We start from the raw sequence: 72089 nt of genomic DNA, 5'->3' as shown, positions 1-72089 counted from the left end.
GGTTATTATCGAAGATTTATTTTAAACTTTGCCGAGATAGCGCGTCCATTGTACAAGCTTCTTATCGAGTTTCACTGGATGGAAGAATGTCATCAATCTTATGAGTTATTAAAGAAGGCCCTAACAAGTGCTCCAATCCTATGAACACCTGATTGGAATGTACCTTTTCATGTGCATATTGATGCATCAAATTTTGCTATTGGGTGTGTTCTAACTCAAACAGGAGAACATAAATTGGACTACCCTATTAGCTTTGCAAGTCGCCAATTAAATGATGCCGAGATGAACTACACTACTACAGAGCGCGAAGGTCTAGCTATGATTTACGCAGTAAAGAAATTTCACTATTACCTTCTTGCTACCAAGTTTGTGTTTTATGTTGATCATCAAGCATTGCTATATTTGGTAAACAAGCCGTGTTCCACAGGTCGAATTACACGATGGTTGTTAATTCTTCTCGAGTTTGACTTCACCGTTGTTGTGAGGCCTGGGAGGAAACATGTCATGGCGGATCATTTATCTCGTATCCCTAATGGCGAAGCTCCTACGGGGGTTGATGATGAATTGCCTGATACTCCTTTGTTCATTGTTGAGACAATGCCTGAATGGAGTGAAAAGATTGTTAACTTCTTAGTTAATGGTTTTCCACCCAAAGAACTGTGAAAAGATATAGCTCGAAAATTAATCAAGGAATGCGAACCCTATTGCTTACTGGCTGGAACTCTCTATAAAACAGGAAAAGATGATGTTCTTAGACGCTGTGCCTGCGAGGATGAGTATTTATATATTCTACAAGAGTCACACATGGGTGTAGCTGGTGGTCACTTTTCAGGAAACTTGACTGCCCGAAAGATCTTACAGTCAGGCTATTGGTGGCCCACTCTGTTTAAGGATGCATCACTTTTTGCAAAGGGATGTGATGAATGCCAACGCTTCAACAAGCCACAAAGAAGGGATAGGATGCCTCTACATCCCATCAAGGTAACCCAACCATTTGAAAAGTGGGGCTTAGACTTTGTAGGACCGATTAGTCCGGCTGCACGTAACAGGCAATCACGATATATCATTGTGGCTACCGACTATGTAACCAAATGGGCTGAAGCAAATGCAACACGAAAGGCGGATGCAAAAACAACAGCTAAGTTCCTCTTTGAGAACATTATCACACGTTTTGGATGCCCCTTTGAACTTGTGAGTGACAATGGAACTCATTTTATAAATGAAGTAATAAAAGAACTCACATCAAACTTCATGATATCTCACCACAAGTCTACACCATATTATCCCCAAGAAAATGGCCAAGCTGAGAGTACCAACAAAACTCTCATCTCCATTTTGACAAAGACAGTTGAGGCTCATCGTACTGATTGGGACCTAAAGCTTACATCAGCTTTATGGGCTTATCGTACTGCGTATAAAGTTGCTATTAATTGCACACCGTTTAAGATGGTGTATGGCCAAGAAGCAGTTATGCCATGGGAGTTTGTCATTCCTAGTCTTCGAGTAGCATCTCAAGAAGGTTGGGATGGTAACCCCTTAGTGGAGCGATTATATATCCTGGAAAGGCTAGATAAAGAGAGGCAATTAGCTGTGCGAAATGCTCTAGTGGAGAAGGATAGGAGAAAGAAGTGGTTTGATAGCCATTTAAAGGATAAAGACATCAAGGTTGGTGATAAAGTTCTTATGTACGGGGTACGTAATGAAAAGAAGAAATTGAAATACGCTGGTAAGGGACCATATCGAGTGTGTGAAATTACCCCGCAAGGTACCATTCGTGTGGAGACTCTAGATGGAGTTGAAACCATTGGATTTCTTAATGGGAGTAAATTCAAAAGATATTATGATCCTCTAAGCCAGGAAGAGTTGCAAGCCATCCATCAAAAGAAGGCTGCCAAGGAACAAGCAGAGCTTTAAAAAATCCAAGCAAGAGTTGAGGCTCGAGAACGACAACAACATCTTAGACGCCAACGAGAGGCTAATATGGGAATCACGCAAGCATTTTTTGAGGACACAGATGACGACTCATTAGAATCTGAGCCACCCCTACGATACCCAATTGAGCTAAATAGCCCCTATGGGAAAGTACTATACAATGCCTTATTAGATACGGGAGCTAAACACAATTTGTTATCCTATGGAGTTTGGTGTCAATTAGGGACACCGACCCTATCCCCGAGTACGATGCAAGTCAAGGGCATTAATAAAAAGAAAACTGCTATTCTTGGAGTCCTTCAGACCGCGGGAGCATAGTGCAGAGGTTTCTAGTGATGCCCGCGGGAGCTATGGAAGGCAACGTAAACCTGGGACGCACGTGGATGTTGGCAACCAAATGCACTATTGATTGGGATACTGGTAGTGTCACGACGCGACCACCGACTCTTACCCCTATCATTCAAGCAAAGTCACCTATGTTGCAAACTCTAGCAAAGTTGAAGGATAGCCAACATTCACAAACCAAGGTGGTTAACTCGTCTTTGCCGGCTACCCATGAACCTAGCACTTCAACACTTGTAGTTGCAGCAAGCAATAATATTGCAAGTACTCAACCTGCACGACCTAAGAGTACATATCAATGGGTCCCCAAGGACTTACTTCCAACTACCTCAACCCTTCCACCCATTCCAAGAAAAAATTTCCCGGGAAAACCGAAAGCGCACCCTACGAGAGTCAAGACCAAATCACGATGGATTCCAAAACAACTATTAGAAGCACAAGGCTACTATGATGGAAATGAGCAAATTTGGGTACCTAAACGTAAAATGTGTCCTTCCCTATCGACAACAAACCCATATGAGTCAAACAGTGTAATGCTAAAGCCAATGGCAGACCGTTGGAAGGGAAAGATCACAGAATGCTACACACCTAGTCCAAAGCTAGTTTGGGCTCCAAGGCAAAACCAATTTATTCCACCTAGCTCAGGAAGGGGGGAGTTCCATGAAGCTTCTAGCTCCTCATGTAATACATCCATAGAGGTAAAAGCTTATACACAGCCTCCATCTATAGTAGTGGACCTCCATGAAGCTACAAAAGAATCCACACCTCCCAATGTTCAAGAATCACCTGATGAACCACTTCAAGTTTGATCCTGGGAGAGTACCTTACCACCCTTGCAACTTGACGAGGCACCTAGGGTAATAGAAAACTACTGGCAAAAATCCTCACCTATTACCAACTGGAACAATTGGTTTCAAAGGGTGACGACATCATTTCAAACGGTATGATCTACCCAAGGAAGGGGGGAGTGTTTGTGGACATCCATTATTCACTTGCTTCCCTCTCAACCTTTCTCCCTGACCTCTTAATCTCCAATCTTAGGGAATGTATATATAAAGCCTTATACTCACAAAAACAAGAAAAAAAAGTAAAAGAGCAAGAGCCATAACACAAATCATAAAAACAAATTATGCACAAGAACACGACCCTTGTAATATTTGCACTCTAACCATCATCTATTTGCGTGTACAGATATGGCTAGTACGCTAGAGTCATCCACTCGTGCCTTGGGTGAGAGGTACCCTCGTTACTTTTCACAAATATTTCACATGGTCTTTCCAGTGCTTGCATGTGAATGGGATTTGATAGGTAAGCTAGCATGTGAGAGGAATTTTGAGGAGTTAGAATGGCTGATACGTCTCTTGACCACGTATGATCCATACTTAGTAGAGAGCGTTTCTCCCATTGCACAAGCCTACCCTTTTGACCAAGATGACTATAGACGTCTAGTGACCTTCTTAGTAAACATGGGCACCTATGATGAAGAAGAAAATTTACACGACTACACGGATGGCACATATGGTCTCATGGATGATGACTTTGTTTATCTCGACGACGAAGATAGGGGTTTAGCCTTAGGGTTTCCCCCCAACCTCTACAATATCCTATTCCCTTGAATCTCTAGGGCGAGTGCAAATAATTAGGTTAGGGCTCCTTATGTTTTTTGTTGTGTTCAATAAGTGTTGGTACCTTTTTCCACTGGAGGTATTCCTTTTATTTCCGAGTGTGTATAGGAGCGTGTTGCTATTGGTAGGATTTGGACCTTCATGGAATCTTTATCTCAACTCACTCTTCAAACAAGCGCGACCATCGACACAAACAGGTGTTTCTTGTCCATTAGCATTGCCCCTTATCTTTTTTGCATCTATGATTGTCTGCTTTAATTGTGATTGGTAGCCTAATATCCAACACATTTGCTTAGTAACGAACATTTAATTCAATTTAATTTTTCGTCATAATCATTTGTCTAGGTTTAAAACTCAAGTAGTCCGACTAAGCTAAATTGACCAAGTTAGGTGTTAGAGATCTCCTCTTAATACCATGGGGAATGCCTTCCTAATAATCAATGGTTACTTAAGTTCTTAATCCGATTTAAGCAGCATTGTGTGAAATGTACTAGAGCTTTCTAGTGGGCTTGACCCTATTGACCTTTAGCTTAAGTATTATAAAGGGAGTTTACTAGTGTGATGAGCCTGGGGAGGTGTACCAATGTTATATGACCCCCCAAAGTTACAAAATTAAAATGCTGAAAATGAACAAACAAAAAATCAAAGTGCCACACTGTAAAATCTTAGGCTGGAAGAGAAATATCAGCTTGATTTGGTACTTCACTCACATGTATTGCCTATGGTACTAGAACCCTAGAGGTTCCCAGTATGGGCGCTTTTACTTGAAAAGCAAAAAACCCAAGGCATACAAAATAAGCACACACATCAAAATTGAATCACTGTGAAAAGACTTTGGGGGGTCAAAGAAAAAGTAATCAGTCAGGCGATGATTTCATGAGAAATTCCTTTTATGGTAGCTTAACTACAAGGTCTTCTAGATATAGCCTCTAGTCAGCCCTCGAACATGAATACTTGGCTCTCGCGATTAAACAACTTAATTGACCACAGAAAATTAAGAAGCTTACCCATGGTATTAATATTCGATCTCTAGTGCCTTTCGACCGTCAAATTAGCGACCCCAGACTTGTTTAATTTTTTTACCTTTACATCTGTTTATGCATTTGATTACATTGCAATTTAATGTTCATTTCTGAAAAATTGTTTGAAATTATTTTACCAATCAATTTGTCTACCTAAAACTTCATATGCTTTTTAATCACTTATGAGAATGCAATTACTGTACCAATGTTGTTTGATTTTGCAGTGACTGAAGAAGGCTAAGGACATTCATCTCAAATGCTCTTCCACCTCGACGAACGAGCTTCAACTCAATAGCTTCTGAGGACGGAATCTACATCAGGAAGGGGGGCATGTTAACCCTTACGGCTCACGGACACCCCATCACCCACGACGGACGTGTATTATGTATTTGGTAGAGTCAGGTACCGGGCTTGTCGGACCAATAGGAAAAGGGTAAGAGTGATCGCCGATGAGAGGCGCACTCTAACTGGGACATTCAAAGGATTAGTTGGCTAAGCATGGGCGCCCAAGTGTGAATGGGGTGAGCTCATATAAAAGCCAACTAAACCTAAAATTCACTCATTCTCTCATTTGTGCAATATAAGAGTGCTCTTGCTCCATCTCCATCTCCATCTTCTTCTTCTTCACCTCTTTGTGTGTGTGTGTGTGTGTGTGTGTGTGTGTGTGTGAGAGAGAGAGAGAGAGAGAGAGAGAGAGAGAGTGCGATCGAGCATTGCGGCGGCACGACGGCGGTGAAGCGGTTGAGTGCGACGTAGCGGCGTCTCCTTCTTAATCGCGGTGAGGAATCCTCCACGGCAGGAGCATAGAGCGGTTAGTGACACACCATTGCCCTCTTTTGAGCTTACTAGTTAAGCTAGTTGTGTGCTTGGAGCCGTCTATGGCTCGCACACGGTGTAACGGCAAGTCCCTTGCTTCGACAATGCGGCAAGGAGCGCACAATGACTAGGGATTAGATTTGACTTTTTGGAACACCTTACCCTCAAGCACATTAGTCATGGAGCACCTTAGCACCTTAGCACCTTAGTCATTCAGGACATTAAGAAACTTAGTCAGCAATCACGACAAGCACCTCAAGCAACTTAGTCAGCAATCACGACAAGCATCTCAAGCACCTTAGTTAGCAAGTACGACAAGCACCTCAAGCTTAGGCCAGGTTCCCACCTCAAGCAAAGCCCTAGCTTAAGGTCAAAGTACTTTTAACACTAGCCATTGGAGGTCTTTAATGAAGCTAACCCTAAGGTCTTTAAGCTCCATTATCTAGCCTTGCTCTTTGACAGATCATCTCTCATTTGGGCCCCTTTACCATTGACCCCGGAGATAGACCTGAATGCACATGTCTATATTCTAACCCTTGTTCCTGTCTATTCCCCCACATGAAATGATCATTTTAATGTGAGAAAATACTTTGGGTTGGTTAGATATTAGATTTTATGACATTACCTCTCTCTTGAAATCATAGTCGTCCTCCACTATGAGGTAAAAGAGTTAAATCCTTAGTCATTAGTCAATGTATCTTAGCAGGTAGAGGATCCCTTTTTACCCTATGACATCATTCCAAAATGGATGACTAATCCATTTGGTGCTTGGGAGAGATAGTTGCCACAAGCATGTCTACTCTATAGTCCATTTCATTCTCCCCAATAGAGTGAGAAATTCTACTTGGTGTTTGAGAGACGTGGTCATCACAAACATGATTCTAAGCATGCATAATAGTTAAATTTGTGCACAATAAAAAGAGAACTAGTCTTATAAGACAAAAACATTGGTCATTTAAAAGAAATTTGTACATTTGCTTACTCTAATGTAGCATTGTAAGCGTTGACAAGGTTGATACTATCCTTAATTTTTATTCCTTGCATCCATTTAGCATCTTCAAAAGGATAATTTTTGAACTTAATAAGATACCCTCGGATAATCTTACCATGTTGTAGTACCTTATCTTCATGCCAAAGGATAGCTTCGGGTTGTAACACCTCTTCTTGGCCTTTGATTTCAAGAGGGTCTTCAATAGTTGGTTCACTTGGTAGCTCTCCTTTGTAGGGCTTAAGTAGGCTCACATAAAAAGCATTGTGTATGAGCAAATGGCTGGGCAACTGGAGTTGATAAGCCATATCATTGATTGGCTTCAAGATTTGAAAAGGACCATAGTATCTTTTTGCTAGTTTAGCATAATACTTTTGATGGCCCGTAGGATTTATGCTCGTCGTTTGCCTCAATCAAGCTTGGGAAACTTAAGTAATACCCAATCATTTTCTTTGAACGTTAAGGCCCTTCTATGCCTATCAGTAGCAGCTTTTTGCCTTTGTTGAGAGATGGATATAGCCTCCTTAATCTTTTGAAAATATTCTTGTAGGTCACGGCTATACTCATCGCTAGCAAAGATCTTCCCATGTACTTTAAGTAGCAAGGAACTTTTAGGTCTTCCCTCAATGATTTCAAAAGTTGCTTTTCTCGTAGAAGTATGAACATCATTATTGTACGTGTACTCTACAAGCGGTAAGTACTTTTCCCATTGTGAGCATTGATATACTTATGGAACATAAGGCTTTAGTAGATCGAGAATCATAAGATTGGCTATCTCACTTTGGCCATCCGTTTGTGGGTGATAGGCCAAAGAGAAATTCAATGTTGTACCTAGATTTTCAAAGAGACCTTTCCAAAAATTACTGTTCATATAGGATCTCTATCTAACATGATGGATGTTGGCAATCCATGGTGTTTAAAAATTTGAGATATGAAGAGAGTTTCCATTTGGTGTGCCTTAATAGTCTTTTTGACAGGGATAAAGTGTGCTTGCTTGCTAAACCTATCAACTATTGTCCATATTCCTGTATTCCCATGGATAGACTTGGGTAACCCAAAGATAAAATCCATGGATATACTCTCCCATGGTGAATTTGGGATAGGCAATGGCTGGAGTAATCTAGGTTGCTTCCCTCTATCATGCTTGGTCTTTTGGCATATTACACATTTTGAAACATAATCTTGTGTGTCCACTTGCATGGTAGGCCAATAGAAGCACGTCTCTACTCCTCGAAGAGTAGGTTGAATGCCTCTATGTCCTGCATACGAAGGAGCATGGGATTCATACATAACTTTCTCACGAAGGGAATGCGTAACACATAGCCTATTTCCATGGATAAGATAACCATCTTACAAGGTGAATGTTCTGTCTTTATTCACCAAAGCAAGGGCTGATATTATTTCTTTAAAGTTAGGGTCAGTAGCATACTCATCTATCACAGAAGATAGATCATTGTGAGTTGCTATAGACACCGCATTAACTTTTGGTTGTTGTGAAAGTGGATCAGCCACTTGATTGTGCTTTCTAGCAATGTGAGCAATATGAAAATAAAATTGCGAAAGAAAATTTTCTCACCTCATTTGTTTGTTGGAAAGCTTGGTTTGCGTCATGAAGTACTTGAGACTTTGGTGGTGGTCAGTTCGTAGAATAAATGGACTCCGCAATAGATAGTGCTTCCATGTGTCTAGGGCATGAAGAACAACTAAAAGATCTTTCTCATACATGCCTAAGACTCATTCATCGGCATTGAGTCTTTGAATCTCATATGCTATGGCATGCCCTACTTGAAGCAAGACTGCTCCAAGGAAATCACCACAAGCATCACATTGGACCTCAAATGGCTTTGAGAGATCCAAAAGAATAAGGATTGGTTGGGAGGTACATTTCTCTTTGAGCTTGTCAAAAGAATTTTGCTCCTTATCAGTCCATGAGTATTGAATGTTCTTCTTTGGTAATGGTCCTGCTATTTGAGAGAATCTTTCTATGAAGCATCTATATTATGCACACATACCAATAAAGCTTCTTAGCTCATGTAGATTCCTTGGATTTGGCCATGCTTTTATTACCTCTAATTTTGATGGATCCATATGGATACCATCTTGAGAGATAATATGACCTAAGTACTAGATCTCTTGAAGGAAAATTTTGCTTTTTTTTTATATTGATAAAAAGCTTGTTCTCCCTCAATGCTTGAAAAATCACTTGGAGATGTTGCTTGTGTTCCTCTAAGGACTTGGAGTAGATGATGATATCATCCAGTGAAGTTGTGGTAAGGTCTAAATATTTTCTCCATTAGACGATTGATCATGGCTTGTGCATTAGTCAAGCCAAAAGGCATGACTAGATATTAATAAAGACCAAACGTTGTATGAAACGCGGTCTTTAGGATATCTTCATCCACTATCCTTATTTGATGATAGCCACTTTTAAGGTCAATCCTACTAAAGTAAGTAGAGCCTTGTAGCTTATCAAACAGATCTTCTACATGAGACACAAGAAATTGGTTTTTGATAGTGCGATGTTTTAGTGCTCGATAGTCCACACACATACGGTATGTACCATCTTTTTTTTGCACTAAAAGGACTAGAGAAAAAAAGGGAGAGGATCTAGGCCTCACCATCCCTTTGTCTACCAATTCTTGTACTTGTCTCATGATCTCCTCTTGTTGAGATTGGAAACTCAATAAGGAGGCTTGTTAGGTGGTGAGCTTCCTGGTAGGAGCTCAATTCTATGGTCATCATCCCCTCATTTTTGAGCTTCATAGGAATATCATCAATGAACACATCTTGGAATCCTTTTAGAAAATTTGACAAGTCTAACTCTTCTTGATTCCTACCATTTACATTTGATGAACCATTAGGACCTTTAAAGGACTCTTTAACAAAAATCATATACGCAAGAACTGAGCTCTTCTTTAATTTTTCAAAAGCAAGAAAATTTACAAGGGGTATAGTACGACCAGACTCACTAGCATCTATACACATGTTCTTTCCCCTATAGATGAAGTCGATTCTCCTTTTAGGGAACTTCATGTTGGCAGCCACACGGTTGAACCATGGTGCCCCTAGGATAGCATCCTCATGTTGGAGAGGAGAGATAAAGAAATCTTATTTGTCGACATAGCTTTGGACATGAAGCCTCAACTTCCCAATCAAGGGAGTAACTTAGGCTTTTTGTCCCTTGAACGCGGTATTGGCAGTTACAATATCTCCCAACTCGAAAGCTTGAATGCCCAACTTGGTGGCTAACTCCATTCATATGAAGTTGTGAGTAGAGCCAGGGTCAAACAAGATGAAGGCATCATGCTGCCTTACCTTTCCCCAAGCATAGGAGAGAGGTGATCCTTTGCAATGAGCATCCTCTTTTGGAGCTTCGATGTTGCAAGCTCTAGGAGTCTCATTGCAAGCATTTCTCTTGGGTCAAGAACAATAGCCATGTCCTTGCTCCCCACACTTAAAATATTTATGGTCCTTGCGAAAGCTTTAAGCTCTTCAGGAGAGAGTTCTTTTTTACCTTTGTAAACTCCCTTCTCCTTGGACCAATTGTTGTTGTTGTTGTTGGAATTGCCTTGGGAAGAATTTTGGACATTGGTTTTCCCCTTTGCATCACTCTTGTCTTTGTTTTCCATGGGCTTGACATTCCATCTAGCCCCTTACGAAGCAACCATGGTGTGTGGTGGATTACTTCGGTGATAGAAACAGGCCGTTGAGAGTTGACGTACTCGACCATCTCTTTAGGTAATCTTGCATAGAATTATTGCTTTTTCTCGGCAAAGTCTATCTTTTGAAAGACAGTAGCCTTGAGATGTAAATCCCAAAACTTTTCTACAATAGAGAAGCTTCAAACTTCGCCATTTGGAAAGAAATTTGTCCTTTGCAACGCTTGCAAGGAATTGCTTCATGATGGAAACTCGTAGAGTTTTCCATGTCTTTGGGGCTTCACCGTTGCCACGAAGGCTAGCCCACCATTGACGAGCCAATTTTTGGAAGTGCATAGCTACATGGCATAGCTTGGAGGACTCTATAAAGCCCTCGTCTCCAAAGGCCGCATCAAATTTTTGGATGAAGGCCAATACTTTCTCAGTAGCACCAAAGGTGCCATCATAGGAGAGAAAAGAGATACTCTTTTCTCCCTCTTTGAACTTCTTGAGCTTTTGTGACCTTTGCCATCTAGGGTAAGATTTGTGATTTCTTCCCCTCTTGTATTCTATGAAAAAGAAGGAGAAGAGGGTGACCTCTTTCTTGCCCTTTTCTTCCTTTGTTTCCTCTCTTCCCTTTTGGAGTGACAAGGAGAAGGATTGTGGGTTGACTGTTTCCTCTTGGGGGGAGCTGGCAACCATTTAGATCATCGTGTTTGTGGACCCACATCTTCAAAGGAACTTAGGTATTCATTGCTTTCTTGTTCTTTGGATTTCTCTTCTCGTATGGGAGAAAGTCTTCTTTTGGGGGTCTCATCACAACAGGCCTCCTAAGCTCTCTCGCCTCTTGGAGAGCAAGGGAAATCCCATAAGCACAAATTTGTTGAGTAACTTCGGCTAACAAAGCAGGGTTGCACGTAGCGTGTTGCAACCTAGTAACAAGATAATTGACAAACATGGGGGCATCATCATTAGCACCTTCATGTGCAAAATCAAACTTATCAATGTTCATTATACTCTCTTGGTTATTGTCAACCATGCTAATTATACTTATGTAGAGAATTACTTTGTGTGTTTACTTTAGTGTATTCTTTGGCAATTCAAAACCTTAGTTGCTACTCCTCTTAGCCTTTTAAAATCAGCACTTAAGCATCTACACCCACGGCTCGAATCGGTTAATTATAGAGAGTAGTGAAGTGGGTCTAATATTGCAGAATTACTGAGGTATAGCTCCTTTTAGACTTCTTATGGCTCAATAATGGTAAATTCATAGGCAAGTCTAAAAAGACCCCATTATTAAGACCAAAGCTCCCGAGGTGTGTACAATATCCCACATAGTGGGCTCAACAAAATCGATAATAGATCCCAGTCCCACTTACCCTACTATAATTAGCAAAATCAACAATTAATAGGCTACTTAAGGACCTCTCTTCTTAAGCAAAAAAAAGAGAAACCAAATGCTCTGATACCAATGCAATGGAAATGGCCTATGAACTTTGAGAATAACGGAATTAAGAGAATAAGAGAGAACGTTTTTGTGAGACTACTTTGAGAGCATAGAGGGTGAACTTAATTGATGGTAGCAACATAATCATAGTACTTAGTTAACTTGGCATGAACAATACTTTTGCAAGAGAGAGAGCTTAGAGAACATGACAACATACGAGGACCGGATTTATGTGGAGCCAGTCCCCCCTCCAATAGGCATTTGTATTATAGATTCTCCCATCAAGAGAGACTTGGTACAATAAAATCTTTGTGTTCCTTGTGACCTAGGTGATGCAATAAATATGGAAAGCTTCATGCATCACGAGCATAACATAACTTTTCAAAAAGCATTAACTATCCCAAGGCTCAATCCCAAGGCCTCAAACACCTTCAAATGTGGAGAGAGCTAATGTGGAATGAGGGTAGGGAAGAGGAACACAAAACATTCATAGGAGAAAGAAATACTTCCTCACTTATCATCACTCTTCTTGCTAGCATACATAATAGCATAGTAATTAAGATGGAGAAGATGGAAAGCTTAAGCATTGAAGCATGGCTCTTGGTTGGATTTGCATTCCATAGCCAAGAGTATTGGTGTAGGATCTCAGCTTCTCTACTAGCTTGGAGAAGGAGATGGAGCTCTTGCACTTTGCACTCACACAATGAGACTGCGTGTGAGTGTGTGTGAGAGATTATACCCCCCAATCAACCCCCTTCTTGCTTTCTTAGACCCCCCTTGTAGCTCATGCAAGAAGCTCATTGGACCCATCCAGGCCTAGCCAATCACATGCAAGAGGTATATCAAGCAACAAGGGTAGTCTTGGGACAAGTGTCCCCCTTTCCCCTTCAGAGAGAGGACTTGATAAATGCAAAAAAAATTTATTAAATTTAACTAATCTATCATTGGATCCCTTGGGAGGCCAACCAATAGTCTTTTAGGCACACCATGGGGGCAACATGAGGAGGAGCTTAACAAGTGTCCTATTTGCCTTCTTGGTACCAAGCTTGCCTTATGTGAGTGTGTGTGTGTTCTCTCTCTAGCCCCTACAATTAGGGATCGCCCCCTCATGAGTAGGGATTATATTTGAATTATACATATAAGATAAGTTAGCATGGTGTTAAGAGATGAAATCTAAGAGAATTCAATGTAATCCTAAAAATTAGTTTGAAAATGAAGTGGCTCTAGAATGGGCTTTAACAATGGGAACAAAATTGGATTCAATATCTCTTCTCCACTCCCTTACTTGCTTCTATCCTTGTGAGCAAGACATGGTAGTAGTGCACATCATAACCTCCTATATAGTAGGAAGGAAGTCTTTCCCTTAGTCTACCTAGGGTTGGCAAAGTGATATCAAGTGAAAAAGTAAAAATTGGGTAAGTTAGCAAGTTTGATAACTATAAAAATGTTCATGTCTAAGAGTAGATTTCTGACAATATTAGGAATCATAGTTTCCAATGTACCTAAAGCTTCAAGATTCAAAGATATGAGTTGAATTTCTTTTAATGTCAATAATGTGATTGACCCTTTCATCTATGTTGCTCTTTGGATGCCTCACTTTCTTGTATCTATATCTATGTTTTTTAAGCAAGCATGGTAATGGTGTTCATCTTTATGTAATCAGAGTAATGAATAAGAGTTTAGTACAAAAAGGTGCACACTATTTGTTCATGTACACTTTCACTCCATTTGGACCTTAAAATGTGATAGAAATGAAATCAAAATAAGATCGTTCAAATTTTTATTTTTGTAGAAGTTTTGGCTTTTATGCTAAATTGAAGGAAATGGTGCAAAATTGAGGCCATGACCTAAAATCATCATGTCATTGATCTCTCTCCCCCCAAATTACAAAAGCATGTCCTCTTTGAGAGAGGAGATCTTATTCAACCATTTACATGTTCCATTAGGAACAATCTATACCATGAAAACCATTTGGCTTAGCTCTTACTTTCTTACTAGTATGTGACCCGCGTGTTGTTGCGGCCAAGAAAATCATGGCAATTGGATCTCTTTCTCTCTCTCTCTCTCTCTCTCTCTCTCTCTCTCTCTCTCTCTCACACACACACACACACACACACACACACACATAGTCATATATAGGTAGGTGTGTGTGTGTGTGTGTGTGTGTGTGTGTGTGTGTGTGTGTGTGTGTGTGTGTCTACTCATCCACATGTGAGGAGAATACAACTATAGTCCTTGGAACCACTCTAGCAAGATAGCAATGAGTAGCTATCCCTTCTGTTTCTTTATCTCACTCTCTCATATTAGATCTTGAGATCAAGATTCATCGAGTAGATCTCTACTATCTCTTTTTCCACCTTCTTGTCCTCCTTTCTCAATTCTTTAGAGTTGAAGACTTGTTGGATAGATCTCTCTCTCTCTCTCTCTCTCTCTCTCTCGTAAATGAGCACATAGAGTGTTTTTAGCCAAACGGTTGCAAGTGCCTCATCCTTCACACAACTTCTAATAAATTCAAACTACCCATATCTCCCTTCTCAACGACAATGTACCAAATTTCTACCAGCTTGCTTTTGTTGCTCCATGCTATCAAAACCATGACTTGCCAATAGAAAGGCTTTTCATGATCCGCTATTGGTTGAATCAAAATGGGTTTTTGTTGGTGCCACGCTCCAGGGTCACTTTTGAAGGGCTACCAGGTTGCCAACGGAAGTCTCTCTCTCTCTCTCTCTCTCTCTCTATCTTTATATATATATATATATATATATATATCAATTCTAGACTGACTTGTTGCTCAATGTATCTTGTATACCTCAAAATGATGCCATAAGCATGCTCTCTCTCTCTCTCTCTCTCTCTCACACACACACACACACACACACACACACACACACACACACACACACACACACACACACACACACACACACATATGCCTTGAGATAGATGTAAAATATCTACAGCTTCTCCAAATATGTAAAGTTGAAGTAGTCGAAGGAAGTGGCTCTCAGAAGATAAAACCACACTGCTAGCTACATAAGTAAAAATGCTAGGATGCTACATCTTTATATCCCCAATTAAGGTCTTTTTGTATTTACCATTGCATAAAAAGGACCACTCATTTTGGCTTTTTGCTTCAAATGTTGCATCACCACCATAACATGTACATAAATATCTCTGGGCACATTGGCCCCCATAGTGCTCTTATGTACATGAAAGTGTTATCATTGATGATGGGACGATGGGATAGTGCATGGAGAAGAATACGCCCACCAGGTTTGGATAGGTGAATGGTCTCTTTCTCTCTCTCTCTCTCTCTCTCTCTCTCTCTCTCTCTCTCTCACACACACACACACACACACACACACACACACACACACACACACACACACACACACACACACACACACACACACACACACACACACACACACACACACACACACACACAATCTGTCGAGTCATGGGCTGGAGGTGCTCCCATCTAAGCCATTAGCTCTTTTCCCTCTTGCTATTAACCCCAACACTCAATGGCTTGAGAAAACCCATGTACACCCATTGCCTTGAGCACCCATTTGATACTACAAAGCACTCCCCACTGGCGAGCGGTGCATGTTCCCTTGTTCAACAACACTTGACAACCAAGTTACTACTGCTAAATGTCGCAGCATCATCTCTTGGTCTATTGTACCTATACGTGATCACCAATAGCCACCCTAGTCAAGGTCTTGGTGACCCACCTCACTCTTTCTCTTTTTTTGTCTACTTGCTAGTGACAGAGTGCTCTCTCTCTCTCTCTCTCTCTCTCTCTCTCTCTCTCTCTCTCTCTCTCTCTCTCTGTGTGTGTGTGTGTTTGTGACACACACGGTGATGGTGACATATACACACATAGTGAACACGTGTATGCTATACACACATGAAAGTTTTCAGGCGAACAATTTTGGATACTATAGTTTTTTTGTTGTTGAAAAAGGGTGGATTTGCACAATCCCTCTCTCTCTCTCACTCACTCACTCTCTCTCTCTCTCTCTCTCTCTCTCTCTCTCTCTCTCTCTCTCTCTCACACACACACACACACACACACACAGGTTAACATGATGTCAAGTGTACAATTTTGACTATTCAAGGCATTGGGAAAGAATAGATTTACATTGAATTTGGACTACTTCATGCAATTTTTGAAGGCTCTTTAATGCATCTACAGCAAGGAGGACAACCAACAAGGACTCAACAACTCAATTTTGGTGTTGATCCAACATGCCATACAAAACAACCAGAAGACGACACAAGGAGACCCTCTCCTTCCTCTAATTTTTCAAGCTCCATTATAAACAATATAGATAAAGGCCTACTGAATAATAGCAAAAAACTATTGTGTACCCAATTGCTCGAGAAAAACCTAGGTTTAGTGTACAAATTTCCTCGACTATATCTAATGCACCTTGGAAGCCCCTTCCTCGTGACATAAGGAAAGGGCTTGAAGGGGATGGGAGTTGGAGACAAAGCAAGAAAGAGAGTGGATTGGGTGCCAAGAATGATCTCTCTCTCTCTCTCTCTCTCTCTCTCTCTCTCTCTCTCTCTCTCTCTCTCTATATCCATAGGATGAGCCACACACTTGTAGGGTTTAATGTGAAGGTTAGGACACCTACAACAATTGGAGAAAAAAACCTAGGTTTACTATAATCCCACCTACAAAGTTTGAGATTTACCTCTAATTTCAAAAAAAAAACTTTGCTTTTACCGGCACTCATTATCACTTGTTAGAGCGCGCTGTAATGAATTAGAAACATACAAAATACAAAATTCCCGTGCTTCAAAAATGCAGAATGTCTCCAAATTTCAAAGAACCTAAATGAAAGTTTAGAGAATTTATAGAGAAGTTTAGAGAAAAAGCCTTTAAATATAGTAAATTTGCCTCTAATTTTTTCGGGAAAAATATAGTATAGTTGAATGATTGAAAAGTCCTCAGTTTAGTGTAGTCTTACAGATTTTAAAATTTATCTCTAAATTTTAGATTTGAAGGTGAGAAAACCTACAAAGTATAGAGTAACTGAGTGTAATAGACTTCAAATATACTAAAGTTGCCCCTAAAATTTCTCACATGTAAGTTTCCCAAGTTTTTGCGAGAAAGTATTGTACCTCACCTCAATTTAGTACAACCCCCCTTACAAAGTTTTGAGATTTGCCTCAAAAATTCTAATTTGCCTTTAAGCACTTGAAAAAACCTAGGTTTGGTGCAATGCTCATGCTCCAAATTAGTAAACTTGTACATTTCAATCAAAATCTTGAATAAATTAAAAATGAAAAACAGATTCAAAACACCATATGTATTAAAGGGAGCGAAATTGCTTCAGTTACAAGCTTTTACATTAACACATCGCGGAAAAGCAATGTTTTCACACAAAAAGATCTTCTGTTTTTTGGAACGAACAACCTTTTCATTGATAACAAAAACATATTGATTGGGCAAGGTATATCTAAGATTAAGATACTCGCGAAGGTGAGTGAGATTATTCATGAAGATGTCATGAACTGCATTGTCGTGGAGGCATATTTGCAGATCAATTGATTCTCTAGCAGCAACATCAGAGTCTAGTGCCTTCGATTCTCCCTTCGTCAACTTCCATCTTCTGTATCTCCTTGGTGGTTGATCACCTTAGTCTCCCATCCAACTGTAAGGAAGCTGTTGATCGCACTTCCCCCTTTGCAAGTCCATATTGTTGGTGTCGTGTGAACACTCGCAGTCTAAAGATAAACACAAACACATGAAGCGACTCAAACCAAGTTAGGGAAGCTTTGTGAGAACAATAGGTGCACTTCATTGCTGAATACACATCCGCCTCGATTCTCCTTTTGGTTGATGTGATCAAGGAACTATCTAGCTTAGGCCATTCCATACTCTACAAGGCTGGTGGATGAACTGGAGAAAGATTACCATACCCAGTTTGCCTAGGTGCTACATAAGTATGGTTATAAAAAAAAAGTCCCGTGAGACAAGCTCCACAAGAAGCGCAGAGCAGCTTGCCAAGGTCAACATGAATGGCCTCAAAAGTTCCTGTGAAGGACTCTATTGGATCCACTCTACAAAACATCTGCAAACATGAACAAGCAATGAAAACCTTATAAACATCGAAGCAGTATATACGACACAAATACAAAATATACAATCTAAAAACTTGACTGAGGAGTGAAATTACAATTTTCAAGAAACCTTGATGGAGCCACTACTGTCTCTAGCTTCACTTGTGAAGCAACATACACATGCTGCACCTTTACAAGTTGCTTGCCATCATGGGTTTGCTTGAACTCCATGATCCTTCCCTTCTAATGGTGTGCTCGAGAAGCCATGTGTCTCCTTAAGACCTTGTGTGCACCTCTTGAGCTAGGTTGCATTGTCACCCACATCAATCGTTTGAATCCATCATCACCCAACATCCACTGTCGGGCACAACTTGCAAAAAAACACTTATGATTAGACATTGCACATCCATGTTCTCAGTTGTATAAAGAGTAAGAATCTTGATGGTACACAAAGACAAAGGATGCCACTTACTGCTATAATGCTCCACCTGCTTGTTGGCTTATGGGGAAAATAATGTTGCAAAGCTTGAGAGGGAAGCAAATCCTCTCTAGAGAGCTTGATGGAGAAGAGGAGCAGGAAATCTATTGAGGAAAGAAAGAGAAATGATCTAGTAGAAGGATATGCTACAGATCTTCAGCTTTAGGTAGAAGTGTTTAGTGAGGCTCATGGAGAAATGGAGAGCTTCAGCTTGAGAAGAATGCAGCAAGCTTGAGAAGAATGCAGTAAGCTTGAGGAGGGAAAAGAGGTTCAAACTTCTATTGTAGAGCTTTTGAGAGGAAAAACTGAAAGGAAGGAAAAAGAAGCGACTCTTGCAAGGTGAAGTGAAGAGAAGTGAGAGATGGTAGAGTAGAGAGAGAGAGGGAGGGAACGATCAACACGTTTTTGGAGGGACCCCTTTTTAGGAGAGAGGGGGGGAGAAACTGACAACAACTAGAGAGAGAAAGGAGAAAAGTTCAATTTTTTGAATGTATAAGCGATTTTTCCCTTATATTTTATAAAAGAGTACAAGTTTGACCACTTACTTTTAGGCCCTTCCATACCCACCATTTCAGTCCACATGGCATCCACCCATTTTCCCCTTCCATAATCTCCTTTTTAATCCCATGGCAAATAAACAGGCCCCCTTAGACCCCATTCCTTTTCTAGTGAATAGAAAAATTGAATCCGTGAGGTTTCTAGGAGAGAAACAAATATAGTCCAAGGTTCTAACTAAAATGTAAGAAAAGCAAGGTTGATGCGATCAAAAGTTGAGTACTCAAGGAGGTTATGATTCCCATACTCTTCAAATTGTCAAGGGACATAATGTGTATGTTAAAAGAGGCTCTCCTATACTACCTCAATGTCCTATCTCACACTTACATACTATATATGAAGCAGCTTAATTTTTTTAAGCAAAAAGAAGGCATCCACATGTCATACTCTCCTGCATTTCAAAGGAAACCTAAAGAAATGCAAAGGTGAAAGGTAGAAAATGGCAGTTCAAAGGAAACCTTAAGAAATGCAAAGGTGAAAGGTAGAAAATGGCAGTTCAAAGGAAACCTTAAGAAATGCAAAGGTGCAAGGTAGAAAATGAAAAGAATTCTAGGAAATGTAAAGTAAAAAACTTACTGACTTTTAAGTCTTAGAAATGTAAAGTAAAAAACCTAGTACTCTTTTGTATTTATAATATTTTTAGTCCTTGGAAAGACCATGGAATTTCACTTCAACCTTCAACTTTCAAGGGTGACCACTGACTACTTTTGCTTTCTAAAGCCATTTGAAGGGTGGATTTACTTTGCATTTTGAAGGCTATAAAGAAGTTCTATCCATGTGTCATCTAAGGCTATCGTCATGTGAGGCTAAGTTGCCCGTTACATCAGACAGAAATTTTTGATAGCATGTAACTTTTCACCGGCTTACTATGCCTAAAAGAGCATAATTTTCAAACTATGCCGGTTTTTTGCAAGTCAATCCTCTCTCTCTCTCTCTCTCTCTCTCTCTCTCTCTCTCTCTTCTTTGCACCACACTCTCTCTCACTACTTGCTGCTCCCTGTGACATTTTGAACTATCGTGCCTGCCTTAGTTAAAATTGTCAAGGCTTATAGACAATTAAGCTTCGCGTGACCATGCCCTAATGAACCTCCCTTTGTAAGCTTGCACAGACCTTCCATGCCATAAATGATCTCCAACCTTAGTGCTCAAAGCTTAATAGTTGCACGCATGTATCCGTGTTTTGTGTGTGTGTGTGTGTGTGTGTGTGTGTGTGTGTGTGTGTGTGAGAGAGAGAGAGAGAGAGAGAGAGAGAGATAATGAGAGAGAGAGAGAGACCCGCTTCCTTTGTGTGTGTCTGTGTGTGTGTATGAGAGATAGAGTTGACATGCCATTCACTAAGGTGTTGGAGCATTGCAAGAAGGCCTTCCACATTTGCATTGCATTACTGATGTGTAGCGAGCTCAACAATTCAATGATGGGCGTCCAATGATTTTTTGTGGATGTCTTGCAAGCATTGTGTGTGTATGAGAGAGAGAGAGAGAGAGAGAGAGAGAGAGAGAGAGAGCGGGGGGGGGGGGGGGGGGGGGGGGGGGGAGGGAGAATAAGCATTGGTCTTACAATCAAAAATCGACAAAGCGTTGATCAACATAATCCACAATCTAGAATCATGAATGGACATTGACATCTACAAATATGAGAATCAACAAAATCAAGAATTGAAGTTATTGAAAAATAGATATTTGAGTAGATTTGAGTAGATTACTTAATGGAGAGAGATAGATTTCACACACAAGAGATTATAGAGTAGAGTAGAGAGAGAGAGAGAGAGAGAGAGAGAGAGAGAGAGAGAGAGAGAGAGAGAGAGTACACACGATATACATGGTTCACCCAATGTGGGCTACGTCCACGGGAAAGCAGCCACTCAATGGCTTTAGCACTTCAAAAGAAGAAGTAGTTTACAAAGGGATTAAACCCTTAATAGAGCTCCTACCTTGCTTCACTCTAACCAGCTCACACTCACCTTGTTGCATCAACTTCACACTATGAAATGTGTGTAGAAATGGCCTCCTTTTATAGGCCAAAAGGGTTGCCCTCTCTTATGAGAGGTAGCCATGTGTAGCCGCCCTTGTGTGAATAAGTCCAAATCGGACCCTCCAATCCACCCATGTGTGGCCGCCCTTGAGAAGACAAGTCCGCTTTTGAATTCGGCCACCGACCACCGGCCATTGACTTCCCACCACCGGCCACCGGCCAACCGACAGTTGTTTTCCGACCACTTTCCGACCGCCATCCGGCCATAATATTCCGGCGAAAAGGAATATTCCGGCGAGAAAAAAAAAGTCTCAGGGGCTTCCGCCCCGAGGCCCCTAAAGTTGCCCCTGATTCTTGGCCGTGAAAATTTTGGTTTCCGGTGAGTGATTTTCCTTCATGCAGGATGGCTTCTCCTCATAATGGGGGCCTTACAAATGTGCGCTTTTACCACAGAAAATTACAAGGGTAAATCAGGCTCCATACTTAATAATATCCCACTTGGAGACTCATCTCCAAACCAAACCTGTGACTGCTTTCCATTCTGGCTTCTTATCCTTGAATGCCGATTGAAGATGAGCAAAAGCTCAACTTCTCCTTGTTGACCACCTTTGTAAACATGTCTGCAGGATTTTCACTTGTATGCACCTTTCCTAGCTTTAGCTGTCTCTCTTCCAAAAGAGTGCGTATGAAGTGATATCTCACCTCAATGTGCTTTGTCCTTGAATGAGAGGCTGAGTTCTTCGCAACATGGATAGCGCTTTGGCTATCACTGTACAAGACACAATTTTCTTGTTTGAATCCAAGCTCTTCTAAGAATCTGTGAAGCCATAGAATTTCTTTGCTTGCCTCCATCATTGCTACATACTCTACTTCCGTGGTAGAAAGTGAAACCACTTTCTGCAGCTTTGAAGCACAGCTTACTGCTGTGCCTCCAACCGTGAACACATAGCCAGTAGTGCTCCTTCGAGTATCTTTTTCACCTGCCATATCTGCATCAGCATACCCTTCTAGAAAAATATCAGTTCCTCCAAAATACAAAGCATTTGTTGTTGTCCCTTTTAGATACCTAAGTATCCACTTCACAGCTTGCCAATGCTCTTTACCTGGGTTGTCCATGAACCTATTCACAACTCCCACTGCATGTGCAATGTCTGGCCTTGTCCAGACCATAGCATACATTAGAGAACCTACCGCTGCAGCATATGGAACTTTAGACATATAGGCTATCTCCTCTTGTGTCTTTGGACACATATCCTTCGTTAGTTTAAAATGACCAGCCAAAGGTGTAGAAACTGGTTTTGGCATTTTGCATTGCAAACCTTTCTAGTACCTTCTTGATGTAATCTTCTTGAGATAGCTTTATTGTCTTCTTTGTCCTGTCCCTTGATATTTTCATACCAAGTATCCTCTTTGCAACACCTAAATCTTTCATTGAAAAAGATTTAGACAGCTCCTCTTTTAGGTCTTTGATGTCCTGCATGTTAGCACTTGCAATCAGTATGTCATCAACATAAAACATTAGGATGATGAAATTCCCATCTCCCAAATTCTTCGTGTAGACGTAGTGATCCGAGTTGCATCTTGTGAATCCATGATCCAACATCCATCGATCAAACTTCAAGTACCATTGTCTTGATGCTTGCTTTAAACCATACAAGCTCTTCTTTAATCTGCAAACCATTTTCTCCTTACCTTTTACTTCATACCCCTTTGGTTGAAGCATGTAGATTTCCTCCTCTAAGTCACCGTGAGGGAATGCCGTATTTACATCCATTTGCTCGAGATTTAGATCATGAGCAGCCACAAGGCTTAAGACAAGCCTAATTGAATTCATTTTTACAACATGAGAAAATATTTCATTGAAGTCAATACCTTTCTTTTGAGAAAACCCTTTTACCACAAGCCTAGACTTGTACCTTTTCTTCCCACCTTCTTCTTCCTTCAGCTTGTACACCCATTTGCTTTGAAGTGCCCGCTTACCTTTAGGCAACTCAACCAACTCCCATGTTTGGTTGCAATCATAGTGAGTCCATCTCCACTTGCATGCTCTTCGTCCATTCTTCTTTGGATTCATGTTGCATAGCTTCTTCATATGATTCCGGCTCTCCAGAATCTGAGATCAAGAGATGGTTGAAGGAAGGAACAAACCTTTCTGGAGGTCTACTTGCTCTTGTAGATCTTCGGGGAATAGGTTGAAGCTCCTCATTTGGTTGACGTTGTTGCACATTGTCACCATTTGTAGTCCTTGAGTCTTCACCGTCCTCAAGTTCCATGTACTCATCACCTGTTTCTTTTGTTTGTTTTCTTTCCAAGTAATCTTTGTACATATTTTGTTCGTTAAAAATTACATCCCTACTCCTTAAGATTTTACCATCTTCAGGATTCCATAGGCGATACCCAAAGTCACCTTCTCCATAGCCAATGAAGAAACACTTTTTGGACTTTGCATCTAGCTTTGATCTTAGGCTTCTATCTATGTGCATGAAAGCCTCACACCCAAACACTTTGAGAAATGTATAATTCACCGGTTTACATGTCCATGCCTCTTTTGGAACTCCCCCATCCAATGCCGTTGAGGGTGACCGGTTGATTAAGTACACAGACGTACTTACAGCTTCTGCCCAAAGCTCAAGCGGTAGGCCTGCATATAGCCGCATGCTTCGTGATCGCTCCATGATTGTCCCGTTCATCCTTTCCAAAATCCCATTTTGTTGAGTTGTCCTTGGGGTTGTCCTTTGCCTCCGAATTCCATTGCTAGCACAAAAGCTTTCAAAAGCTTGGCTGCAATATTCGCCTCCATTGTCGGATCTAAGGCATTTAACCTTGGTACCTGTTTCATTCTCCACAAAGGCTTTCCACCTTTGAAATATGGAAAATACGTCGGATTTATTCTTCATGACATAAACCCATGTTTTTCTAGTCGCATCGTCTATGAATGTTACATAGTACAATGAGTCACCAAGTGATGGTGTACTTGCAGGACCCCAAACATCAGAATGAACCAACTCAAGTTTTTTATTTTTTCTTTCATTTCTTGATTTTTGAAATTTTACCCTCTTTTGTTTACCATAAACACAATCTTCACAGAACTCTAAGTCCAATTCTTTCAAACCTGGTAGAAGCTTCTTTGTTTGAAGGATTTACATTCCTTTGGCACTCATATGCCCAAGTCAGTAGTGCCACACCGCAGTGTCAACTTCTGTAGTTGCTGCACAAGCTGAAGGTTGTGTGCTAACAGTACACAAGTAAAGTGTACCAACTTTTTCTCCCTTGGCAACCACCAAAGGTCCCTTTGAGATCTTCCACTTTTTGTTTCCGAATGCAATGTTGTGACCTTCATCATCCAATTGTCCTGTAGAGATCAAATTTTTGCGAAGAGAAGGAACATTGCCTAACATCTTTAAGCTTCCAATCATTTCCATTAGCAGTTTTGACAGAAACTGTACCTTTGCCGACAATCTCACAAGCTTCATCATCTCCCAAGTATACATACCCAAAATTACCTTTGGTGTAGTCTTGGAAATGTTGCTTGTGTGGTGTCGCATGGAATGAAGCCCTGGAATCTACTATCCAGGAATTAGATACATTGTCTAATGAGAGAATTAGAGCATCTTGCTCTAATTTACCTGCCACATTGGCCTCCAATGTTGGCTTGTTGTCTTGAGACTCTGCCTCCTTCTTCTTCTTGGACCAGCAATCCTTCTTGACGTGGCCCTTCTTGCCGCAGTTCCAACATTCAAGAACTGATTTTGTGTGTGACTTGCTCCGCCTTGAGCGATCACGACCCTTTTGGTTTTTTAAACTTTCCTTAGGCCTTCCTCTTGTTTCCACTGACAGTGCAACACTTGATGATTCTCCTGTGCTTCTCCTTCGTATTTCCTCGCTTAGGAGAACACCCACAACATCATCAAACTTAAGAGTATTTGTGCCAGAAATAGAATTACTTACAGCCATCACAAGGCTGTCCCAACTATCCGGTAGAGATGATAGTATAAGGAGAGCTCGCACTTCGTCATCGAAATTGATTTTCACCGACCGAAGTTGACTTATGTTTGTGTTAAAGTCATTTAGGTGTTCTGCAAGTGAACCATTCTCTGCCATCTTTAGATTGAACAAGCGCTTCATAAGAAATACCTTATTGGATGCCGATGGTTTCTCGTAGAAGTCGTCAAGTGACTTCATCAAGTCCTCCATGGTCTTCATCTCGGAAACATTGAAGGCCACCGTTGACGCCAAGCTTAACCGGATTGTTCCCAGTGCCTTTCGATCAAGGACAATCCATGCTTCATCTGCCATTGTTGCGGGCTTCTTCGCAAGACCGCCTAGTAGCAAATAGAGGTCCTTCTGGTAGAGATAGTCTTCAATCTGCATCTTCCAATGTTGGTAGTTTTTGCCATTGAACTTCTCAATCTTGAGCTTCCCTTCCTCCGCCATAACTCCCACTCAATTCAAGGAATCCTTTCCTTGAGATAATTTAGCTATGAGCAAACCTTGCTCTGATACCAGTTGTTAGGAAATAAGACGTAGCTAAATAGATATTTGAGTAGATAACTTAATGGAGAGAGATAGATTTCACACACAAGAGATTATAGAGTAGAGTAGAGAGAGAGAGAGAGTACACACGATATACATGGTTCACCCAATGTGGGCTACGTCCACGGGAAAGCAGCCACTCAATGGCTTTAGCACTTCAAAAGAAGAAGTAGTTTACAAAGGGATTAAACCCTTAATAGAGCTCCCGCCTTGCTTCACTCTCACCATCTCACACTCACCTTGTTGCATCAACTTCACACTATGAAATGTGTGTAGAAATGGCCTCCTTTTATAGGCCAAAAGGGCTGCCCTCTCTTATGAGAGGCAGCCATGTGTAGCCGCCCTTGTGTGAATAAGTCCAAATCGGACCCTCCAATCCGCCCATGTGTGGCCGCCCTTGATAAGACAAGTCCGCTTTTGAATTCGGCCACCGACCACCGGCCATTGACTTCCGACCACCGGCCACTGGCCATTGACTACCGGCCACCGGCCAATCGACGGTTGTTTTCCGACCGCCGTCCGGCCATAATATTCCGGCGAAAAGGAATATTTCAGCGAGGAAAAAAAAGTCTCGGGGGCTTCCGCCCCGAGGCCCCTAAAGTTGCCCCTGATTCTTGGCCGTGAAAATTTTGGTTTCCGGTGAGTGATTTTCCTTCACACACGATGGCTTCTCCTCATAATGGGGGCCTTACAAATGTGCGCTTTTACCACAGAAAATTACAAGGGTAAATCAGGCTCCATACTTAATACTTATCATCTATTATTTGAGCAAAGACTTGAAGCTGTGTGGATCATCAATCTAGTGCTGAATTTGTCTGTTGATTGGATTGATCCATGCTTTCTTTATGGCTTCAAGGTTAATTGGCTTGATTTGTTTAGCATCAAATTGCTTTGGAGGATCAGCTTCTTCAAAGATTTTTGCTTCTTAATCAGAGTCTACATAGTAAACATAAAACTTTCTTCGGTCTCTGTACCATGATGATCTAAGTATTTCCACCTTGGTATTGATCCATTTGGCCTTATTTTTATAAGCCTGAGGTTTGGGAGGGTATTTTGGATCTAGAATAGTTTCTTCTTTCTTATGGGAGTAATAGATAAAGGAGTCTACCTTTTCCTCATGAGTTAGAAATGGTAGATGTTCTGCAGAAATGCCATCAATATTGATTGTTGGAGATTCCAAAATATCTTGTCTCTGTGCTTCACTAATTTCTTAATTGTAATAGAGACATTATCTTTAGTTTTAAACTCTTTACCTTTATTTGATGAAGAGATTGATCCTAACTCTCTAGATGATGAAGCTGGGTGTTATTTTCTACTGAAAGGGGCTTTGCCAATTACCATGATATCCGCCTTTAGTGGTAGGATATCTTTATTGCCAATTTGACATTCGTTGGCCACCAGTAGTTTTGAAGACTCTTCACAAGATGGTTGGACTTTTTGTTGTTTAGGCAGAGTTAATAAGTCTTTAAGGCTCTGTATGTCTTCTTTGGATAGTAAATTACCTTCTGGTGTTGGTTCTTTAGCTGTTACTGGTGATTGTCCTTTTGGTAGCAAAATTTCCCATGGAACTGGAGCTGGAGAGGTTGTAACTGGAAATGGTGAGGTTGGTGGATATGATGGATATTTCTCACCCCTCCTAGAGAGAAGAGCTTTCTCCCTTTCTTGCAGATTGGTTTCCCATCAAAGTAGAGCTTGTTGCTTTTCAAGCAATTCTTCTCTTTGTCTTAATTCTGTTTCTTTTTGGAGAAACTCTTTGTATGATAGACCACGGATTTTTTGTGATGTCAAAGGAAGATCCTGGGGATAATTGATGGATTCATCATCAAAACTGGAAGGAGAGGAGGGTTCTCTTCCTGGTGGTAGCTGATGGGTTGGTCTAGCTTTGATTTGCATGAGACCAGATTGCTGATAAAGTGATGATCAAAGAGAGACTTATTCTCTTGAATTTGTTTCATTTTTATTTTCTTTGCTAAAGATGGAATAAGAATTCTTTCTAAAGCCGATGGCTTAGGTTTATCAGCTTCCTTCAGATCAGCTTTTAGTTGCTTCTGAAAGGTAGTTACCTCATTGTAACTGTTCTTTGAAAAGGTCTTCTTACCTGATTTTTCAGAGTCGAGGAAGAAATCTGAATTGTTGGACTTTGAATCTTTAGACCTGTATTGTTGTTTTCCTTTAGAAGAATTTTTCCATCGTTGAGGATTAAAAGGAATAGGCATGAAGTCTTCTAGGCTCATTACATTAAGAGCTATGGGACAATCCTCAAAACTTGAGTCTGAATTGTAGTTGATGTTTGTTGATGAAGAAGTTTTGCTTGCAAACGGAGCAATACTGAATTTGAACTCTGAGATATCTGAAGAGGATAGCTCTAACTAGCTATACCCCTCTTCTAGGATTATATTTTTGAATGCCGCTGATTTTTCTTCTTGGGACATTTAAGGGCCCAATGACTTGTTTTTTCATAAATAAAGCATTTATTATCATTCTTTGAAGGTGGACTTATACTTTTGAAAAAATCAATGTTTGGGTCTTTGTTTGAACTTCTTCTCCTTTTTGCCCTTCTTAGGATGCTTGCACGAGCATTCCTTCTTTTTCTTGGCACGTCCAAAATCTTTGGAGTAGTAATTTTGCTTGCAGAACTTGTTTGAAGGTTTTGAGTCTTTCAATACCTGTAAAGCTTGGATTATATCTCCAAGTGTTGTTGATTGGAGATTCAGATTTTGGTTGTCCAATTTCTCTATAAGCATCTTGGTGATGGCTTTTGCCAGTTTGTGCACAAATTTTGCTTTAATTTCTTATGAATGGTATTTACATGCTTTATATATTAAATTTCTACAATAAATACAAAAATCCCAAATGGAGGAGAAATTACAGATTTGAGCTTCATGAAAAGCCTGTAATGCCAATGATGCCTGATCTTCATGATTCCCAATGAATTCTTTGTAGATACTTTCAATTAAGAGCAAGAGAGGAGAGGCATTTCCTTCAGGCCACATAATAGAATTCCTGACTGTGGGTGGAAGCATTTCCCACCACCGTTTGAGGATACCTATAAAACCATTTACAGCAGTTTGTTGTCTCATGCACCCAAATAGCATTTGTTGATAGATCAATTATGCATGTATTCTAGAACTAAGATGATATCATCATGCTCTAGATTATCAATGTTGTAGAAGGTAATATCTCCTACCTTTTTATACCTTGCACAAATTGGGAAACTTTTTGACCTTGGGTGGCACTTGTAGATGCTTCTTCCATTGGCTCATCCTTTTCCATTTGCAAAGGAACCAGAGGATTTTCCGTTTGAGAATCATCTATTTCTAATTCATCTTCAAGGTCGACGACTTTCATATGCATTGGGAGGAGATGGAATACTATCTCGAATGATTTTTTCTTGAAGACCATTCTAGATAGTTTCCTTATAAAAATAATCAAATTGGTCCCAATTACCTTGGAAGAATACATCACCATAATTTTTTATTCTTGGCCTATGTTTTGCATTGGACATATCCTATATTGGTTTTATCTGTTCTTCTTTCCAATTGTAGTCAATTTATTCTATGACAACTTTTGTGATGGAGGTTTTTCTGTGTTGTCAATTAATTTGTTACGATTTTTGTGACAACAAGCAATAGTGTATTGATCTCTTTCATCCTTCGACAAGCTTCTATGCAGCTTGTAATAAAACCGCTCCGTAGATTCCCAATCTTCTCTCCTCGGTTCAATGTCTGAAGAATAACCCTGTTCTTCTTCAAATTTCAAGACATTTAAGAGTAGATGCTTGTCTGAGTGACCCGAACGATGATGTAGGGAGGGTTTAGTGGATGAGAAGTATGGAAAGTCTTTAGAGGATGGTATGATTAAATTAGTATGCAATGAGGGGAAAGATGTTGTACGCATGCTTTGAAGTTGTGTATGCAATTGAGTAAGGTTCTGGCTTGACTCAGAAACAAGCTTATGCAAGTCCTGTACCTATTTTTCAAGCATATGCAACTTTAGTGTCTGATAATGACTCTGAAGCACTTCAGGACGGGGTTTTGGGTGATCAGTCATTATAACATAAGGAGTAATAAAGACTTTATCAGTATCTGAGATAATAAAATCTTTACCTTTGATCATACAAATTGTATAGAGAATGTAGAGGATGATGAGGCAGTTTGACTCATTAGTCTTAAGCAATGTCTACAGTATGTTTTGTCTTCATTCTAAAAAGTTTTTAATTCTCATTTCTCTACACTTAGTAGGGACTTTATGCACAATAGGAGAAGAAATAGGTTTTTGAGAGCTAATAACATAATTAGGTGAGTCTATAATATCAATACTCAAAACTCATAAACTATTTCTGACTTTAAGGTAGGCTGAATGTCTACCGCCCAATTCTTAGGTAATTTTACTTCCGACCATGCAATTTGGTCACATCGCGGCATTTGAGAATGATCATCAAAACGCATAATTATATTTTGCCCTTTATGATCTTTTTTCTCTTTTGCTGCTAGTTTCCCTTCATAAATTGCAGGAAGTCCCGAGTTTACTACTCTTCCTAAAACAGAAAAATCAATTTCTACATTGGGGTGGGAGTCATATGCTTTAAATCACATCCGACTATTTTTATTGCAAGAGTTAAAGCTTCGCCAAAATAGGGGTCATCAAGTGACACATTATAATCTGGGTGAACTTGCAGATAAATTGGTCCATCTGCTAAGTTTCTTTCAATTCCTCCAAGAAATTGATCTTGCAAATTTTTATGTCGGGTATCTAAAATCATAACATTGCTAAACCTGCTCTAAATAGAGGGTTTACTCCTATCTGTACACAACCAAGATGATCAAAGTGATAGCCTTTTTTAATGGCTTCACCTTTATCATGTTGTAGGATCTCAGTGAGCTTTATGAAATGCATTTGATTCTATGTAGGGATAGATGCAAGTGATCTATTGTCTAAATAAATTTTTGAGGCTTTAAGTTTAAATAATTTTATGTTTATATACTTGATCAGGTTTCAAGTCTAGTATTTCCATTGGGCAGATGGTTCTGCTTCTTCTACAAGTATGGAGAGATGTGCAAGAGACTGGGTCACTTTTGACAATGATTTGTTCAAGAATGCCATTGAAATTTTATCTAATAGTGGGTCGACATGTAGGAATTTTTGCGGGAATTTATCAAGGATTTGTTGCCTATGGCTATATCCCAAATGCCAACGGAGACCTTTGGACCACGTGACCTTGGCTTTTGACACAATACTGAAAAATGGCAATAGATTCTTGGAGCAGACAATGTTGAAGAGAACAGTTTCTGCCATTCACTCTTATGGCAGGTGACCAAGAACTTATAGACTTTGAGCATTAAGATGAAACTCACAAGTGATACACACATGCAAAGGTGATACACACACACACATGCTCTGATACCAAAATACGCACACTAAATACTTGCAAGCGGAAGATGTGTATTATGAAGTAGAAAGATTACAAGGGAAATGCACTAAGTGCGCAGGGGATCGATATGGGGGTTGTATACAAGGCTAGGCTCAACTTGAGATGCTTCACTTGAGATCATTTACAATGAAGGAGAGCTCCCTTTATATAGAGAGGTGAGGTGCCTTTCAAAGGTAAGTAACTTTTCGTGCACACAACGTTACTAGTGGAGAGGGAGTCACTTCTATAAAGTGAATTTACAAGTGGAGAGGGAATAAAGTGGCTTTAGCTTTATCTGGTCAAAACTGGCCCATGTGCGACGTCGTGCACAGGGCCTTTTTTTGGCCCGTGCGGCGCCGCCGGGCTTCATCATGCAATTTGGTGGTCCCACGGCCTCCCTGCGCACCCGAAATGGCTCTGTTTCGCAAAATGTTCATCGGTAGGCATCCCATGTCCAATGGGTGCTTGGATGGTCGAGGAGGTGAAATCTAACAACTTGATTAATTAAATACTTCAACAACAAAAAGTACACAATTAACTATTACAGTTACACTGAATGGTAGAAAATCAACTTATTCATATTATATGGAAAGAATACAAACCTTATAAACAAAGGTTACATGAGGAAACTAATTTTGTTTTTTTTTTTCAAAACTCACCATTGTGAGTGGATAGTATAAAGAATATCAGAAATATACACCAACCTCGAGCTCAAACCGAGCCTTGAGGGTCAAAGGATTACAAGTTTTCTGCTTGACAAAGCTAGGCTTTACTTATTACAAGATGTTATGTATTGTTCTAGACCAGTCCTCTGAGGCTTGTTTGCCTCCGATCATGTGGATCATCACTCTGCTCTCTTGTATGATTTCACAAAAGCTTGCCACAGCCAGATCCCCCTCAATCACGCGGCGGTTCCTTGCTTGTCAAATATGGTGAAAGAAGTACTTGATTATTTTTTAGTGCAGACAAGAAGAGTAGGACTTCCCAACCTGTTAATACCAAGGAACAGATCATTCTTGAAGAACTTAATTTTCCATGTCCTTTGAATCCACTTGTATATTTTCCCAACCATGCCACTGATTGCATGGCATCCCATGAAAAGGTGGGCTAGGTCTTCACTAGCTATTCTGCACCCCGAGCAACGATCGGATCCGATGCCTCTTTCTTGTATCTTTGCGCCCGTCGGCAGAGCACCCTACATCACTTTCCACAGGAATATCTTCATATATTGAGGCCACCTTGGCTTCCAAATGTTCTCCATGCTCCCTCCCACCGTTTTTCCGTCCAGTGCCTCTTCCATAATTTGTTGAGGGGGCTACACCAATTAGCCTCGTGCATTAATGCATGGTAAATGCCTTTAGAATGTGGTTTTCAAAAGAGGCTACTCCCGGGCCATCTTATGGAGACACCCTTCATTACTCAGATTCATTGTTAGAGCTAGATTTGTATTTTTTAGAGTAACTTGCTTAGCATGCACCATACAAGATAGGCCATCTTGGAACAACTGCACCAAAATGTCCTCGACAGCATCCTGTAAGGCCAATAGAACTGCACATAGGATACGTATAACAGAATCTGAATATATGTCCATTATTTCTCTCACCACCCGAGAGAAATCTGCCTTTGGTATTATTGGCTCGGTGCTCTTTTGATATTTTTGGATCTCACGTAAAGCAACCGTGCCTAGCTTCCATCGCCGTTTCTTCTGTGTCGTTGATGGTGGTGTAGGATCCGCTTGTCTGGCCCATTGAGGAGGGTCATTTTTGTAAATTTTTCTCCTCTCCTCTTGAGCTTGTTGCTCTTTAGGTGTGAGCTTGTCCTTTTTCTTTTTTCGCACATTGTTTTGCTCTCTGAGGAATTTTTGAAGGTCTGGAGCTCCCAACTTTTTGCTTGTTGGGCGGCCTGAGCTCTATCCTCTTTGGCTCTCCTCTATGTCTCTGGTTGTGCTTTTAAATTAGCCAAGTGGGCTCTCTCAGCCTCGGCTCTCTGTCATTATTCTTGCTCTCTCTCCCTCTTTGTTCTTCATGCAATCTTTGTGCTTCTCTATCAGCTGCTTGTTTCTTTTCTGTCTCTCCCATTCTCTTCCTCCTCTTGGCATCTCATGCTTCTGAAACAAGATCACCTGGTATTACTTTGATCACCCTTTGTTTGACCTACGAGGGGGATTTTTGTGGCGTAGTCGCAATTTCTTGAGCTTCAGGTGCAGCCGTTGCTTGAGCTATACGTGCTATCGTTGCTTGAGTTCTAGGTTCTATTTCTTGCGTGGGTCTGTTTAGAGCTGCGATTGTTCCAAGATCCAACAGAGGTGTGCGATTTGCATGATGTAGTGGCTGGAAATCACCAAAAATATTTCGCATGGTGTTTTGATTCTCTGGAGTCGAAGGTTGGGGGAGGGGCTGGGTGTTTGGAGTGGCTGCTGTGTTGGGTTATCTACTTGTGGTTGAGGATATGGATTTGAAGCGGTGGATTCTGTATGAGGTACTGGTTGCGGATTTTCAGTGTTGTCAGTGGCGGTGGTGTCATTGTTGTGCATAGTGGTGTGCTCTTGTGTATCGTCCATGTTGTGCAAGATATGAGTGTGTGTACGTTTGGGTTTGAGAGGATCTTCTAAAATGTGCAAACAAGAAATGAGCTTTAAGTTGGGAGTTTTGACTTAGAGTTTTTTTTTAATAAAAACTTAATAAAATCACTTAAACTTTAAAAAAAAACTCCAAACTTGACCCATGGGACTAATAATTGTGGCCTTAACAAATCAGTTTGCATGACAATGCATGTTTACAATAGAAATGGTTAGTGTAATAAAAAAAAAAAAAATTCCACCGAACGCCTACCATCACGCCGCCTTGCCTCCAACCAGTGCCAGAATTAATCTTTTGCACTCAAAGCATGATAAGATTGTGATCGCCTCAAGCTAACCACATTCTACATTTCAAACTTCTTTGTTCTCTAGTCTTCTTTCTCTCTCTCCCTGCTAAAACTATGTAGAACCAATTGAACATCTCATGAAGGGCATTGCTCTTTTTTCTTCCATCTCCATGTCATGTATTTTTAAAATACACTGCTTTTCCTTGATAGTGTGAGCGCTTTATTTTTTGGTTACTCAAGATGCCTAATGAACCATAAGTGTCGAGAAAAAATGCACTATGTACAAAATGCACTATGTACTTTTAAAATACACTGCTTTTCCTTGATAGTGTGAGCGCTTTATTTTTTGGTTACTCCAGATGCCTAATGAACCATAAGTGTCGAGAAAAAATGCACTATGTACAAAAAGAATGTGCTGAAAAAAAAACCAGACTTTAGTTTCGCATACAGATGTATTTAGATTGCAAAAATCAAGTGTTCAATACACCATGTAATGAGTTATGTGTTTCTCCCCCCAAGCATCCACCATTTGTGATGTAAAACTATTGATTACAAAATTTGAGGTGGATATCTCATCATTGGTTAGCTTTGCCTTTTCGAGAAGACAAAAAATATCATCAATAGACTACCACACACGAGCACATTTAATTCCTAGGGCTGCTTCATTACCTTTGTAGGTGGTAATGTCACACACCTTTTTCCACAACTGAAACTCATTGGGACTTTGAGAGTCGGAATAGTTTGAAAGCAAATGCCTAGCTTTACTACCACCCATACATACTTTATTAGGGCGATCTTGTGTACTTCCAGACACCTTCTTGTCCTTTGATAGCTCAACTGCACCCCCATGTAGACCAACACTCGATAGAATAGATTCGAGTTCTTGTATACACTCTTCTCTTCTAAGTTCTGCAGGCTCCATATTCCAAGCGTAATTAAGATGGAGCATAAGCAACTTGTCAAGAATTTGTAGACGGGCATGAAGGGTGCACACATGCACATTTATTAGTGGTATTGGAAGAATCGGATCCCAATTTGGATCATGCATGTTTCGATTAGGGGGCACTTGCTGGTCATTATTGATGGCTAGGTCAACAACTTGACATAACTCAATTTCCGTACCAAAGTCTTATCTTCTAAGAGTTATGAAATGCTGTGGATTATGGTCATAAATATAATTTGTAATAAGTAGGTAGTCTAGTTGCAGAAGCCGGGGTGCAATGGCACTTTTAGATTGTACGTACAAATCCATTTGACCCCTCAAACTCTATTTTAGGTTTAACCTAAGGTGACCTTAGTATATAAGGTACCTAGGTCATTTTTGTAAAGACAACTATTATCATACTCAAAGTTTAGCGTTGCCATCTACTATGTGTGAGAGAGGAAGAGAGGAAGCGTGAGCTTCATCTTGACGCTACTCCGTCGCTCGTCGGAATAGAGTAAACGTGCTCACGCATCTACGAGCTATTTGTGGCCATAAAGTATATCAAATGATGTCTGTTTTCTGCCTGCAAGTAGTTGTTATAATCATAGCAATATAAGCTACGCATAGGTACTCACAGATTTCAATTTCAGACACTTTCGAAATCTGGCTCTGTCTTTATACGCGTTTTCTGCAGATAGGTCTAAAGCTGGGATTTTGAGTGTAGAGGCTTAGGGATAGGTGTATCCTAGTGAGGGGATGGTGTTCCTTGAGCTTCATACGATTCTAGTATGATTTTTAAGTGAGTTTCCTTCCGTTGTGTGTATGTGGGCTAGGTGGTGTAGTTGAGAGTAGTGAGACTCTAGATTATGGTTTAGTTGCCCTTCCAGAGTGTTGTATGTGTAGGATGGTCTCAGCCTGACAAGCTAAAGAGATTTCCGCCGTGTGCCTATCGTGTCATTTGTGTCCTCGATTGACATTATGTTGATCTAGGTTGTGTTGCATGCACTTTATGGGTGGTGAGATTCGATCCCACAACATTGGCGCCATTGCCAGGGATACAAGGACTTAGGTAGATATTCCTACTAACACTCCTGTGATGGTTGCTTGCTTTAGTTCGACTAAAGAAAGCCTTTTTCTTAAGTGGATCCTGAAGAGGTTATCTCGAGATCAAGTGGATAGCCAAGAAGCGTGTGTCTTGCAAGGGTCTGTGACTAGGTAGATTTAGTTAGAATTTGTAGATTAGACTAGTTGTTGTGGTGTTTGAGTGGTTTGTGAGGTGATAAAAGTGTGTGCTAGTCCATGTGTGGCATTGAAGCGTTGTTCTACTCATAGATGCAAAACCCCATACGATTTGTAGGAGTAGCTTTAGGTGAGCGATTTGATTCTGATCTAGAGCTATTCATCGTTGATTTATTTGCTAAAGTGCTTGTTTGCATTTAGAATCTTTGAAAAGTCTGCTTTTGAGAGTAAAAATGCAAAAAATATCCTTTTGTGGATAGTTTTTCATGACTGATTGATGCTGAGCATATAAAAGAGCACGTGCACGGGTTTTGTGAAGAAAATCTATAGTTCTGTGAACTTGGACTTTATACGCGTATAAAGTCTCAAGGGGCATCTGAAGACCAAAATTGAAAATTCTGACTACACCAGTGTGTTCAGAAGGGGGGTTTTACTTCAAGTATACTTTGAAACTAGAGTTTTGACCAACTCTTGATACCCAAAAGACAAAAGACGGAGTGTCTGAAATTGAAAAAAGGAAAACTTGAGATTTTGAGCATAGTTTTGCATAAAAATTGGTAGAAGTGCTTGAAAACCAATGGTAGACACTTGGGAATGCTTGTGAATGAGTTCTATCCAAAAATCTATTAGCAGACATCATACGTGTATAAAGTCTCAAGGGTGATTTTGGTAGCAATTTTGAACTTTTGACAATATACCCATCTTTTGCATGTTGTGTTGAGCACACCCACCAAATCTCATATCATTTGGACATATAGATTGAGAGTTAAGGGATTTTACTCTTTCAAAGGATTTCCTTGTGAAAACTGATGATTTTAAGCAATTTTGACATCCAAAAATTGTTGTGAGCACATATTCTTGTTCCACACACTAAGGGGCACCTCTGGTAGAAACAAAACTAAAATCTGAGCCAAAGACTTCATACACGTATGAAGTCTTAGAGACCAGATATGAGGTCAAAGGTTGCAACTGAGTGAACCCTTGTGATCTACAGTATTTAGAGAGCATATAGGCCAAATTTCAACAAATTTAAATCACATTTGGGTTTGTAAAGATCAGAAGACAGATCTGGATAGATTCATGCTTGTAGTGGCCATACCTTACACAAAAAGTGTCAAAATTCAATTCTGAAACTTGCTGTGAGTTGCTAGTATAGAGAGGAACCTCTTGAGTGAAATTCACTTCATTCTGACAAGTTAGACTTTATACGCGTATGAAGCCTAAAGCGCAGTTTTAGAGGCCAAAATTAAAATGTGAGCTTACCAGGGTGTTAAGCACAACAAGACAAGCTCACTCACCAAATTTTGTCAAAATCTAAGCACATAGATTTTATACGCGTATGAAGTCTCAAGGCCAGATCTGAAAGTCAAATTTCACTTTTGACCACATAGGGGTTGGCAAATGATGTGTTAATCTTGCTTGCAAAATTTCATCTCATTTGGACACCTACTTTTGCATGTACAAAGACTTTGCAGATACAAGATTGTAAAGGTGAAAAAGTGGTGATTATGAGAAATTTTGACATCCAAAATTTGTTGTGATCACATATTCTTGTTGTATCCATCAAGGAGTACCTTGGGTAGAAATCTAAGTGAATTCTGAGCCAGTATACTTTATATGCGTATAAAGTCTCATAGGCCAGATTTGGGTCAAACAAACAATTGAGTATACCCTAGTGTCCTAAAGCATAAAAGAAGTGCCTAGCCAAAATTTCATAGAATTTGGAGCTCATTTGGGCTTGTAAGAGCAAAAGACAAGAAACTGCAAATTTAGGCTTGTATTAGTCTTAACTTGCTCAAAAAATGTCCAAATTGAATTCTGAAACTTGCTGAGAGTTGCTTGAGTGATAAGAAATGAGTGGAACAAAAGTCACCTCATTCTGCCACAAAAGACTTTATACGCGTATAATGTCTCAAGTGTCAAATTCACAAACTGAAACTTGCAGTGAGTAGACGACATCAAGGAGAGCTCACATACCCAATTTTGTCAAATTTTGAGCACATAGACTTGATACGCGTATGATGTCTCTAGCCCTATTTTGGAGGTGAAAACTCACAGTGAGCTCCTAAAAGTGTTAAGCACTATAAAGTAAGCCTAGTGACCAAGTTTCAACAAATTTGGGTCACATTTGGTCAAGATACAAGCAAAAATCCTTAATCCTGAAACTGTTTAGAGTGTTGTTTCAAGTGGAGTTCACAAAAACTGCTCTAGCTTTTGATAGAAAACTCCAAATTGAGTCAGTATACCTATGAAGAAAGCTTGCAGGAAATAGCACACACCTAGAGCTGAATTTTTCTTGGTTTTGGTTTTAGAGCTGAATTTTCCCAGGTTTCCTAAATCCAAACTTTTAGGGTACCCAGATCTAGCTTCTATAGACCACAAGAGTCACAAATTCTTGACTTTTAAAGACCTGATCAAGGACCAAAGGTACTTATTAAGGACTATCTTGAGAGTATTGTGTGGGCCTAACATTAAGGAAGCTAAGATCAACAGGATGGAAAGCCAATCTACCAATCCTTACTAGAGGTATGGCAAGCCATGCTAGAAGTTCTAAAATGCCAATCTATCCACATTTTGACACCAACCCACACAATGCACTAAAAAGAGGTGGATGTTTGGTCAATGAAGGACCAAAAATACCTCCACCAAACACAAGAATTCCAAAAAGGGAGCCACCTGGATTCCCTTCCAAAGCGTTAATGAGAGATGAAATGATCACAGAGATGGCAAACATGCCTCCTCAAGTGAATCTTCCTAATGGACCATGGTTGTACCTAGATGAAGCCATAGAGCATGAATTTTATAGAGGTGGAATAACGGTCACAACAGGATCATATGTACCATCACCACCCCCTATAACTTACTCCTATCCAAATCAGAGTAGAACCTTGACAAGACATGATATTGAGAGTGAGAGTGACACATCTTCTCAGAGGAGTGATTCACCAAGAACCAAACCCACATTAAAGCAAGAGGTATCTAGTGAGAAATTGAAGCTTATAGAAGGATTAGCTCAGAGACTTGCTCCTCTAGTCAAAGCTAACCTCCAAGAATCTCTATGGAGCGCAATTGAGAGAACATGGACAAACCATACGATAGAAGGGTACTACTATAACCAGAGATATGTACATTATGTTCTAGTAGCACCTCCTCCACCTAGATACGATATGGGGAATGCACCGGTAGGAGTTGCAAAGCCACAGCTTGTCTTCAGACAACAATCTCCACTTCCAGGTGCTAGAATGCCTATAGAGATGAGATATACGCAGATGAAGGAAGCATCCAACAAAAAAGTTCTAGTACCAGCTTCAATGTGTTATAACAATCAAAGAGGATATTGCCCTTTGAAGCGATAGAAGATGAGAGAAACAAATGGAGTAATGAGGCCGGTACAACCTCCACCTCTTGCGTTTTGACCTGAATAAAGAAAGGTATGAGGTGGACGAAAGGACATTGCGGTTCATTGCTAATAGAGGCTTAGCAAGGTTAGGGCCTATTTACAGCCAGCAACTGCAAGAAGAGGCTCCTGAATCAGAGATAGATTGTCACAAAAACTGTGGCAACCACTTGGTCAAACAATGTCCTCAAATGGAGATAACCCAAGTGAATGCCTATTGTCTTGATTGTGGTGTCATTCACTTGATCCCCAACTGTCCAAAAAATCCAAACCGAGTCGAAAAGATCACAACCAATGTCTCAGGAATTGTTCAGCTACCCAGTAGCTCGGAAAATGAAAATGTCATACCAGCTCAAGTAGTTACGAGAGCGCAAGCTCAAAAGGACGCTGATGAGAACCTAGAGACAGAGAAAATGGAAACTGGTGCGAGTCCAAAGATGGGTGAGCCAAACACCGACGCACCTAGTCAGAAAACCAAGAGCAAACGAAACAGCTGGAAAGCTAGAAAGACTAGAATGAAAGCACGTAGAGAACAAGAGCAGAAACCCCTAGCTGAGAAGCTTACCAAGCTGAAGAGAAGATAAGACAACATGAGGAAAGTGTTGTATCTTCTCTTGCGGAGGCATCTCAACCTCCAACAGAACCATCAACGGAAAGTGAGACAAAAAGTGCTAGCTCAGGAGGATCAATGTTAGTCAAAAAGGTTAATGAGCATTTAGACAACCTCCTAAAAGACTATGAAACACGGCTCAAAAGCAACCAGACCCAAGAACAGAGATGGATGACATATCCATATGCGGAACTAGAAAAGGATATGCTTGAAATGTGCAAGAAAATGATTCAAAAAGCCCAAGACTGTCTCCCAACAAGGTCATCAATTCAAAAGGATTGATAGACATTTTGTCGACATCAGTCACCTGTACGATAACATTAGCCGAGTTTCTCAGAATACGACCAAACATGTGGGCTACTGTGGAAAAATTCCTAGAGAAATTTGGTGTTAAGAAACCAATGACTCAAATGGAGGAAGGGATCAAAGAGATAGAAATGCCTCAGCTAAATACTAGACGAGTGCCTTTAAACAAGGTAGGCAAGTACTATGAGGGAGAAAACGGGAACACCACTCTTCCTGTGGAATTTCAAGGTGTAAAAACGATGGCAATCCTTCACAGCGGAGCCGGAATTTCCATCACAACAAAACATTAGGAGAAATATGAACCTTGCATGGGCCTTGTAAGGAATCCTAATTTTTAGGGATTAAGGCTAATGTTGTGTGGGGTTTAGGGGGCAAGGGCATTGAAGAAGGTAGTTTTGAGTAGGCTTTTCTAACCTTTTTTTAAGACAAATGTAGGATGTGGACCTAAAGGGTTACTTTCTCTCTCTAGCTTTTTTTAAAGTGAAGGGAGCATAGGGGTGTGTCCACATCAGCAAAAACGTAGGTCACAAAGAGAAAATTTTGACTTTTTAAAAAAAAAATCATTTTTACTTGTTTCTAACTTAAAAATCCCTCCCAACATATATACATATCCAAAAATCATTTTTTGATCCATTTTTTAACCCACAAGCTTAGAAAGTCCATTTTTTCAAAACTCTTTTCCCCCAAAAAGTAATAAACATTTTGTTCTCTCCTCCTCCTCCCTCCTCCCTCCTCCGTCCTCTCTCTCTCTCTCCCTCTCCTCTCCCTCCTCCTCCCCAATCTCTCCCTCCCCCCCCTCCCTCCTTCTCTCCTCCCATCTTCCTCAACCTCTCTACCCTTCCCCCTCTATCCTTTCATCATTTTCTTCCTCACGCAACAGCTTCCATGGGGCTCACGGACATCACAAATGGTTTGCTTCCACCACCACGTACTCCGCACACCAAAAGCATACATATTCGCTTACCCACGGCATTTGCACCGAAGACCACTAGTGAAGGTTATCAAAGGTCATCACAGGAATGTCGCACCGCTTGTGAGACCAATGTTGACATTTGGGTGGATGGCCATTTGTACCCTTACGATCCTATAAGCCGCTTTCATCCACCGTTTAATAGCCTTTCCACATTTCTTCAATTTCTTGGGAGGGGAGAAGCAGGTTTGTTAGGCTATTGCAAGCGGTTGTGTATGGGTGTGCTTCTTTGCATATGTGGATGCACGAATGTCAAGATCTTCACCTCAAGACGACGGCATTACAAGAGAGTGTTGCCTCTTCGGAGAGGGTAGTAAAACTCTTGAACAACAAATGTAAGAAAAGGAGTCCCGCATCCAGAAGCTTACCAACACCATCACATACTTGAAAGAAACACCCCTTGGTGCAAGGGAACGCAAACGCACATATTCATCCATTGAAACTCTTGCACATTCGGGAGGAGCACGCAAACGATGAGTTACAGCCACAAGGTGATTTGGTCTTTACTTGCATGATGCATTCTTACTTCACACTATTTTCTAACATTTATGTTTATTTGTTGCTAGAAACTTCATCCAAGAGGCATGCGGTGGAACAAGCCAAGATGATCGAGTCAACCTTCTCACTAGTTGTCTCAATACGTGATTTCTATCTTACAATCACCTGGAGGTAAGCACATTAAGGATGCAGTCACCAAGGACCTTATGCATAAATTAAGAAATGTGGTTAGTGATGATGGCGTTCAACAAGTTTGTGATGAGGCTGGAATCAACACCAAAGCCTATCAGGCTATTTTCCAACTCCTAAAGGATGCCCTCAAAGAACATGGCATTGTGGAAAACCTATTTCCCGTTCCTCACAAGGTCAAGCTCACAAAGAAGGCCACAAAAGAAGATGTGTTCTCCCGCATTGGGACATACCTACACATTGAGGACACAATGCCAACTTCCCTTTATGCTTCGTACGCAACAAAGACAAGGGGAAAAGGTAAGAAACAATCCATAAGACCTTCGGAGAAGGGCTTTCCTTACACAATGTGGAACAATATTTTCGTGGATCTTAGAAGGCTTCAAGAAGCCATGCTTAGATTTTACGAGTTACCTGAAGAAGGTGACACACTTTACTTTTTTCTTTGGTATTATTCTTATCATAGACTCTAAAGTTTAAGGTCTTAACACTATTTATTTTGCAGTGCTTGGCACAAAAGTTGCTTTTGTGCTGAAACTCGATGAGTGTCAAATAGTGAAAGGCCGAAGGTTAGAGAGGCTAAGTGTCACTCTAATGAATGAGGCCCTTCTGCAAACCAAGCGAAGGGATTCAGTCGAGCCATCTCCCACCCCATCTTTTAGCGTGCAATCAGAGAAAGACATTTGGTGGTTGGGTGCTATTGAGGTACCCAAAGAGACCAATGGAGTACTTTCATGGATTTTTGAGAGAACTCCATGGATCACAGAAGTAATACACTCCCAAATTGCAGGTCAGAAGTTGGAGATTGAGGGTTTTGGTAGTTATGATGTGGAGTGGCACTTAGGTGGGGATTTGAAGACCATAAAGTGTTTGCTTGGCTGCAAACAAGGGGCTTCTTCTCTCATGCCTTGTCCATTTTGCACTCGAGGGTACAAACCTAATGGAAAAAAATCACATAAGAGCATTGCAAAGGCCGGATCCATGCTTCCATGGCAAGCGCATGGAGAACAAGGGTTAGATTGTCGTGATGTCGGAGATGAAGGTAGAGAATGGGAAGCGTCTATTCTGAGATGTCTTATGCTCAATGCCCCAGACCGTGATCAAAAGGACCACGCTTGGAATCCAATATTTCGATTTCCTCTATCGAATGTACATTTTTGTACATTACACGCATTCATGTGCATTTTTGATAGGCTATTGAAGCTCCACATTGACTATGCTTTCACAATGAAACCGTTGGAAAAGTCCCAGGAAGCAATCGAAAGAGTGGAGGTACTCTTGAATTCCATTGGCTGTCACGGTGGAAATGTGTCTATCATTGCTGCAAAGAACACAGGGGAGGCCCATGAAATTGCTCAACAAGTGTCAATGAGTGGACAAAAAGCTAGACACTTTTTGAAGAAAGTTTCCCAAGGAAAGCCAAGTCGATATGATGCTCAAAACAACTCCAACCAGTAGGCAGGTAACCTTTGGGAGCTTTGGAAGGAGTTGTGCCAAGCTACTACCGACAATGATTCAAATGGAGAGCTTGCAAACAAGTGCAAGCAAGTTTGGGCACATTTTGATAAAATGGTCAAGCTTATGGGCCTTAACAGCACAACAGAAGAACAATGCCAATCATTTCAAGAAGCCTTGGCGGATTTTACCAAGGTCTTCACCCTTTCTTGGGGTGCAAATAACATCGCACATTACATGGTAAGTCATTTTACATAGTGTATTCATTACAAGGGATTGTTTTTACTTAATAATGTGGATCGTTTACTCATGTGAACAACATATCTTGTTTGCACATGGTGCATTTTTTATGCACAAGTATGGATCGCTTGAAATTTTTAGCACTCAAGGCATGGAGAAGTCCCATTATCGAGCAAGGGGCACTAGTGTACTTCAAAAATACTCGACATGGTGGTGGAATGGTGCAATCCAATTATTTGGAGGAGATGTTCAATTGGTTTTTTCGCACAACATTTGCTCGTAATCTCACAATGGAGCGTGCGCGACAATCCAAGATTGCTATTGAAGTGTGGAAATGGAGTGGTCAAGAGCATAGCAACAAGTGGAAAATGTCGCAAAGTCCCACCAAGCATGTTGCATGGCGGCAATGCAGAGTGCGACAAGGATCAAAGTGGACATTGCGCGAGTCACTAAACGTGAACGCAAGGTCCAACTCTTAGCGACATGTTTATTTAAAAAATAATACTATTAAAAAAAAATTTAGTGTGAACAGGGCCCTTTTTAAATGGGCCCTTATAAATATTGCATGCTCTCATAAACCACTCATTTCTTAAGAACAGGTGAGCTCTTACCAACGAAATGGCGCGCACCAAACAAACCGCGAAAGAGCATCCGCCTACCAACAAAAACACCCTCCAAGGATGTGAGAAGCCGTCATGGATTTGACGGGAGCAAAGCGAACCCCGAACCCCGACGGACTCTAAAACACCGGGGACCGAATGACGCGCCTCGAGCCTGTCATGGTAAAGCAAACAGGGGCACCACCTAGCTTCAGCTGCTAGGACGCAAACAACACACCACCATAACAAAGTTTTCATCCAAGAGAGATGGATGCTTGGGAGTAATGATGAAGAGGAAAGGGAATGAGATCAAGTGAGTGAGTGAGAGAGAGAGAGAGAGAGAGAGAGAGAGAGAGAGAGAGAGAGTGTGAGGGAGGGAGGGGGTATAGCGGCTTAGTACTTAGGCACCACAAAAGGATGGCGAATCCGCACACCCTTCACACATACACAAGCTCACTCCAAACACAAGACTAGGTGGCGATTCCGCACACCTCACATGGGCAAAACATTGCAAGAAAACATACTCACAAAACCTCAAGCTTTATTTAGAGAATAAGACGATGAAATGGGGAGCATAGGGTAGGTGAATGTGAAGGGAGAGAGTGGTAGAGCACATGGCGGATAGGTGGGAGTTGATGGCGAAGACTCGCACGAGGGTTATGGCCATCATCCTTCATTTAGTTGCCCTTCATCTTCCATAGCCAAGGGTGTAGAGGTCATGCTCAAGACAAGCATGGTGATTGCGGTGATGGTGATGGTGATGGTGTGTGTGTGTGTGTGTGTGTGTGTGTGTGTGTGTGTGCACCAGGCACACACAGTGCATAGTGTGTTCTTTGGTGACGTTGTGTGTATCTTTAGTGTGATGGTGACCCCTCTTTATATAGGGTAGGAGGGGGGAGAAATTATAGAATTTAGAAATGAAAAAATCATTATCTACATAAGCCATGTGACTGTGGGCCCCACTTGTCTGGCTGTGTGTATATGTGCCAGAACAGCAGTCTCATGAGAGAGAGACTAAGAGAGAGAGATGGGTTGATGAAAAAAAGTGAGAGGTGACATGGAGACTAAAGTAATTACAAGAGGGGAGAGAGGGGAGTGTGTTCAGAGGTGAATCTGTGTGCAGATGTGTGTGAACACAAGAAAAATCAGGTAACCATCGGGTGGGGATGGGTCTGTGGGCACCTTTTTCAATGAAACTGAGTGTGTGTGAGTGTGGGGGAGGTTATTTAGCTACAAGACAAGAGACATGGCGCCCTTTAGAGAGAGAGGGGGGTATTTGGGTCATGGGATATGATAGGAGAGAGAAATGGGGGGAGGGCTATACTATTTTTGAAGATAGGGTAAGTTGCATGTGAGTTAGGGTGCATTATTGGTGAGTTAGAATGCATTATTGGTGAGAGGTGGGGTAGCTTGAGGGGAGAGAGAAAGGAGAAAGGACAAGGGGAAGAGAGAGGGGGTTGACCTTTTGAGTGGAGGAGAGGAAAAGGGACACACGGCGGCGCAACAATGAAGGAAAAGGAGGCAAGGTGGAGATGGGCTACCCTGCAGGCATGAGGTGGCCTATTTTACCTTTCTCATATATTTACATAATCATACTTTATTTTTTTCTTACTTTTTTCAATGCCTTTTATCACTCCCTCCCTAAGAGGGGGTTTTCATGGGGTGGGGACGAGAGAAGAGGGGTATGGGAGCTTTGCTTGTGAAAAGCCCCCATCATTAGCCCTCCCCTTTTGGCTAGAGGCATTCATGTCTCTAGCTCATCTGTTTGATCATTATCGTCGGAGGTGGCGGCTGATGGTGTGTCCTCATCTGGAATGTCAATAGGTTGAGCCTGGTCAAATCAAAGAAAATAAGGTTTAAGTCGTCAACCATTTACCCTGGTTTTATGAAGTTTTCCATCAGCCTCCATAAGCTGGTAGCTTCCATTGGCATACTTTTTTTTGACGATGAAAGGACCTTCCCATCGGAGTAGGAGTTTCTTATCCTTGCGCGTGTCGAAGCGATTGTCATAGCGGAGCACCAACATTCCTTTCTTCAATTCTTTTTTCCGGAGACGCTCGTTAAAGCTAAGCCGTCTATGCTCTGCTTGTGCTGCATAATAATTTATTGCTTCTTCTCTGTCCAGCTGCAGTCTTTCCAAGTTGATGATGTGATCTCTCAAATGCATGTTGGGCTGTTGAAGCTGGCTTGCCGTTACTCTGAGACTTTGTAGTTGCACTTCAATGGGCAAGATTGCTTCCTTACCAAATACTAGATGATACGGTGTGAATCCCAAGGATGTACGAAATGAAGTTCTGTAGGCCCATAAAGCTGGTAGTAGATACTTATCCCAGTCTCCAGGATGATTGTTCACCTGCTTGGTAATAATTTTAGAAACCATTCCATTTACCTTTTCAACTAGGCCATTACATTGAGGGTAATATGGTGAAGAGTGCCTCCTTGTAATGCCCAGTTTCTGCATTAATTCTCCTACCAAGTCTTCTATGAAACCTGGCCCTCTATCAGAGATGATCTCTAAAGGTATGCCAAACCTACAGCATATATGCTCGTAGATAAATTTAGCTACCTCTACCGCTGTGATTCTAGTGGTGGCTGTAGCCTCTGCCCATCTAGTCATGTAGTCGACCTCCATGATCATGTAGAATTTTCTTGAGTTTGCCCTAGGTAATGGCCCAATGGCATCGATACCCCATTTTTCAAATGGGCCATATGAGAGAATAGGTGTCTGTGGTTCAGGCATAAGTGACCTAGTGCCGGCCTTTTGACACAACTTACACGTTTTGCACCAGTGGTGTACATCACGGTTGAGGCTAGGTCATATGAAGCCTGCCTGCAAGATTTTCCTACTTGTTATGTTTAGGGCAAAGTGACCACCACAAACCCCGTCGTGACAACTAGCAATTACTCCCGTGATTTCCTGAGAGAGAGGGACCTTCCTGAGTATTTGGTCCTTACCCTTACAGTACAAACCGTCATTGATGAGTCGATACCTTGTGGCCTTCCGCGTCAGCCATTGCTTTTGTCCCTTTGTTAAATCTGATGGGCATTCCCCTGTTTCCAAAAAATGCATGATGTCAGGCAAGGCATCACTTCCTTGAAATAGAGGGAGCTTTAGTTTTATTGCTCCAACCACCACTTCATGTAGTCTTTCACTTGCTAGGGCATCTGCTTCTTGGTTTTGAGCCCTTGAGATATGGTGTATTTGAACTTCTTCAAACTTACCCAACAAGGTTTTTACACCACTTAAGTGAGTCCTTAAACTAGGATTCTTGCATGTCCATGCTCCATTTACTTGCCTTACCAGAAGTAGAGCATCCCCAAATACATTAAGGCGTTGTACACCTTGTGAGACGCACCATTGTAGACCCTTGGTTAGTGCTGCATACTCAGCTTCATTGTTAGAATGTGAATCTAACAATTGGCCCAACGAAAATACCTTTGTCTCTTTGTCATCAAATACCACTATGCCTGCAGATGCTTTGTCAGACACTCGCTTGTAGGCTCCATCAAAGTAGAGAGAGTATGCTCCTTCTACCATCAGTGGTACTGGAGGTAATCGGACTTCTCCTTCCTTAGATTGCTTCTCCTTCCCTTCAAAGACTTGGTAGGTCATGAGTCCCCCCAAACTTTCCCTTGTCGCGCTTTCTACCTGTACCGTGTAGTCAAACTCTTGCAGACGAACTAGCCATTTAGTAATTCTAGCAGACACATCCATGTGTTGTACAACATAGGGAAATATTTCATCCGTGGTTAGAATCACAAATTGCTTAGGCATCAAATATGATCTAAACTTTGTAGTTGCAAATCTAAGAGCTAGGACTAAGTGTTCCACATGGGTGAAACCTTTCTCTCCTGCTGTCATCATTCGACTAGAGAAGTAGATTGGCCTCATGAAAGATGTCGTCGTATCCTTTTGGAGTAGCACAGCCCCCAATGAGTCATCACCAACACTTGAGGTGACATAGAATTTTTCATCCCACTTAGGTGGTGAGATAGTTAGCAGAGTGGCTAAGACCTCCTTTACCTTGTTGTAGTGATGTTCGCTTTCCTCGTCCCAAGTGAAAGTTGATCTTTGAGTGAGTTGTTGCAGTGGTAGAACAAGTTGTGATAGTAGATGTATGAATCTACTTAAGTACCTCACCTTCTGTAGAAAAGAGACCAGTTGACGTGCGGTCGTTGGTGAAGGTAGGGCTATGAGTGCGGACACCTTACTTGGGTCGGCGTTGATACCTCTTGCTGAAATTTCATGGCCTAGTAGAATGACTTTACTCTCCCCAATGTGACATTTATCCACATTTAATTGCCCACCTAGGCTCTGCAACCTGGCCAAACCTTCAGTTACCTTTTCTAAATGTGAAATACGGGAGCTATATATACAAAAATCATCAATGAACACTCTTATGGATGTTCCAAAGAACGGTTGAAAAACATATGTGACATATCTTTGGAATGTGGCAGGTGCATTTGTGAGACCAAATGGCATAACCCTGTATGCAAAACAACCCCATGGGGTGATAAAATTGGTTTTTAGCTGATCTTCCAAGGCTATGCATATTTGAAAGTATCCTGAATAACCATCACAGATGGTATAGCATTCAAAACCCGCTACTTCATTAAGAATTTCATCCAAGAAAGGGAGAGGAAAGTGGTCTCTCTTTGTAGATGCATTTAGTGATTTGTAGTCAACACAGACCCTCCACTTACCATTCTTTTTAGGCGTCACCACTACGGGTGACACCCATTCTGAGTTTTCTACAGGATAGATGAATCCCGTCTCCAGCAGTTTCCTTGCCTCGGCCAAGAGTGCCTTTTCTTGTATGACCCCCAGTCGTCGTAGCTTTTGCACAACTAGTTTTACCCCTTCCTTCAGCTTAATATGATGTTCCACCACTGTAATGCCTGTGATTCTTTCATAGTTGTCAATGAACAGGTTAGGAAATCCCATCAACATTTGCAAAAACTATCTTTCTCCTCAAGTGTTAATTTCGTAGACAACATACCCTTCAACCTACTTCCTCCTAGGCCAAGTGATTTGCTCTCCTCTTCATTGGGTTGCCCTTTTGGTGATGGATCACCAGTTGTGATTACCCTTTGTGGATCCTTCATAATGATACCCATCACATCAACGGAACTGTCACTTTCGTCGGTGGATGTGGTCTCCTTCTCAGAACTGGAAGATTCGCTAGTGGTTTCATCTGCCGATGTTTCCAGATTCATTTGCTTCTGCTTGCCAATCCTCATGTCGTAGTAGATTGTCTCCCCTTTCTTACCGGTCATGCGTAGAAGGCCAGTACCCCAGTGCTGTTTTGCCTTCATGGTCATCAACCATGGCCTTCCCAAAATTAGTGGATAGCCCTCCCCCTTAGTAAGCATTACAAAAACATCTACCTCTACCTCAGTGTTGAAAGCTTTGATTTTCACGGCACTTACCACACCCACACACTTTACTTTTGCGTTGTTTGCCATCTTTGCCTTGCATGGAGAAGGCCTGTCAACCTCGAGCCCTAATCAAAGCATCATAGCTTCGCTCATTACACAGATTTGTGCACCTCCATCAATGTAGGTGTTTCCAACCCTCTTTCCTTTTATATTTACGTCGACAATTGGAAGGATGTCATCCATGTTGCATCCCGAAATTGCTCCGGCTACCTTTGTTTTGGAGTGTCTTGTACTTACCATTTTAGACCATTGTCGCCTTACTTTTGGTGCAAGATGTAGCAGCTGTGGCCATGTAATCTTCGTTCCTTGCTCTACCACATCCAATGTTAGATCATAGGGCTTAGAACTTTCCCCTAGCTGGAAGTCGGTGATGCCCAATTTCCATCGTGGCCTGGATGGCCTCTTGCTAGTTTCTCCTCTCAGGCTTCTCTCATCATCTGATTGTGTAGCTTTCTCCCTCCTAGCTCTTTTCACAGTCATGGCTTCAAGTGGTTCTAAAAAGGTTACCTTCTCCTTACCCTTGTCCCTCTCCTTTGCTCTGGGTGGATCCACTACTACGGATTTTCCTTTCTCTTCTAGCCTTATGATGTTTATAGGGAGATCAGGTGGTGGGGCTGGTGGAAGAGGTGGGATGGATGCTTGTAGTGGTGTCTGGGGTGGACGTAGAATTTGTGTTGGTGGGGGTGGTGCTCGGGGTGGGGGTGTTCTTTCTCTAGGGGGTGACAATCGGTTCCTCCTACCTCCTCTATTATAGTTTTGTCGTGGTTTGGGACAGTAGTACATACCGTGACCGTCTTCTCCGCAATTGCAGCAATGATACTCCCTGTTTTGTCGTCGTGCTCTTCCAGGGTCTTGATCTCTTTCTTGACTCCTCCCTTGCTGTATTAAGTGGACAGACAAATTCTGTAGTTGGTCAGTAATATGGGCCAACATATCTTGTTGGTCATCTCTTACCCCAAGAGCCGGTGGTGATGGTATGGTGGTTGTCGTAGTTGCTGGTCGACGCGATGTTCCTGCTTCTGTTGACTCGATTTCTTTGGCTTTCATTCGCAGCTTCTTGTCCTTAAGGCGAGCAATCTCGACGGCTAACTCGTACGTAGCCGGGAATCTACCTTTCACCTTCTCCTTGAGAAGCGGCCATAAGCCATGCGTGAACCGATCCTTTTTTTAGGAAATCGGGTGCGGCTTCCCCCCTTGCCAGTGACTCAACCCACCGTTCCCACAAATCCACAAATTTGGACTCATAGGTGGCATATTCTAAAATACCCTCCTGCTTCAAGTCTCTCAACTTGTCCCACAACTTTTCTGAAGTGGTACCTCCCCCAAAGCGCCTCTTAAAAGCGGTTTTTAAGGGTTCCTAGTCATCCTTGGTTGCTTGTGGAAGTGCATTGTACCATGATCTAGCTTCTAGCTTCATGAGATGCTTAAAGATTCTAACCCGGGATTCATCCGTATCTTTGTTGCTCACTACACATGCTACTTCAAAGTCATCTAGGAAGTCTGTTACCAAATCCTCCCCCTTCTTTCCTTTAAATGTTGGAAATGCTACACTTGCCATGATTACTGAGAGAGAGCTAGAAAGACACACTGCTTAACTTGCAAAAGTTTTTTCTTCTTTACAAGGAGGCGTGTATACCCTCTTATACTAGGACATAGATTAAAACTTCAAACGGTACATTGCCTTGTACCAAAGGTAAGACAAATGGTTGATCTGATTCCAGAATCTCAAAAAATCGCTCCCCACCCAGCATGGTGTCAATGACGTGCTGGTAGTGAGCCTTCAAATCCATTATTACCTTGATTGAGCGTACACGTGTTGGTATGTGTGATCTATCTTGAGGTAGGTTGTACTGATTCATGTGAAGCTTAGAGGTGCTTAGTCACTGTCCAAGCTTGTGGGAGAGGGTGGTGTTCTTTCCTAAAACAAACTCAGTAGATCCCTAGTTTCTCTAGTGAGAGTGTGAGCCAATGATTCCGTTATCTGTGCTGCAGCATCAGGTGCGACTTGAAAACTGATTGTGATAATTACCTCGGTGACTTGAGTTACCCGATTCTCAAAGTAGAATAGTGTTGATTCTCTATTGTGTAGAGCTCCTTCCATTTTGTTGTTGTGGGTTGGTTGTAGGTTGCGAACATGGTTTCAACCTTCTCCTTCTTCTTCTTGGCACTTGGCCTATGTATATCCACTGGGTTTGGCGTATTGGTTGACTCTCCCACTGCAAATCGATTACCGTTACGCCTGACACTCGAGCTTCGATGGAGATGCGAAGTTCGTCTAGTTGTGCTTGGAGCTCTTCTTCTTCTGTCGTCCAATTAGCAAATCCTGCTAGCCATTCATCCATTCACAATAGTTTAGGGGTTTCAGTCTTGTAAACTGAAGGGTTTCATGAAAAGATCCTCAGTGGGGGCACCAAATGACGGGAGCAAAGCGAACCCCGACGGACTCTAAAACACCGGGGACCGAATGACGCGCCTCGAGCCTGTCATGGTAAAGCAAACAGGGGCACCACCTAGCTTCAGCGGCTAGGACGCAAACAACACACCACCATAACAAAGTTTTCATCCAAGAGAGATGGATGCTTGGGAGTAATGATGAAGAGGAAAGGGAATGAGATCAAGTGAGTGAGTGAGAGAGAGAGAGAGAGAGAGAGAGAGAGAGAGAGAGTGTGAGGGAGGGAGGGGGTATAGCGGCTTAGTACTTAGGCACCACAAAAGGATGGCGAATCCGCACACCCTTCACACATACACAAGCTCACTCCAAACACAAGACTAGGTGGCGATTCCGCACACCTCACATGGGCAAAACATTGCAAGAAAACATACTCACAAAACCTCAAGCTTTATTTAGAGAATAAGACGATGAAATGGGGAGCATAGGGTAGGGGAATGAGAAGGGAGAGAGTGGTAGAGCACATGGCGGATAGGTGGGAGTTGATGGCGAAGACTCGCACGAGGGTTATGGCCATCATCCTTCATTTAGTTGCCCTTCATCTTCCATAGCCAAGGGTGTAGAGGTCATGCTCAAGACAAGCATGGTGATTGCGGTGATGGTGATGGTGATGGTGTGGGTGTGTGTGTGTGTGTGTGTGCACCAGGTACACACAGTGCATAGTGTGTTCTTTGGTGACGTTGTGTGTATCTTTAGTGTGATAGTGACCCCTCTTTATATAGGGGAGGAGGGGGGAGAAATTATAGAATTTAGAAATGAAGAAATCATTATCTACATAGGCCATGTGACTGTGGGCCCCACTTGTCTGGCTGTGTGTATATGTGCCAGAACAGCAGTCTCATGAGAGAGAGAGACTAAGAGAGAGAGATGGGTTGATGAAAAAAACTGAGAGGTGACATGGAGACTAAAGTAATTACAAGAGGGGAGAGAGGGGAGTGTGTTCAGAGGTGAATCTGTGTGCAGATGTGTGTGAACACAAGAAAAATCAGGTAACCACCGGGTGGGGATGGGTCTGTGGGCACCTTTTTCAATGAAACTGAGTGTGTGTGAGTGTGGGGGAGGTTATTTAGCTACAAGACAAGAGACATGGCGCCCTTTAGAGAGAGAGGGGGGTATTTGGGTCATGGGATATGATAGGAGAGAGAAAGGGGGGGTGGGCTATAATATTTTGGAAGATAGGGTAAGTTGCATGTGAGTTAGGGTGCATTATTGGTGAGTTAGAATGCATTATTGGTGAGAGGTGGGGTAGCTTGAGGGGAGAGAGAAAGGACAAGGGGAAGAGAGAGGGGGTTGACCTTTTGAGTGGAGGAGAGGAAAAGGGACACACGGCGGGGCAACAGTGAAGAAAAAGGAGGGAAGGTGGGGATGGGCTGCCCCGCAGGCATGAGGTGGCCTATTTTACCTTTCTCATATATTTACATAATCATACTTTATTTTTTTCTTACTTTTTCCAATGCCTTTTATCACTCCCTCCCTAAGAGGGGGTTTTCATGGGGTGGGGACGAGAGAAGAGGGGTATGGGAGCTTTGCTTGTGAAAAGCCCCCATCAGCTTAAAGGCACAAGAAAACGGCCACGAACGCCTGGCCATTCCAAGAACTCATCTGGTAGTGGGCATGGTGGTAGGGCACGAGAGTCATCGAGGACTGTTGAATCTCCACCTCCTCAAGATATAACACCTAGAAGGAGAATGAAGCAACGTGCCCAGCGGTGGAGAGAGGAAGAGGGCCAGCAAACAACAGAGTCCGATAGGGAGCAGCTGTCGCGCCACCAATCACAAGCAGGACCATCCAGGACTCGGGTGGTCCATACAGACACTGAATCAGAGAGTGAGCCACCATGGCTGCGAGAAAAAATACCGCGCACACACCGGGTGGCCGTTGGGGGGAAGACATTGCCTGGAGGCCAGGGAGCTCTCCCCACACAACAAGATCGGCAGCCAAGGGAAGAGAAAGAATCAGAAGAGGCTGCAGAACCAGCCCCTAAGCATATAAACATGCGCAAGTCTAAGTTTTTCAAGAAGCCTAAACGCCGCCCGCCAGGAAATGTGCAAGTGCCCCCAAGACAACCACAGTGGCGCCGAAAAATAGCAAGCGCATTTGCAGAAACCCACCACTACCAGAAGACGACAGAGCTTTTGATTTGACGCGCCCCCTTTGCTCGCACTATGAAGGAGGTGCTTCAAAGCTATGGAAATCAGTATAGAATGCAAGCAATAGCGCTAGAGGCTATTCAAGAATCTACAGAGGCCCACATCATTTCGGTGTTGGAAGATACCAACCTATGCGCCATACATGCAAAGCGAGTGACAATACAGCCAAAAGATATGCAGCTTGCACGTCGATTGCGACGAGACTTTGAGAATTAGCCGAAGTTACCCCTCTTTTTGTATTGCACACCCTTATCTTTGTAATGATTTGACTTTCCAATGACAATATGATCAACAGTTGTGTCTATTGTGTCTACTATCTTTGTAATGAAATGACTTTGTAATTTCAAGTTCTGTATGTAATTTCAGTCAATTTCAATAAATTTGTGCTTTTTAAGTACCCTTGGGGGTAGATAAGCCTATAAGGGGCAATAAAAAGCCTGGCCACAAGGGCGCGCAAATGGCCCATCCATTAGTTTTGGATGGGCCATTTGCGCGCCCTTGTGGCTATGCTTTTTTTTGCCCCTTGTAGGCTTATCTACCCCCAAGGGTACTTAAAAAGCACAACTTTACTAAAACCTATTGGTTTTACAACATTATTTTACATGGATCCTTGTGGACACCCTTTTTTGGCCATTTCAAGCTTTGAATTCCCTATAGGATATCAAAAAAAATAACATATTGTGAAACCAAGTGTCTATGCAACATTAATTTGGATTTTTCAAATGTCCAATGTAATTGGACTTTTTGGTGCAGGGGTGTACTAGGTAGAGCTAAAGCAGGTGATAGTGTGCTGGAAACTTCATTTCATAATTGATTTCACCTTTTCTAGTGTCCTTGAGTGTGAACATATGTTGGAATTGCCATAGAAAGGGCGCATCTAAATTAATGATGCAAAACCAACTCATTTCAATAAATTTGTGCTTTGTAAGTATCGTAGGGGGTAGATAAGCCTAAAAGGGGCAAAATAAAGCCTAGCCACAAGGGTGCGCAAATGGCCCATCCAAAACTGATGGATGGGCCATTTGCGCGCCCTTGTGGCCAGGCTTTTTTTGGCCCTTGGTAGGCTTATCTACCCCCTAGGGAACATAAAATACCTAAATTTACTGAAATTGAATGAAACTACATACAGAACTTGAAATTACAAATTCACTTATCAAAACAATTTTCATATCACCAATTGAAACAATTTTCAAGATTGACAAATCACATTCAAAAGAATTTGCAAGATAGAGAGACAATTTCAAATTTTTTTTATTACTTCCAAAACGGTGATTTTACATCATGTATCTGAGGAGTTCATAATTTTTTTGACCATTTCCTAGCGCCTATTTTGCGCGTAAGGCAACTCCCCAGTCAAGAGGGAGTGCGCTATGGCCTTTGGGTCAGTTGAGCCAATGGAAGCATGTATCCCTATCTGGGCAAGCACTTTACCACGAAAGCCAGTGCCAAATGCTGTGCATACAAGGGATCTATGCACTAGGAACACTATGCACAGTTTGAGCAATGGTGCTCAAACACAAAAAACTTGCTCAAAGCTTTTAACGACCAAGTCATAAAATGGTCTTGGGGAGTAAATTCATTATGGATAATGGCCACATCGCCAGGGGGGAGTTGTCCTAGGTAATGCGCAAGGGAAGCTTGAGGTCCAAATCCCGTCCGCTTGCCACCCGTCCTTGTAGCAAAATCATCAACCTCCACGACATCCTGTCATAAACAATGAAGGTTGAGAAAAAAGACAATGAAGGATAAAATAGTAACATGAAATTTAGGATACAGTTTACCTCCTGCTCCTTGTCGTCCTCCGCCTCGTTGCCCTTTGCATCCAAGTCAATGCTCCCATGCACCACAGATACGACCTTTGGATCATCAGATGGGAGGTTGCATAATGGCATAGGCATCCTAGCAGCCTCAACCTTGGCTTGCGTGGCTTGGAATTCTTCATCAGCCACGTGCAACTGCTCTGCTGCGAGGACCTCCGCACATACAACTACAATAGTGTCAGCAACAGAGTCCCCATATGGCAAGAGCTTGCTTTCTAGGGCATCTGGCGTATTGTCTAAGGGACATTTGGTGCTGTTGCATAACACGCTCAAGCATTCATCCATGCGCAGGCCAAATGCTTTCTCCAAATCATGCAGGAACACATACTCCTCCCCATCCACTAACACTGAGGAGAAGCGGCTGATTTCTACCTCTGGGATAGCCACATCCGTCAGTGGTAGTGGCACTGGAGTGTCACTAGGGCCAGCCGCAACTATGGATTTTCTCAACCAGTTCCTCAAGACCCCTAGGGTACTCGAGCCGGTGTGCCTTTCCTTCCACTGCAGGGTTCATGGGGATAACCTTCTGCTCCTTGGTGTCCTTGATAAAGGACCCAACCTGAAGGTGTGGTAAGCGAAGCTCCTCCAAATCAGGTTTCTCTCTCACCAAGAAGATAAATGTTGCGAGCCGAAAAAGGTACTCCACCCCCAACTTGCGCTTCTTGAGCGCTGACACCCCTGGGGTTTGCTCGTCCACGTAATGGCCTGCATCGGTTGCAATTTCTTGGAATCGTTGCAACCGCTTGGAGAATGGGCGATCACCTTTGTGTATATAGCGCAAAAGATCGCAAGGCACCCAGATCCCTACATGTGGGGGGATAGATACAGAATATTTTATGATGTGTTCCTCCATGAACGCAAAAATCTCAGCAAATGCATCCATGTGAAGGGCAACTGTGGCATCAAGGTCAGGGAGACGAGTAAAAAAGGTGTGGAGGTCCAACTTGCCTTTGTACTTGGTGTCCTCGAGGAAGAGGATGAAGCGTCACAAAGGGGTGGATGTGGCTGCAGATGCAGAGGCTGTGGAAGCATCCATGTCTAGCCTGGGGTGTAGACAGAGAGTGGAGGAGCTCAAGAGTTACAAAAGTGAAAATAGTGAATGAGTTAGGTGGCCCCCCTTTTATAATGGACCCTTTTTTTAAGACATTAAAAAAAAGGCACTTTCACCAAAAAATGATTTCTCATCCCAATGCAAAAAATTATATTCAAAGGCATGATTTTCCCAAGCAAATCATGTTGATTACAGTGGGGATCAGTTTGAAAATTGCAAGAGTTACAAGGTTATAAGATCGATAGCATAGTTCCATCCATCCCCCAGTCCTCCTCGACCTTCAGTTTGTCTTCCATTCTCTTCCCAATCTGCGGACATTCATTACAATAAGCATCCAATGATCGACAAACCGTGATGTATTGAAAATGTGGTGGAAGGATTCTCACCTTGTAAACGAAATTGTGCTTGTTGAAGGGCCTCAAAACCCATCATAACCAAATGTTCTCGAACATTACTGAGAGTCCAATGCTTGTTCACTTGGACTGCCTCCAAAGCATTGTTGGGCATCTTCACTGCAATGTCAAAGCTTGCAATAGCGCCGTCTACACTCTGTAAGGGAGTCCACACTCCAAGCTTGCACATCCAACGATCATAGTGAAATCGTATGTACAAGGAGGTGCGGGATTTCAAATAGCGCATTCCAATACCTGAAGCTCCAACCTTACAACGGTACCGGTCCTCGTTGTGCATGACCTCCACAAAACCCCAGTCCTCTTCTAAAAGCCTTCCTAATTCCTCGTAATGCGCATCTTTACATACAAGCATTGTGGTAGTCTCCACAAATCCAAACTCTTTAAAAATGTGCACAAAACAATGAATGGGCGAACACCAACTCAAGCCCACAGACCTAGAAGCTTTAGAGTATTTCAAAGAGTTTTGGACATCCATTATCATCTTTTGCTTGAAAGATGCTACCAACCACAAATCTGGCACTGGTCACTCCATACTTAATAAGGAAGTTACTTTGATGGGTTCAAGCGTTCCAAACGCTTGTGTAGAAGTAGGGACAATATAGGAGTGAGAATAGAAGAAAATCCTTCTTTGAACCAGTTTGGTTGGGCAAAGATGTGGGAACATTATTGCTCCAATATCCGCATGTATAGCATTGAATGTGCCGGAGAGACTATGTAGTGGCTGCTCCTCCACCAACGTGGATGGAAATATGACTATAAATGCATGACAAATCTTAAGTATGAATCCATAATAACATTACACTGTGATTTCACACCTAGCTTTGTATTTTCAAAACATGTACTTACAATGTGTTGGAAATCGAGGTGGTTGTTGCAAATGCATGGTTGACATTGAGAAAACATGTTGCACAATGGCTACGGTCCCCTTGTCTTTGCGGTTCTTGAAGCCAAGGAGCTTTCCTTTCCAATGAAGATCCAAGTTTGCACGATTCCACACACGATGAGGGCCAATAGTAGTTGGTTGCATGTATACCCAAGCACCTTTGGTGAACACTTGTGACACCCACTCATCATCTACACCTCTAGTGTTGTGGCATGCAAGTGCTGTGACCTCATCCTTTGGCCGCCTTTGCGAAGTAGAGTTGGCCATGGTTGAGCAAAGAAAAGTAGGAGGAGGAGAAGGACCTTACTTGTTGCTACAATGTACAGAGGATAAAGTGATATGAGAAGGTGGATAACCCTTGTGGCAATGGGAGGAGAAGGTGGATAACCCTTGCTTGGTGTGGCAATGGGAGGAGAAGGTGGATAACCTTTGCTTGGTGTGGCAATGGAAGGTGGTAGGGGAGGAGAGAGGAGCTTCCTTTCTGCAGCAATGGAGATGGTGTAGAGAGAGAGAGTGTTGGAGTAGAGGATGAGTGTGATGGTTGCAACCAAGGAGGGGTTGGAAAAGGGGGGTTCTAGAGAGAGAAAATCACTTTTTGCCTAAGAACTACTTTTGGGGGAGCTCTGGATAGCAAAAAAAGATTTTTCAAATGTTTTTTAAAAATTTTGAATTTTAGGGTTTTGGGGTGCACGTTTTGACTTTTGAGGTCAAAAAATGCTTTTTTGACCATAAAATAGTTTTAGGCGGCTTTTAAGAAGATGAAATTTGAGTTTTGAAAATTTTCAAATTTTTGGGATTTTTTCAAAACCGGATCAAAAAGGAGGGAAGTTGGAGGTTCCATATGGCCCACCCGCCCCCCCCCCCCCCACCCCACCTTCTCATTAGGTAAGAGCCCATTTAAGAAGTGTAAGACTACTTTGTCCCCCTACATTTTTGAGGGCATAGAGTGTGTCCACCACCCTCTTCTCATTGGTTGGCCTCTAATTAACCTTAATCCCAAAGAGCCCCTAGAGGGTTCATATTTTTCCTAATGAGAGGTCTGGAAAAAATGGGAAAAATCAACAGTGATGGCTACAAGGATGAAACTGCAACTTGCAAATGGACACATGGAAAGGCCCATAGGACTGCTAAAAAAAGCAGTTGTTACTTCTTGTGGAATTGAAATGATGTGCAAACCTTTGCTATTGTTGACTTTGGCAAGAAGAACAACTATGATATCATTCTAGGAAGACCATTCATGCGACAATTGAAAATGGTCCAAGACTGAGGATATGACTATATCTACCTGAGACATATGAAAACCACGACAAGGATAAATGTGAAGGACCATAGTTACAGGGATGTGACAAGAACACTTATGGAGGAGTTTGATTCCGCTACTGTAGCAGGATCAGAACTTCCAGCATGGTTGGGAAAGCCTAAAGAATTGTGGATATGTGGAGCTTCGCAAATGCAGAATCTTAAATCATGAGGAGGGTGAAAGCGTGGTTTGGTGGTACAAGAAAAGGACCTATTTTACTTCTACCAATGAAAAAGTGGGGACTGGTAAAATTTTTGTAGTTTAGGTCAAAACTTTTCGGACCTTGTGTTTTTAGATTCTCCTTTTGAAGATCTATCCACTGATATATAATATGATAGGTCATTTTTAAAGGGACATGTAGAAATTGTAACTTGAAGATTTGTCAAAGGTGCTGTCAAGGACAGTCTTTTTTGTACCACCAAAGTGTGCTTTTAGCCAGGAAGGCATCCTAGAAAGGGCAATTGAAGATGAGGATTATATCCCAAAACCCTTTCCTGAGGAAGAATTAGAGCCACATGGATGGGACTACATCTTGGCTACTCTGGATGTGTGCGCTATTCAAGAAGGTCCAACAACGAAGTTTTGTGATGAAGATGGCTTTGATGTCGTTCCTTACTTTGCAGTGAGTGTAATCCACAAAAACAAAGACGAAGAAGAAAACGAGTTCTACGACTCTGTAGAACACTTGGAGCTTCAAGAAGATACCTACAATCGAAATCCAAACGACCCAACGGATGATAAGCACAAAACTTTAACTAATGTGCGGTTTTATGATTGTCTAGATCAGAAACCTAAGAACCTATGTCATCACTACAAGAATAACGTGCATCAAATGTGGATTCCAAAATCCGCGGTGGAAACGCAACTGCAACAAGAACCCTCATATGTGGCTCCTATACAGAAAGAAAATACTCAACCAAGAAGAACACAGCCATGTCAACAAGCTACCAACGCTCTAATCAAGTGGATACCAAAGCCATCCCAGAAACAAAAATCTAAGGGCAAAGAGACAGTAACTTTCCATAAACAGTCAAACCACAAAGGGAAAGTGCTAGAATGCAACCTTGTTGAGGATAGCAGCGAGAGTGATGATTCATACGACATCCCCTACCAACAACTCATATCATCACGATCGCTAGCAACTTCAATAACAACCAAGAAACACCAAAAGCAAAGAATAAAGAGTCAAAACCAAAAAGTTTGACAAATCTGGATACCAAAGAGCCAGATTGGCCAAAAGCAGGTATGGATCAAGAAGACGAAGATCCCTAACAAAAAGTCACAAGATCCAATGCCTTAAGGAAAACAGTCAAAGTCTACAAGAACGGCTAAGCAAATGCCAAGCTTCTGCAACGCAAATTCGGGTTCCAAAGAAGTTGATTCAAGCACAAAGAGTTCAGGAATTCATTTGGATTCCAAAACAGTTAGAGCATCAAATCCTAGAGTCTGAACCTCGTCCTCAATCAAGAGTACAAGAGCTGAAGCAAAGACCACTGAAGACTCACACAAAGACAAGGTGGATGTCTCTTCAAACACAAACAAAGCAGGAACAAGTATGGGTTCCCAAACGAGCAACATCAACGAAACATCCAAAAATCACGAAGAAGTGGGTCCCAAAGGTAACTGATCACACTGCTGTTACTGCATCGTTGCTTGAATTCTTTCAACTCCTCCTACAGTTACAATGCAATTAGAAGAGAACCCACTCTGAGGAACAATGCCAAATACATCAACCAACCACAAGGCTAAACTGGCTTCCAAAGAAGCATCAAACAGATAAGTAAGCCTTCGAAACAGCTCTACAACCTTCCATCAAGCAAACGACACAGAAGCTTCAAGAAACATCACATTGCTTAGAATAGGAAGCCTCACCAACAAATGCCGATAAGCAAATTGCTTATACCCACATCTTGCACATCATAAATTTTTTCCATGCATTGATTGTGTATGCATAATAGGGCTACATTATAAGGCCTGCATAGGCACATTTTTTGATTGCCCAAGCACAACACATGCCCTTGGCCATACCCTGTCGTCAAGGAGGACTCCAAATAGGAGGGGGGAGGCATTCTAAATGCAGACCTAATATATGAATATTAGAGGGAAATGTTTTGTGAGTTGTATTGAATTTTTTGCGTTTGATTGTGATAATTTTTTGACAAAATTCAGAGTATATGCCCTCATAGTAGAGTTACAAGAGAAGTACGGGGACAAAAGCCATATATAAGTCCCTAGGGACATGTGTACAGTGTACATAGCGTTTAGGATTCTATTAGATTGATTTTACTTTTTGAGTTGAGTTGATTTTTTATTTTATTTTGTTATTTTTGAGATTTAAAAAAAAACAAAAAAAAACATAATCCAGATGAAGAAAAGACTGAAGAGATGCCGAGCTACACCAAGAGAAGAAGGTCCAAGAAAATGATGACACTTCACGAGGTATGCCTCAAAAGTCATTTGTACAAGGCTAGAATGTCAGAGGTAAGAAAGAACGCCAATAAGACTTCAACAACAACATGAGGCCCAACATGATTAAGAATGGTCATAAAAATCCGTGATGGACTATAAGGACAAAGGAAGTTGATGAGGCGACTAAACAAACGCACCCATCAAGTGTAAAGTTGCTATCAGACACTTCATGCGACTACAAGGCCGTATACAGGAAGTAGATCTTTATACTGTAATCTTCTATCTTGTATGTGACTTAATGAAGCCAAACAAACAAAAGGGACTAACAGTTTTGACAAAAGAAAAAGAGGTAGAAATGACAATTCAATCATCTATCGTGATAGATGCCTGCAGGAGCAATCAGTGATCAAGCCCAATTCTGATCATCATCATTGGTTCTACATGTGTTTGATAGCCAGAAGATGCCAGAGATGCCCATCAGTCATTTCTGAAACTGAAATCCATTAGAAAGTAAAATTCAAGTCCAAATCAAGCCAAACTTTTTCGGGAGGCTATGAATAGAGATTACAAGCTAAGGGTTCCAAAAAAAAAAAAAAAAAACCTTAGCTAGCCAAAGATGCAAAAATTTCAAATATGATGTCATGATAGCTATCTACATACCCTATATATCATGTATATGAATTTTGGGGACAAATGGACAATGATAGTCATCTATGGTGATTCATGTCAAATAAAGCCCTTTTCAAGGCAAGTTACTAACTTGGGGAATTAACTGGGGTTTGTCGGGCTTTAATTAAGTCATATATCAAGTAGAAGTAGTATAATGATTTACATAGCACATAAAAGCTAACAGTGGAAAATGCAGCTTTGATCACCTTGATGCTGGAACAAAGGAGTCACCAACGAAGAGAAGCCAACACAAGTGGTAGACAAACCAACCTTTGCAGGGTTACATATCTTGTTTTTTATGAGACGGATCGAATGCTAGACACGGGTTTTGAACCTCAAATCAGAAAAATTATCTCCCTGATTTGGTCTGACAGATAGACTTTGTGTTTGAAGTGCAACTTGGCCTAAAGAAGTTGAAGGTTTAGCTAGACAATTTCTACAGAATCTTTACAAAGTTGTCATTGGCTCACAAGATCTGAAAGAAAATCACTCAATTCTATAGATTGCAGAAGTTGGAATCACAAATACTCAAAAATTGACAGATTTGCTAAAGCAAGTGATGGATGGAGCTTTCTCTATCCATGATGATAAGAGTCAAGATGAACGAGATTGGGTTCTTTTTGAATTTAGATATGGAAAAAGACCTATTATGACAGAAACAAATGCTGCATTTGAGCATGGTATGAAGGACATGAAGTTCGTCATCAATTATGATTTTCCTGAATCATGTGAAGACTATGTACATTGGATTGGACGAACAAGACAAGCTCATGCAAAGGCTACAGCCTATACTTTCTTCACATCACTAACACGAAAACAAAGACCGCACCGACATCGACAACCAAGTCATGTCAGGGACGACATGATCACGGAGGGGGGGAGTGTTGACGGCTAGGTCAATAACACGACCTAACTCAATTTCCGGACCAAAGTCTTATCTTCTAAGAGTTATGAAATTCTGCGGATTATGGTCATAAACATAATTTGTAATAAGTAGGTAGTCTAGTTGTAGAAGCCGGGGTGCAATGGCACTTCCAGATTGTACATACAAATCCATTTGACCCCTTAAACTCTATTTTAGGTTTAACCTAAGGTGACCTTAGTATATAAGGTACCTAGGTCATTTTTGTAAAGACAACTATTATTATACTCAAAGTTTAGCGTTGCCGTCTACTGTGTGTGAGAGAGGAAGAGAGAGAGCGTGAGCTTCATCTTGACGCTACTCCCCGCTCGTTCATCACATTGGAGTTCCGACTGCACCATCGTGTTAGCCTCGGCAAGAGCTACGCGACAACACCAAGCATTCCTCGTGGAACAGAGCGAATGCGCTCGCGCATCTACAAGCTATTTGTGGCCGTAAGTATATCAAATGATGTCTGTTTTTTTCCTGCAAGTAGTCGTTAGAATCGTAGCGACATAAGCTACGCATAGGTACTCATAGATTTCAGTTTCAGGCACTTCCGAAATCCGGCTCTGTCTTTATATGTGTTTTCTGCAAATGGGTCTAGAGCTAGGATTTTGAGTGTAAAGGCTTAGGGACAGGTGTATCCTAGTGAGGGGATGGTGTTCCTTGAGTTTCATACGATTCTAGTATGATTTAGTGAGTTTCCGTCCATTGTGTGTATGTGAGCTAGGTGGTGTAGTTGAGAGCAGTGAGACTCTAGATTGTGGTTTAGTTGCCCTTCCAGAGTGTTGTATGTGTAGGATGGTTTCAGCCTGACAAGCTAAAGAGATTTCCTTCGTGTGCCTATCGTGTCATCTGTGTCCTCGATTGACATTATGTTGATCTAGGTTGTGTTGCATGCACTTTATGGGTGGTGTGATTCGCTCCCGCAACAATCCCAATTGAGGATACCTTGAAACCATTGTTGTAGTGCTTTACCCACTGCTTGTGTAGTGGGTACACCTTTTGCAGAGTTGACTGTAACTTTGTCACCCCTACCCTTACCACCTTTCGACTTGCTGGCCTTTGCACCCTTGCCCTCAGTTCCCATTGAGACTTTACTGTGGTAGCCATAAATGCATGGAAAGAGAGTCATTGCACCTTGCTTGTACCCTAACATACACTTAGTGTTTTCAAGTCTCTTGCCAAATGCCACTCAACTTGGAACGTTCCAAGACCTGAAACATGGAATCTTTGTCCTCCTTGTTATTGTCGAATGACGTCAACAATTGCGGTGTGATTGAAATATCATTTCAGAGCCTCATGTGTCTCATGTGGGAGATGAAAAGCTGCGAGCCACCAAATATTCTTCTTTAACTGAGCACCTAAACACATGTTTCCCTTCTCATTGGCATTTAGCTCGACATTGACACCCACCAAGGCCCTACTCATCAACGTAATGATTACTCTCTCGAGTCATTAACCTTTAACAACTTGGCACTCATCAAGCTTCATAACAAATATCACTTTACCATCACACTCTTCTTGTGTCAACCCATAAAATATTATCATTGACTCTTGGAGCTTCAACAAGTCAACATACACATTGTTGAACTCGTTGTAGCGAAAGAATTTGTTGACTTCTAATGGCATGTCATCCTCCACATACGGAAATCCGCCCAACAAGCCTGCAACATCATTATTGTCGCACTTTTTTGCAACACTGACACTGTAAGGCATTGGTAGAAACTTAAACAAACCTTTTGTCCGATGACCGAGTGTGACAATTCTACACAAAGATTCATAGGCCTTGAAACTCAATCCTGTGTTGTCACACACCTCCATCATCTCTTGAGGCGACACAATTCTCTTTAGCTCTCTAAAATACTTCTGCCACAAAACATTAGCAATGCCACATTGGATGGATCAACCAGTAGCTCAACCAACTCCTTTGGCTTGATGATATGCTGCAGCAGAGCACGTCTTGTTGTTTGAGCATCGGAATCGATTTCTATCATCACTCGAGCCAAGTTTTTTCATATATTGAATTAGCGTTACACCAACCTGCAGAACATGTAGGAAATCAGAATCTTGCATCTATATTCTTACTGAGTTTGACGGACACATTTCTTTCGAGCTTCACCACTTGAGGAAAGCATGGACATCTCTTGTCTCTTGTGCTTACGAATGTGGTAGCCCGGGGAAACGTGTGTGAGATGATCGATTCACCGACGCATATTCCGTGAAGTGTGTTGTAGATGAACATAATTGTCTAGTCGATGCTCCTGCTCTTTTTTTGTTGCTATACTTTTTCATCGAGATTTGCCATCTCATTGTTCAGTTGCTTCGTTTTCTTGTTGGCTTCCTCTCTAACTTGTTGTAGATTTTGCAGACTTCTCTTGCAATGATGAATAGGCAGCAAAGAGATGTTTACTTGCTTCCCTTTCATTGACGAAAACTGAATACAATCTCATGTAGTAGCCAAACAATCCGACTCTTCCATCTCCAATAAAACGCAAAATCTTAGTGACATTATGAAAGGCTAGTGGTACATTGGTCATTGGATCACCAGGGTAAATGTGGTCGTCAACCCATAGGTTGATTGCCTTGCACCCAATGCTTCGTAGCTGATTTGCAGCATTGAGATTCGATGGGTCAAGTTGCACACTAGCGTACTTCTGCTCCAAATCAGCGTTTAATTGATATCGTTTTGGTCAATTAGAAATGTCTTGCAGTGGAGGGCGATTGAATGACATGTTTGTTAGCTAATCAAGAAAATTAGAGAGAGAATGTGTAATGGTGACTACTACTGCAAGCAAGAAAGCTGGCTATGGAGAAAAAAAGTGGAGAGTACTCAGAGATAGTAAAAAAGGATTATGTTGTGGAGGAAAGAAAGAGAGGGAGTGTAGCTCAATACCCTTTGAATTCAAAATGTTTATCATGAGAGATTTAGAGAGAGAAATGTTGTTGCACGCAGAGGTAATGGAGTTTTCCGTTGCTCTCACTTGGAGCTAGAGGGGGAGAAGCATGAGAGAGAGAGAGAGAGAGAGAGAGAGAGAGAGAGAGAGAGAGAGAGGAAGAGAGAAAGACATTAAAGGAAGAGAGTGGAAGAGAGAGTAGATCTGCAACCTTTGAGGATCTGCACTTTCTTTCAGATGTAGATAGCATAGAATGTCCTCTTAATGATTGGGAGGTGGAAGTGACAAGAGAGAATAGGGAGGGGAAGAGAAAGAGTTGGCTCACATTTTAGAGAGAGAATGCAATGGGAGAATATTCAAAATTTGCTATTTTGACAGGGGGAGCTGAAAAGTGCTTCTTTTAATGAGAACTAAGTGAGAGAGAGTGTTTTATATGTTAGAGAGAGAGGAGAGAGATGAGAAAAAGACAATTTAAAATTCACTTACCCATCTCTATTTTGGGTTAAAATAGCTTATTTTCAAATACAAAATATACAAATGGTATTTTTAAAAATCTCAGCATCTTTCAAGCTTGGTCAAACTTTAAGCATTTCCTCTTTTTTCCCTTTCTTTTAGGCTTGGTCAAACTTTGCTTAAGCTTTAAGGATTTTCTTAAACTGCCAAATAAAGAGGCCCTCCTATACCCCATTCTCTTCCTAATGTGCCAACATTACATCCATAGTCTTCAATCATGCTACATGTTGTAGGTAGTCCCATAGGTCAATTTAACATTTGAGGTCATTGTGATTGTTTCCACAGTATTAAAAATCCCCTCTCCCCTCCTTCCTTGAGAAAGTGAGCAAGCATCTAAACACACGTTCAAGAATCAAGACTCATTGGTTACATCTTTAAGGTCTCTTGTGTACTTCTTCTTCTTCTTCTCCCCCCCCCCCCCCCCCCCCTCTCTCTCTCTCTCTCCTTCCTAAAGAACTCATTAGATAGTATTTGTCACTCAATTATTTATTTTGGTGATGTCAAACATTCTCTCCCCCCCTGTATGTGTGTGTGTGCAAGCGCGCGTGCACGTGCACGTGCATGTGTGTGTTTGTGTCTTATTTAAGTTATGCAACATGATGAATCCTTGCCAGTAATGTTTTAAGAAGGTTTGCCTAAGCTTAATTGTTGAGAGTTTCGATTGGCCAATTACAAACCAGATAAGGAAAAATTAAATTGAGTAAAAATAGTCAAAAAGCTTTAAAATTATAAATTTTTTGGTGTGCATCTCAATGGAGAGGAAGAGTCTCAAGGGCAAAGCTTGGAGAGAGAGAGAGAGAGAGAGAGAGAGAGAGAGATCACTAGTCAAGTGAGACACACACAGAACCACCGCTCTTTGTTGATATGTTGGGCTATGAGCATCCTCTCTCGTTGACACTATGCAAGGGTAGAACGAGAGGGTTTTGTGTGAATAGGTCAAGTATTTAGAAAAATTTCAATGTAATTAAAGAAGCTTTATAATATTCTAACATTATAAAAAAGAATCCCAAATTCTTTCAAAGATTTGAAGGCTCGATAAAATGGGAATAATACATACATGACATGCATAAGTTGATCTCTCTCTCTCTCTCTCTCTCTCTCTCTCTCTCTCTCTCTCTCTATACATACATACATACATATACATAAAGCAAGTCACACCCCAAATCACTGCCCGAACCTATGAATTGACACCCTCAGCACTATCTAACACTCATATTGAATGAAGTGCAAGCACTGGGATCTACGGGTCTGAAGTGAAGCACATTACTCGCAAAGCTCGGATGCTACTTTTTTGGTCCATGTTTACTTTTTTGATCCGTGTTTACTTTTGTCCCTATCCGAGTTCACTTTATGAAAGAGTGGCTTGGCTTTGGGAACAACCCCACATGGATGTGTGGTTAGGGTGTCGGGTAGTCAAGGAGGAGGTCTCAAGTTCGAGTTCCCGACGAGGGGGGGGGTCGTGCATCAACGCATTGACTTTTTTTTTCTCAATTGTTTGTCCTCCTTGAGATTCCCGCAACGAGTCCCCATAGTGTTATGGCTTGGCACTTCCGAGTCTAACCAGCTCATCTGCGCGCGCTGGCTAAAGCCTAAGAGCATGGTCACGCGAAGCTTAGTTATCAGTTATTGATAACTATGCCAACTATGCGTAGACAAAGCATTTTAATGAAAAACTAAACCTCTTGCATGGTCACGTGAGGCTTCGTTATTCATTGATCCTCCCAACTATGCCTTGAATTTCACAACTATGCCAAATTTGGCATAGTTACAAAGGGTAAGCTTAGTAAGTCATTTAATGCTCTTTTTTGCGTGTGACCAAGAATGAGGCTTAGTTATTTGTTCAAATAACTAAGCCTCGCATGACCATTGCCTAAAACAGTGAAACCCATATGAGAACCCTTGATTGCGTGCAAATGTTGCTCTATCAAATGACGTGGCCATCAAAAAATACTGACGAGATTACTTTTTGTGCAGACTCCGGTCAGGCCTAATTTTTGAAGGCTTCGACGCCCTTCGAAGGCACTTTAATCCTTCAGTGAAGGGCCAAAATATTTTAACCCTTCGAAAGAAGGATAGAATATTAAAAAATATGAGTAGCCCTTCTAATTTTTGCCTGAATATAGCTTAATACACTTAATACAGGATAGGTAAAAATTTACCCTTCACATGAATGATTAGGGTCACCCTTCGAACACTCTGGCGGCCACGTCCAAAAAGGCCGGAGAAGGCATCTGAAAACCCTAAACAGGCTCATGTGCGGACCCTTTCAAAAATGAGCCTTGAAGTCTCCGGTTACTTTTCATGTGGCGCCAGTGTCAGGGGCCGTCCGCGGTGTGTGGGTTGAGCTCTGAGTCCTTACTCTGCAGATTGGTCTTTTTGTCAGACCATTGTGCATCGAGATCCGCAAGGACATGTCTGCACTCGTGACTCTGCGCCTTCGATCCCTTCATTCGCGTGGTGTTGCGTGTGTAATAAAGATGAGAGAGAGAGAGAGAGAGAGAGAGAGAGAGAGAGGTGGAGAGCAAAGAGAGTGTGAGAGAGGGAGTGCTGTGTGTGTATGTGTGTGCATGGCCTCGGACATTAAACAGAAATTCAAGTTTGAGTTGGTCTGCACAAGCTGAAGCCAGAAGAGAGTTTGATCAAAGATGGCTCAGACAGACGCACAAACGTTTGCATACATGACCAAATTGCCATTCTAATGCTTCAGGACTACTCAGTAGTTCGACTATTGATTAGTACCAAAGCATTAGATTAATGACATGGTATAATTATTCCAAACAATTACAAGCAATGTAATTGCCAAGATCATCAGGCCCAGTACCCCTAATCTTGTCTGTAAGCGGTAAAATTACAAGTGAGCATTCCTTACAAAATACTTGCGTGTATGCATCTATGCCGACAAGGACATAGCTGCATAACTCAAAAGGCATCCTAATGACTCAGACAAGGCTCATGCGACGGGCTTCGTACAGCTCTGTCCTACAAATGTAACTATGACAAGAAGTTTTGGACAAATTCTCACAATATTTCCCACATTGGGACTTATCTCAGCATCATGAGCTTCTGCGAGGGAGGTGTTGCATACCTAGCTAGGTATGCGGTGCCTCTCGAACAGAAGCTCATGATGTTATGCATTGTATGAAAAACACTGAGAAAGACTCTGTTTTCCAACATGAGAAAATTTCTAAATCTTCTTGTGTATAACTCTGCCCTACATATGTAACTATACGTCAAACCGCATTAGTTGCAAACAACCTGCAAAACCACAATGAAGCAAGTTATTCAGATAGTAAATGATAACCAAGCCTCGTGTATGCCCTCTCTATATCCAAGAGTGAGCATGCACAAGGTTGTAGCTAATGCAAAACGTATCCCGCCAACCATTTTTTCTTTTTTTCATACAATTACTGTTTATCTTCAAAAAAAACATCCCCAAGCAGAGAAAATGGAAAAAGAAAAATTGTTTCAAATTGTTGTATTATATGAGTGTCATAAATAATGGCATGGCATTTCATTTTTCAGGATTGCATCTTCATCTTCTAACCACTGAAGTGGAATGTGACCAAGACTAGGGACTCAACAAGGAAGGAAAATAAAATATGCATACCCTTGCCAAAAGCTGTAAAGCATCCAAACCCTGTAAAGAATGCTTAACACTTTTCTATACCATTAGAAATTATGAAATGATTTTTTTACAACAGGTAAATGATGCTACCAAAGCACATCCATGGACTCCCTCCACATGAAAGGAAATGCCATGAATATGCTCCTCAAGAATAACTAAAGGGACTTCTGCAACAAGAGTCTTCAAGCATTCGTTCCCCCCGATGATCCCGTCCTCGGAATCCATAAGAGCATGGCACCATTATAGATAGGCCATATTCAAGCTTGCAAGCACTCTAGCACTACAATAGGATGCCAACATTTGACAATAAGGGATTGCATTGTGTACACGAACAACTCGTCAGCCTGCAGTGGCTATGATCTGCCTCACGACCTTGCAAGAGTGATCACAAAAACATTGAAAGAAGGTCCATCTAGACGCACCTATCCACATTTGGGTTCATGAAAAACAACCAAAGAGAACACTAGTTGCAAGTCTTGTGCAACATGTCTATATGCACAAAGAGCTTCATCTCCATCCCGGGACCTCCTATCTTCCTTTGCATAGAGCAAATCGTAAGCCATTCAAATTGCCAGCATCTGCTCATCAATGCCACTACTCAGCCATTTTATGGCCTTGCTTCACTAAGAGGCTTGCTTTTGAAGAAAAATCTGCTTAGCCCGGTCGCATGCTTTTCCAAACTTGAATCTACTTTTAAATCACCCTTGCTTTTTGGAAACTTTGCAGGTGGCCTTACTGAAGTTAAATCTGTTTGTGGCTCATGAGGAAAGTCCATGGCATAATCAAGGGTCATATCACAGTGCATGTGGCCCATCTGTGTCTCTTCATATGGACTGCTGTCTTCATCGATAGTATGTAGCTGGTCGAATGATCTTTGAGCTCTTCGCTTCGCTTTCCCGGGTTTCGTTGAGAGATGCTCAGACCTTGATAATGCTTCACTCTCATGTCCAGGCATTCCAAGGGCCTGCAACTGCTTTCCCAACAACACAATGGCTTGCTGGCATTCAATAAGCTTCTCACCATACACACCAAGCTCTTCCTCCTGCATAAAAATCAAATCACCTAAGTACATAGTAAATTCAGTTTGAATGCACATAAAATTCTTGAGAGATACATTAGACAATTTTCTAGCTTTTGAGTTTGGAGACATACATATAAGATGGAAGGCCTAAATGATGTCAATCATCAACACCAATATGCTAATTAAAAAACATACCCACAGAGCTTATACACAATGCCAAATTCATCAAAAGAGAAAACACTTACTTCAGGAGCCTTACACGACAAACAGCACATGCTTTTCAATACCTTTTCTGGTTTTTTAGCAGCTTCTTGAATCAACACGCTCGAGTCTTGAGTACCTGAAACCCTACAGACGTGGGAAAAATAATTTGTCAGGCTCAACAAAAGCTTCATTATAGCTATATACACAGCATGAA

General features: G+C 41.6%; 1 protein-coding gene across 2 annotated transcripts in view; it reads right to left on the bottom strand.

Moving 5' to 3' along the window:
• Positions 1–70670: 70670 nt before the first annotated feature.
• Positions 70671–72089, bottom strand: part of LOC147434000 (filament-like plant protein 7) — a 5536-nt gene continuing 4117 nt past the window's right edge. For both annotated transcript variants that reach the window (XM_086490635.1, XM_086490633.1), the window contains exons 5-6: positions 71959–72019; positions 70671–71692 (exon numbers count right to left, since the gene is read on the bottom strand). In XM_086490635.1, coding sequence (XP_086346761.1) covers positions 71258–71692; positions 71959–72019 — 496 coding nt within the window. In that variant the 3' untranslated portion in view covers positions 70671–71257. The remainder of the gene's footprint in view (positions 71693–71958; positions 72020–72089) is intronic.

This window comes from Adiantum capillus-veneris, chromosome 19 (genome assembly GCF_014529385.1).
Source record: "Adiantum capillus-veneris isolate H3 chromosome 19, ASM1452938v2, whole genome shotgun sequence".
Taxonomy (NCBI): Eukaryota; Viridiplantae; Streptophyta; class Polypodiopsida; order Polypodiales; family Pteridaceae; genus Adiantum; species Adiantum capillus-veneris.
The sequence above is the reverse complement of the archived record's forward strand: the minus strand, read 5'-3'. Positions and strand labels throughout refer to the sequence as shown.